At 37.5% G+C, this 72,089-nt stretch overlaps 6 protein-coding genes across 21 annotated transcripts; 3 read left to right on the top strand and 3 right to left on the bottom strand.

Moving 5' to 3' along the window:
• Positions 1–18,210: 18,210 nt before the first annotated feature.
• LOC116110265 (disease resistance protein RPM1-like) lies at positions 18,211–21,179 on the top strand. Its single transcript, XM_031396486.1, has one exon. It carries the CDS (start codon positions 18,333–18,335, stop codon positions 21,177–21,179), a length of 2,847 nt encoding a protein of 948 aa, XP_031252346.1. The 5' UTR covers positions 18,211–18,332.
• Positions 21,180–25,759: 4,580 nt separating this feature from the next.
• On the top strand, positions 25,760–26,644 carry LOC116110254. Its single transcript, XM_031396476.1, has 2 exons — positions 25,760–26,179; positions 26,222–26,644. The coding sequence occupies exons 1-2, from the start codon at positions 25,760–25,762 to the stop codon at positions 26,642–26,644; spliced, it is 843 nt and encodes a 280-aa protein (XP_031252336.1).
• An 18,511-nt stretch (positions 26,645–45,155) lies between these two features.
• LOC116110241 (putative fasciclin-like arabinogalactan protein 20) lies at positions 45,156–46,391 on the top strand. Its single transcript, XM_031396452.1, has one exon. It carries the CDS (start codon positions 45,156–45,158, stop codon positions 46,230–46,232), a length of 1,077 nt encoding a protein of 358 aa, XP_031252312.1. The 3' UTR covers positions 46,233–46,391.
• Positions 46,392–46,629: 238 nt separating this feature from the next.
• On the bottom strand, positions 46,630–48,993 carry LOC116110572. The gene is made up of 4 exons (XM_031396784.1): positions 48,595–48,993; positions 48,458–48,513; positions 48,161–48,363; positions 46,630–48,073 (listed from the first exon to the last, which is right to left on the bottom strand). The coding sequence occupies exons 1-4, from the start codon at positions 48,991–48,993 to the stop codon at positions 46,770–46,772; spliced, it is 1,962 nt and encodes a 653-aa protein (XP_031252644.1). The 3' UTR covers positions 46,630–46,769.
• Positions 48,994–49,088: 95 nt separating this feature from the next.
• On the bottom strand, positions 49,089–51,410 carry LOC116110343. Of its 16 annotated transcripts, none has more exons than XR_004124885.1 (8): positions 51,382–51,410; positions 51,152–51,259; positions 50,958–51,049; positions 50,738–50,870; positions 50,434–50,634; positions 50,091–50,329; positions 49,626–49,983; positions 49,093–49,515 (listed from the first exon to the last, which is right to left on the bottom strand). XR_004124885.1 is itself a non-coding variant. In XM_031396594.1 (6 exons), the coding sequence occupies exons 3-6, from the start codon at positions 50,510–50,512 to the stop codon at positions 49,754–49,756; spliced, it is 381 nt and encodes a 126-aa protein (XP_031252454.1). In that variant the 5' UTR covers positions 50,513–50,634; positions 50,738–50,870; positions 50,958–51,122; the 3' UTR covers positions 49,089–49,753. The 16 variants fall into 16 exon arrangements, 1 of the variants encoding a protein (XP_031252454.1); XR_004124894.1 differs by having other exon boundaries at positions 51,152–51,224; positions 51,382–51,407; XR_004124900.1 differs by having other exon boundaries at positions 50,958–51,041; positions 51,152–51,224; positions 51,382–51,407.
• Positions 51,411–52,777: 1,367 nt separating this feature from the next.
• On the bottom strand, positions 52,778–57,235 carry LOC116110492 (uncharacterized protein YciO-like). Its single transcript, XM_031396708.1, has 9 exons — positions 57,094–57,235; positions 55,987–56,102; positions 55,443–55,496; positions 55,325–55,349; positions 55,001–55,123; positions 54,402–54,568; positions 54,136–54,205; positions 53,442–53,540; positions 52,778–53,223 (listed from the first exon to the last, which is right to left on the bottom strand). The coding sequence occupies exons 1-9, from the start codon at positions 57,148–57,150 to the stop codon at positions 53,185–53,187; spliced, it is 750 nt and encodes a 249-aa protein (XP_031252568.1). The 5' UTR covers positions 57,151–57,235; the 3' UTR covers positions 52,778–53,184.
• Positions 57,236–72,089: the final 14,854 nt, after the last annotated feature.

Genomic DNA, 72,089 nt, shown 5'->3' with positions numbered 1-72,089 from the left:
CTGGGCTCTGATACCATGTTAGAATTTGAGGTGGGTCTGACTTCTCACCAATAAAGCCTTGTGAATGAGAGGATTACCCCTTCTTATAACCCAATAAGCTTCAGCGTGCTTAGTCGATGTGGGACTCCAACACTACCCTCCGGTCAAGCTCATATCTAGGTCATACTTGTTATTGGAGGTAGTTGTTGGCTCTCCGCTGGTCAAGTGCTCAGCTCAACTGAACCTGGGCTCTGATACTATGATAGAATTTGAGGTGAGCTTGACTTCTCACCAATAAGGCTTTTTGAATGGGAGGATTACCCCCTTATAAACCAGTAAGCTTGAGCGTGCCTAGTCGGTGTGGGACTCCAACACTTCCCTCACGGTCAAGCCATATGTTGGGTCATGCCTGTTGATGAAGGTAGTTGCTGGCTCTAATTCTTCACCCGTGGTCAAGCACTCAGCTCAACTGAACCTGGCTCTGATACCATGTTAGAATTTGAGGTGGGCCTGACTCCTCACTCAATAAGGCCTTCATGAATGAGAGGATTACCCCCTCTTATAACCAAATAGGCTGAGCGTGCCTAGTCGATGTGGGACTCCAACATTTCCCCTCACGGTCAAGCCCATATGTTAGGTCATGCTTATTATTGGAGGTAGTTGCTGGCTTTAACTCCTCCCCCGTGGTCAAGTGCTCAGCTCAACTGAACCTAGGCTTTGATACCATGATAGAATTTGAGATGGGCTTGACTCCTCACCCATAAGGTCTTTTTGAATCGGAGGATTACCCCTCTTATAAACCAATAGGCTTGAGCGTGCTTAGTCAGTGTGGGACTCCAACACTCCCTCCCGATCAAGCCCATATGTTGGGTCATGTTTATTGATGGAGGTAGTTGCTGGCTCTAACTCCTCACCGCTGGTCAAGTACTTAGTCAACTGAACCTGGGCTCTGATATCACGTTAGAATTTAAGGTGGCCTTGACTCCTCACCCAATAAGACCTTTGTGAATGGGAGGATTACTCTCTCTATAACCCTAGGCTTGAGCGTGCCTAGTCGATGTGAGACTCCAACACTCAGACCTTGAAGTCATTTACAGCGGTGTTATGACTAATAATATTCCAATGTCATCTCCACCAATCAAGACTCAACGACTTTATCACCAATCAGATCCAGTATGCATCTCCACCAAGGAAGATTCACCAAGCGCTTAAGACCAAATATATTAGCTGTCTGGTCCTAAACCGACTCAGAATGATATTTGTTATGCCAATTGCCATATTTTACTAAATTTAAGGATATGGATAAAGCTCTCAATGAATCAGAATGAAGAAAGATCTTCACCAAATTAAAGCAACTTGTAAAAAACTCATTACCTTGAGCTGAAAAGAGTATAAATAGGTAGCTCACTCCTCAAAACGAAGGTTAATCATACACTTATTTTACAGAAAATAGCAAAGACACATACTAGAAAGAGATTGATTTTTCATTCTCTTAGAATACTTCAAATCTTGTAACCTCGAGAGATCGCTCTTTTTGTATTCTTCAATAACGATCACAAAAAAAAAAAAAAAAACTATAAATACATCATAGTAGACATAGGACTTGCTCATAGCATTAGAACCATTCTAAAAATTTCTCTTGTCAACTTGTATTACACATATTAACAAACAAATCATAGACACTCTCTAAATCACCTCACGTGTAACTTCATAGTACTTTGTAAGTGTGTAGTGTTAGTGTCAAAATTACGCATCAATAGAGTGAAACGTACATGTTTAAAGAAACGACATGAAAAATAATTTAATAAAAATTAGATGGGGTAAAATCAGTTGAAATCACATTCAAATTATTAATATAATTAATTAGATGATGTGCTCATGATGGAGCATGGTTACATTTACTAAGATACACTTTTGATATCTGCCAATAAATATAAATATTTCTTGCTAATTCTAACATCAAAGACAGTCGATAGACAGTATTAAATTTGTATCTGAGAGGCTTTCTTCAGGACCAAGTAACTTCGATCTCATTTTGCCTTAGGCAATATTCCATTTTTAAGGGGCGTTTAGTTCATGGAATATTAGACTACTGAAAATTTAGAACCTTAAAAATTATTGAGAATCTTAAGAAAATGTATTTGGTTAATAGATGGATATGTTATATAATATGTTAATTGGGAGGAACAAATTGAGGGGATGTTATTTAAATTACTGAATGTCTTCTAATTAAATATTGTATATATTATTTTTAATATTGATTATTATTTGGATTATTATAACCATGCATAAAAAAACAAAATCCCATCATAAAGTTTAGAAAATCAACAAAGGACCCCCACCAAATCAGCCACTACCGGTCGTTGGCAACCAGCTGGCAACTGGCAACCTAACGGCGTAGGAAGGCAGGAAAGGGCTCTGTACGCCTTATCTCTGGCCAGACGTGACAGATCTGGCCGTGGACACATGGCGGCCATTTTGACCTTATACGTGTTCCGGTTGCGACAGCAACATGTGGGTGGGGGTGGTGGCTTGGGTGGACTGCAATTTGTTTTGAATTCAAGGTAATTTTGTCCAAAAGTTGATATAATTGGAGTGAAATAGTAAAAACCATATTATGTAAATAAATTTAAAAATAAGAACATTATTGTCCTAAAATTTATTAATAAGGGATAGAATTATAACAAAAAATCATGACGTCTCAAACCTACAAGAGTAATATCTATAACTGGAATGAGACATTATGCTTTGGCAAATGTGCATACTCCACAGGGCAAACAAACACCCATCAATTACCTTGCTTTAAAATTTTCTGCAGGCACAGTGTCACCTGCAGCTTCAGTGCCATCTCAGACACCATACTTACAAATCAGCATTAGAAAATTTGCTCTCTATTTAGGTTGTGGTTCACTAGAATTTCAAAGCCAGATGCTCCAGATGAGGCTAAGAAAGCCAACACAAGGACTGCATTTTTCCGTAGTTCCAACTCCTGAAAGTCCATTGTCATTGATAACATAAGAGATATAATTTCATTAATCATCAAACAATATTTTTATTTGGAAAGCAATTTGTCCACACTTCAAAAAAAAAAAAAAAAAAAAAAAAACTACATAACTTTATCATTGGTTACAGAATAAGATTTTCTCACTAATATTTATTATTATACACAAGTGTAAATCCAAGTTGAGACAATATTCTACGAACGTCACATGGAGATTGTATACTTTGATAATGAATATAACCATATCACCCTTCATGAAAATTTGAGTTGATAATTTTTCTAACATGATACTGCAGTCCATTTCCACGGCAAGCTATACAGTCAGCCAAGCCCTCCAGGATCATGCTGAAGTCTTTGGCCGCGAAGAATTGTCTGATTAACATCCACAGCACCAGCATTCCCCACTTCTTTACAGCCCACAGCAGAAGCGACAAATACTTGGGACCTAATATTCAAAATGAACCCTAAGCTTTCAGGACCTTTCTGTGACTCTGAAAGCAGGGGTGAGCAAATTTTTGGGTGGGCCCAAAATTGTGGGGTAACCAGTGTTCCGGTTCCGACTCCATCTGAAACCGACACTGTGCGGATCAATTTCGGTTCCCAAATGTAAGGAATGGTATTTGCGATTCTGGTTCCACCAGTTTAAGAACCAGAATCGACCCAAGAACCGGAACCGAGAATCGAATACCCAGTTTGGAACCAATTTAAACACTCAAATTTCGGCCCTACAATCTGGTGTGGTGAGAGGTTTTATATTTTACTTTGAAATGATACTTGGCTTATCTTTATTTAGTTTTTGTTTGTATGTTAGCTGTATTCAAAGTTTATTGACATTGATTTACTACTACCTCTTTTTGTTTTATGTTGTGTGTTTCCTGTTTAACCTTTGAGCACTGTGCATAAATAATAGCCTACATGTACTCATTGTGCAACATACCTCTTATTTTGGATTTATTTTCTTGTGCACTTAGGATATTGTCATTGGAACTCCTGGTCGTCTGATAGATGTAATAGAAATGAATGTGTGCAATCTTATGGAGGTATCTTTTGTGGTAAGCACACTATCCCTCTTGAGATTTATTTGCTTTTCTCATCTCTTATTTGATTGAGTTTGACCATCAGTTGATGGTTATTTTGTTTAATATGTTGATGTTCATTGTGTATTAATTGTCATTATTCATGGAAGTATATTAGAATGGATTAATATATAATTTTATAACGTTATACATGCTCACTTTTTTGTTTTCTTATAAAAGAGGAGAAGCTCAGTTTTTTTTTAAAAGAAGGAAAACTATTAAAATCAGTTGCTCTCTCTTGGCTATTTGTCGTACACTGTCATCCAAACAATGATAATGGAGCATATTGGACTTACAAATCAACATTCTCGACTGGAAATCATCCTACTTGGAAACCTCACTTTCTTAAGTTATTCAGTTAGGGTATTGGTCTACAAAAATGCTAACCCACCGAAAAATTGCACCAAAAATGCACCGAAACATGTGGAGGCCGCACATTGGGCGAACGTGGTGATTGAATACTGACATAAATGGACGATCGTTCAACAGTTTCAGACAGGAGCCATAAATCCTGGACCGTCGTTCATAGCGGAATGGACGACCATCCAAAAAAGTTGATTTGGTTTTAAAAAAAAAAAAAATGGATGCCTGTCAAATTTTAGGCAGGCATCCAGTTGACATGGGTGTCCACATTATGTGGATGGGTGTCTATATTCCTGGATGGTCGTTCATAGTGGAATGGACGACTGTCCATAAAAAGAATAAGAGTTTTTAAAAAAAAAACAAAGGACGCCCATCCAACTTTATGGAAGGGTGTTCAGTTAATTGGACGCTTGTCCACATATATGGACAGGCGTCCATACATCCTAGACGGTCGTTCATAGTAGAATGGACGACTGTTCATAAAAGTTGATTTGTTTAAAAAAAAAAAATGGAGCCCGTCAAATTTTATAGACGGGCGTCCTAATATGGACGGTCGTCCATAAAGATGGACGCCAGTCCTTTTGTGGATGGTGTCCATATAATGTGGATGGGTTGTATAATGTGGAAGGCCGTCTTGAAACGATGGACTGCCACATTGTTTTGAATTTTTTTTATAAACATAGTTTTAAAATATAACAGACGGCCATCCACAAAGATGTGAGAAGGTGGACTACTGAACAACCTACACTAGAGGACTGCATCCCTAGTTTCTGAAATTTTAATTATTTTAAAAATTATTTTAATTGAAAATTATTTAAAAATTAATATATGGACGGTGGTCCATGTAATTTGGCGGTCGTTTCTTGTGTAAGACGTCAGTCTATGTCGATTGGACGGTCGTCCATCTGGCCGTCCAAACGACATGGGCGGCCATCTGCATTACATGACTGGCGTCCATATTTGTTGAAATTTTTTTTTTGTTTAATTAATATTAATGAATGGTATCTAATACGCTTCATTTAAAGCGCCAAAATTTTTTTCTTCTCTTCTTCATCTCCGTCTTTGTTTTTTTTCTGTTCTTTATATGCGCTATTTGTTTTCTTCGCTTCTCCTTCTTTGCGTGTTGTGATTCTCCTCGACTTTGGTTGCTTCCTAATAGCCAAGCACCAGCACCCATAGCTCATTTTATAAAGATAACTGAGAAACAGAACACTTTATCAAACCTATTAGCTCAGATTTTTTGTTAAGGTAATGATTTTTTGACTTATTTTATATATTTATTTAGTTTCATATTCTATTTTGGATTGAATATATGTTTGATAGATAATATTTGTTGGCGATAGTTGTGAACTAGATTCGTGAAAGCGAAAAATAGATTAATTGTGCATGAAATAACTGATATCAAAGAGTCTAGTTTGCCTCGTTCATGATGTGAGGTAAATTGTGTTTGAAACTTGTTTAAATATGGTGATGTATTGTATTGTTATAGATGTGTTGTATTAACACATTCTTAATTTTCTTTATTATAAAACCATTGATCAGGAAAACGAATGTGATGAATTAGGAGATACGGGATTGCAGAGGAAGAAGTGGAGCCTATATTGGAATGTTGTTTGATTCAGTTGATAGTTTGGTGAAGTATTACAGAAGGTAGGGAATAAAATCGGTTTTGAAGCAATGATACATACGTAAAGAAAGAAGATGATGGGGAGATGAGAACGAGACAGTGGCGTGTTCTTGTTCTGGGAAAGGAGAAGTAAATGCAAAAATACCTTGAAAAAACAACTTGTTGCAAAAACAGATTGTAAGGGTCGGATTAGTGCATCTTTGAATAGTGAATACAAAAGGGAAATTAAATCGGTTGTGCTTGAACAACCATGATCTTATAAGTCCGACGAAAAGAAGATATTCAAGGTAAACCAAACGATACAGCCTTTTGTGAAAAGGAGGCTTGAAGTTAATGATCAGGCTGGGATTAGACAGTGTAAAAATTTTCAATCATGTTCAGTTGAGGCAGGAGGGTAGAGAATTTGCACATTCTACAAAAAGATTGTAGGAATTACATTGAAAAAGTTAGAAGGATACGACTTGGAGTTGGAGATGCTTCGGCAGTGCTAGATTATTTCATGAAAATGCAAAGAAGAATTCAAATTTCTGGTACATGATTGATGTAGATGAAGAGAGTCGATGAAGAATGTGCTATGGGTTGATGCCAGATGTAGGGCCGCATATAAAGATTCGGTGATGTTGTGACCTTCGACACAACGTATCTGAGATAAGTATGATATGCCATTTGCTGCTTTTGTGGGGTTGATCATCATGGACATTCGACATTGTTAGGTTGTGGGTTAATTTCACATGAGGACACACAGAGATATTGTATGGTATTTCGTTCTTGGCTTGAATGCATGGATGTTGCTCCTAATGGAATTATCATGATCACAATAAGGCCATGCAAAATGAAATTGAGAGTTTTTCGGTACAAGACATAGGTGGTGTTTGTGGCATATAATGAAGAAACTGCCTGAGAAGTTAAGAGGGTATAATGAATATGAAACTATAAAGTTTATGTTACAAAATATTGTGTATGATTCGTGACACGTGAAGAGTTCGAAGAATGGTGGACAAATTCATTGATGTGTATAACTCATGAGAATGAATGGTTATCTGGATTGTATAAAGAAAGAGTATGTTGGGCTGCTGATTTCTTAAACATGTTTTCTGGGAGGTATGTCTACTACCCAACGTATGAAAGTATACATGCATTTTTCGGGATATGTAAATTCCAAAACAACATTGAAACAATTTGTGGAACAATTGATAATGCATTGCGAGATAAAGTGGAAAAGGAAAGGGAGGCTGATTTTAGATCTTTCAAGTCTTGGATACCGTGCATAACTAATACCCCATGAGGAACAATTTCAAAAGCATACACAACTACAAAATTTAAAGAGTTTCAGAGAGATTGCGGGGAAGATTTATGTAAATTATCTTTCCTGAAAAAGTACGATTCGTGTGGGGAGTATCAAGTTTTAGAAGATGTTGGTTTGGAGATAGAATCGGTGTGTTCCCTTTTGTATACTTTGAAGAAATTTCATGTGAATTCGTTGCAATTGTCATTTATTTGAGTTCAAGGATTTATGCAGACATGTCATTATTGTATTGATCATAAAAGGGTTTCACACATTCTAGATAAGTACATTCTATACGTTGAGGAAAAACATCAAAAGTGTCATACGAAAATCAAGGTCAGTTATATAGGTGGAGACAAATATTGAAGGACAACGTTTTGAGAAGTTGCTAATTAATGCTGCAAAGTTGATATGGCATCAAACAATAAGGAAGACTATAACATGTTGATGGATTGATGACTAGAATGAAAAACAAGTAGGAGCAGAAGGAAAGGAGGGAGAGTTTGGTAGTAAAGAGGGGGACAATCCTCCGAAAGAGGGAAATAGTCTGATTAATGGTCCACAGGTAGCTCGCAGCAAAGGTCGTCGTCCCTGCAAAGAAAAAATTGAAGGTGACGAAATTGTACGTAGGGCTAAAAATAAAAAATTGCAAAAACAAAGACGGTATGAGTTATGCACCCTTTTGACATGATATCTATTTTTAAACATTATTTACTTATTTGAAGTTTATAATAATATTTACTTAATTATTATGTGTTATGCTACTTTATAGGGAAAGAATCATCAGCAGAGCGAGACAACATTGCTGAAAGTGTACGGGAACTCAAGTGTGTCAAAGATATTGTTGCTACTCAGGTATGTGTTATGTATGTGTATAATTGTAAAACCTTAAGTTTTCATAACAGTGCTAAATTGTGGTTATTAAACATTGACAGTTGTCCACTGGTCCGGTTCAGAATCTCGCAGCAAATAGTAATTTATGTACTAGACAGGAGGATGGAATGAGAACATGTTTCGTTGGGAGAGATTTGATATCGTTAACGGTTGGAGCATGTTGCATTTGTATTGGTAGAAATATTCGTGTTGTGGTTAATTTTTGACGAATGCAGTTGAGCTATATGCTGAATAAGTTGTTTTGTTTTTATTATTTTGTTGCTGGTTGGGCAAGAGTAGACTATTGGTTGTAGGGTGTTGAATTCAATAATAACGTAAATGTATATATTTCTTTATTCTGAATGTTTCAGTAATATTATAGTCACTTTTCATTTCAGATTATTCTACATTTCATTTCAGATTTTACTTTGATATGTCTTTTGGTATGTTAGTAGTACATAACACATGAGCATTCAGATATGTATTGAGCAATAATTAATGATACGAAACTGTGGAAAATATATCTTCGTACATAAAATTATCCTAAAATAACATTCATATGATATTGGAGAAGTTAGGCTAATGAGAACATATTGTGAAAAAACTTTATTAATTAACATATTTCTGTACATACAATTTAGTATTTGAACTACACATGATTACAATTAACATTCATAGTCGTTCCCTAAAGATGTTGAGAAGGTGGAGGTTGTTCAGTAGTTCTTCATCAGTGTAGGGGTGGAGGCTGACTGGAGGAGGACGAGGCTGGTGACAATTTCTATCATGTTGGATATTTTTTGTCATGCGATCCCAAAGATGTCAACCGTTTCTTCTGTTCTTGATGCGACGAGTTGAATCACTTTGCGACTGATCTTGTTGTTCCTGCATTTTCCTCTCAATACGTGAAAAACTCTCTTCTTGAAACCTTTCAATCCGATCAATTCTGTTTACTATTTCGTCTAAGGATGAGAAGACATTCTTTCTACATTCTGAGAAGATCCAGGTTCAATACTCTCTTCTTCTTTTCTGCACATAGACTCGTCCTTCATTTTCCTCTTCTGGAACAAGGACACCTTCCTGAACCATTGCCTTCCTCCATTTCATCCCTAATCAGAACCATTCTCCTGACACATTTTTTTAATCAAACCCATTTTAGACAATGTGACATCCCAACAAATTATTTGTAGAAAATGTTATCTTATTGGCTTCATCTGAGGGGTGATCTCAAAACCCAATTTCTAACTCAGCAAGATGTAAAAATAGTTCTCACTTCACCAAATACCCTTCACAGTAATGGAACGTACACAGCCCGACAAATGCTAGTCATGAAGTGCATTTTTCAAATTCACAGTTGATGATGTAGTTGCATAAGATGGAGAGAGATCAGCACATACCTTAAATTCAGTTGGATTTCGGGATCCATGTTTAGATATATAATGGGTACTGAAAGTGACATCATGTGTGTGTGTGTTGTTGCACACTATATAAAATAGTACTCATGATCCCTAACGTTGTTATGCAGGCTAGGTCATATACCGTCCTTGAAGAGAGGAGAAGTCTATAATTGGCTATTGCCAAGTTGGGACTTGAGGGTTTATAAGATGATGACAAGAATTTTATCAAAGCAACTAGGGGATACAGAAGAAGGGTAGTCATATTGTGTACAAGGATTAGAGAAGGCATCTAGAATACAAGTGGGTTGGGAGTTGGGTATATGGTATAGCGGCATGGGTGACTATTATTCCAACGTAATTTTTTTTTTTTTAAGAATAAACTTTTAAATATGGGTTAGATTGTATTTGGTTTGCTACCAACGAATTGGGTTGGGATGAGTGGAGATAGATGACTCACAGTTGCTTTGGTTTTTAGGAAATTTGTTGCTTGGGTGAATTTATTATTGTATTGTTTGTGCCTAAACATTGGATGTATTTGAAATTTGAAGTTGATAATAAAAGGTGATTCTGGGTGGGTTTAATTATTTCTCATTCTTATTGTCTATCATTGCATTATCAAATCTGCCTGGTATACACATGCACAAGCCTTAATATGGTCTGGTCAGGTACTGCTGAAACCAGTAAATATGAAAAATAAAAGCGATAAAAAGTGTTTCCCCAACGCTATTACACATTTGACATTTGTAGCAATGGTGAAGAGTTAAAAAATCATAGACAAAATGGTCAAATCTGATCTAGCCAACATCTTGGCAAACAAAGAAGATTGAATTTATTTATAAAAGACATAAATATTGATACAAAGAAAAAAAAAAAAAAAGGGACACCAATACTATCCTCACTGTGGAGCCAGCACAGGAAGGTCAGTTTTTAAAAATCTTCAAGTTGGGGAATTGTCCTCTAATTTTCTAAATTTTCCAATAAGTTATAAAGCTTGATATTTAAAATGTACCATCATGGTTTTACTGTTTTGCGCCCTTCATTGATTTTAGAAAATAATTAAGCAGAGATTGACAACTTAATCCATACTATATCATAACTTTCAGAACAGGGACCACGATAGAAATGATGTACTCATCCAAATAAGACAAAATGTCACACGTTCATATGGAGTTACATTCTTTAATTTCTGTAAACCCTATTGGAAAACTAGGTACCTATCTAATTAAAAATGTATTGATATAATGCTCCAAAAAAATGAAATCTTATTAAAACAATTATAAATATATTGAATAGGAAAATAATAATCACATTTAACAATGCAACATAAGATAAAACAACAAAGTATACTCAAAACCAAATACAACATATCTGCCCAAAACCAACACTGGCAGAACAAACACTGATTCAGAAAATGCAACATTTTGCATTCAAATGTGACTCTTAGGTTACTGAGAACACTGGAAAATTTAATATACAATGAGGTAATATTGAAACTTATGCAAGTTTAAGCCTTTTTGGAAGACTCTCTGCCAACCAAAAACAAGTCCCCTGTTTACCCTCTTTTCCTAGATTTAGTTGGTTTTTCTACATGAATGGTTCTATAGGAGTATGGCAAACATAAACTAAAACTGGAGAGCCTACAGCATACCTAGCCATTTTACTTTAAAAAAACCAACAAAACACACCATGAACCACTAGGAAGAAAAAGAAGACATTAGAAGGCAACCAAAACTTACTTTAAAAAAGCAACCACTATGAAGTTGAATTATTGCAATGGTGGAGCCAAGAACTTTAACACCAAAGTTGCAGACAGTTACTTGGACTCTCGCTTTATGAGTACACTGCTCATTTTACTTTTTCTTTACCACTAGGAAGAAAATAAGAAGGGTGTCTCTCACACATTCTTCACTCATCACAATAAGGTAGCTTCTGAAACTCAATCATGTTGTTGTTGCTTAACCTCCGTAGTCAAAACTAGCTTATTGTTCTAAAAGCCAAAATGCGTAATATTTAAATTGTTGCCAATATGACACTTTTTCAGGCACTTTCTGGGGAGCTGGTGAATGTTCTGAGAGAAGCTGGGCAAATTGTGCCTCCAGATCTTCTGAAATTCGGTACTCATGTAAAGAAAAAGGTGTACATCTCTATCCATTTACTAGACATTTCATACTCAGTTTAGTGTCCCATAAAGATATGCTACCATGTGTCCACATGGTTGGTGTCTATGAGATGCTGAAGGCATCTTTAAACACTATAGGCTGTTAAATATGGTACCTGAATGTGCATTTTGAACTTGAAATAGTTTTAGCGGTTCAATCTATAATATTTTTTTCTGTCTCATTGCAATGCAGGAGTCCAAGCTTTACGGGGCTCACTTTAGAGAAATTTCAGCAGATGCTCCAAAGGCTAAAAAAATAACATTTGACAACTCTGATGAAGACTGAATTAACAGTCCCTGAAACACAATAGGGATAGAAGCAAGATATATAGAGTTAACTATTGTAATTGGTGAAAGAATTTCACCTTCGCCCTATTTATTGTTATTATTGTTGTTTTCCCTGATTCAGCAGCAAGATTGATCTTGAACATGCATCAATCTGCTTTTGAGTAGCCTGATGCTTATAGAAAATTTGCCTAGATCCTTGGAAGTAGAAGTTACCAGATTTTACATGCTTTGTATTGTCAAGTTTGCTGATTACTTCTTTTTTTTTTTAACCCTACTGTATTGTTTGTATATGTGTACTTATTCAAGTAATACATTACCTTGGAATTATTGAAGTTAATGGAGAAGAAAAGGAAATGGCACAACAAATGTTTCATTGTTTTTTATTCTTAATTTGTTCATGAAAATTAAGAATTAATAATCCATTGGCTCTTTTATATTCCGCAGAATGGAAGCCAGTCATCTTTGCTTGTCATAGTATTCAAAATTTAATGATTTGAGATCAAAGTCAAGTCAAGATGAACAATTTTTGTTTCTTCTGTGAAATAAATAATGTTAAAAGAGTTTTCCAAATGCATAAATTTATACGCTTGACATTTTCCAACCATCTTTATCAATTACAGTCATCCATCGTTAACCTTTATGCGATGTCAAAGCACAAGCCCAGATGACTGACTGTACATTCACACTGCATTACCATTATATTATTTCAACTTGTCTGCTGTCATCTCGTTAATTTTCTATCTCGATAAATGAGTTCCCTTTAGCTATCTACAATTAATCAATCTATAGATAAAATAATATAATACGTAACAAAATGATTTATTTGACATCTATAATTGTAAAAGGCAAACTTCGTCAAAACCACTTTGGTGAAACAAGTTTATGATTTTATGTGTGGCTCACTGTTTCTCAATCTTTTAAAAAATGAAACAGAGTAAAGAAATAATATATATAAACAAGTTGAATTTACTACATCGATAAAAATGATATTAAGAACCTTAAGGATTGATTTGATGGTCAAAGAGATTTATTCCCTTTTTTAATTTCTTGGATTTAAACCTTAGAGTCACCTTTCATAATAATATTATAGATTACCTAACCATTTGAACTTGTTGAATGTTCAATAGACTTCGAGAATTAGTTAAGTTTACATGCAAACTATTCAGACACTCCAGTTATCAAGAAAAAAAGGGGGATAGTAAGGGGTGCGTTTGGTGTAGTATTTTGGATAGGATTTTGAGGATAATATTGGATTGTTGGATAGGGGAGTATTACGAGGTAAATTTGAAAAATTTATGAAAAAGTCCATAGGTTTACTAATTTAATTAAAGACCCTATTATATAAAATGACAAAAACACCCCCACCACCTGCAGTGTCAGATTCCGACCGCCACCGCCGGAATCTGGCCGAAAAATTTCGTTACGGCACAGACCGATCAGATCTGTGCCGTAACGCATCATTATGGCCTTTTCCGGCCAGATCTAAGGGCCTGTTATGGCCGTCGATGACCGGAAAGGCCAAAACAACGGCCAAAGATGTGGCCGTCGTTTTCGGTCAACGACGGCCAAGATTTGGACGTCGTTAACCGTCAACGACGGCCATTTCTTTGGCCGTCGCTGACGGCCAGATCTGGCCTTTTCCGGCCAGATCCGTGGTGGATCTTGCCAGAAAAGGCCAGATCGGTGTAATTCCGACCATTTATGGTCGGAATTTAGGCCGTTGTACAGATTCCGGCTATCACTGGCGGTGGTTGCCGGAATCTGACAAATTGGGTTGATGGGGGGTTTTTTGTTAATTTAAAAAAAAATTCAGGGGGCATTTAGTGAAATTAATAACCTTATGGGGTCTAAAAGTAATTAAAAAAAATAGGGTAATATTTCTGGAATAGTGTGCCAAACATTATTTGGAGAATAGGATTGGGAATATGGATAAAAACAGGGAGCCAAACGCACCCAAGACTATTTATATTGGGTTGGTACACATTTTTTTCACCACTTTGATTCTCAAACTAAGGCTTATGTTTTTTCTTATTAAATAATTATTTAGCTCTTATAAATCCTGAGAATGGAATGGAAGCTACACATCTTTGCTTATTACATATTCAAAATCCGAGATCAAAGTCATAGTCAAGATGAAACGTTGTGTCTTTGAAGTGAACATTCATTAATTATATTTATTTCTTTGGACAGGACCACAAATATTCATATTAATTAAAAAAAAAAAAGTGTACATATTATATTCTATTAAAATAGCAACTATTCTATATTCTATTAAGGTGAAGTTTCTGATAATTTACAATACTATAGATTAGTTTAAATTATGCATAAACAAAGACTTGAATATATAGCTCGTCCATGGTTTCGAAAAACCGCTCTATACGTGGACATGCTCAAATCGATAGTTTGTGTGCGTTGCATGCATGATATATATGAATCTCGATCGGCACAGAACGATACATAAAGAAGCTGATTAATCTAATTAAATAGAAGGAACAATACATTAAAAATAAATGAATTTGTTGATGCTTGATTTTGGGCACCAATAACTCGCACGTATAAAGTGTTAAGAGAGTTTTAAAAATTACACGTGATGGATCCATGAGATTTGAATATGGTGCTGAGATTATATATATTGAAGAAACATAAATAATAGACTGACAAAAAATGTTTTTATAGTGGTTCGGATGCTTAAAGCAACTTCTACATCTACTGTTATTTTATTATTCTCTGACTATTTCTATGATAAGAGAAATAATGAAGCTCAAATCTATGTCTAGCTCTCATCTGTCCAGCCTCCTCTTTTATGAAAAGAAGTTCTAATTTATATACTTTTGAGGTCAATATAATGAATGTTTTGCAAGTTGTCTTGACACATGAAAAGCTTTCATCCATTTTTCGCTTAAAATGAGATAAGTTTGGTATAAGATATCTCTTGTACACTTTATTTTTTAGGCACTTATTGAGTTGATATCTGATATCAATATGACATCAGCGTTACTTTTTAAGCATAATAATTAATATTCAGCTAACTTTATGAATGAATGATCCTGTGAAATACGGTGAAGTTACAATATTATTGATGTTAAAAGTATTCCAAATGAATGATAGACATTTTCCAACGATATTTAACTTTTATGCCTTTGTCAAAGAACAAGATAAGATGACTGACTGTACATTCAAAACAACGTCAGATTTTCTACGTTTGACTCAGTGTGTTCAGCCGTAATCCGTCTGTACATGTTTAGCTAAATAACAAATCTCTTTATGATAGGTAAATTCCACCTATGGAAGGAAAACAACCCAAGACTGAATTAATATTAAACACCATCTTCATTAATTTTCTTCTTCTGGGGGTCGATTAATATTATGAAGTATTTCCTTATGATCATCTACGTGCTCTATCTACTACAAAACTCCACTTGGTTTTTCCCTGTGAAAACACTGTGAAGTCGGTCTTTGATTGAACCCTATAGCTTCTAAATATACCATTTTCCAAGAATAAAAAATTCAATGCTATTTGTTAGTAATAACCACTACTATTTTCAACGACAAACCTTTACTTTTGTCGGACGCCAACATATGGTTCTTTATTCAGAGCGTTTCCCCAATAAAACAGCACAATTACATTTTTTATTACGCTCAAAATGGAATCAGTCATCCTCCCATCTCATATTTAATTGTAAAGTTCATCTCTGTAATTTTCATCTCCATAATAAAGTTAATGTTAGTCAACATTTGAAACCTTTATGATTGGCCGATACAAGTTTAAAGTAGATTTACTGTTAGACTAAAATACTTGAGAATTCATAAGATAAAATTATGATATTGCTGCTAAGTTTCTTCAAGAATATTTCGATATCTTCATTATAACAACCCTTTTGTTTTCTTCCTCAATGAAGAATATATGATCCAGATCATGAAGAAGCCAGTCTTCCTTCCAACTCAGACCTTGAAGTCATTTACGAGTGTGTTATGATTAAATAATATGCTAATGTCATCTCCATCAATCAAGACTCAGCCGACTTCATCACCAATCAGATCTCAGTATGCATCTCTATCAACGAAGATTCACCAAGCACTTAAAGACAAAATTATATTAATCAAGACTCAGCCGACTTCATCACCAATCAAATCTAGTGTGCATCTCCACCAACGAAGATTCACCAAGCACTTAAAAGACAAAACTATATTAGCTGTCTGATCCTTAAACGGACTCAGAATGATATTTTGTTACGCCAACTGCCATAATTTTACTAAATTTAAAGATATGGAAGAAAGCTCTCAACGAATGAGAATGAAGGAAGATCTTCACTAAATTAAGAGAATATGTAAAAGCATTCATTACCTTGAATTGAAAAAAGTATAAATAAGTAGTTTTACTCCTCAAAACGGAGGTTAATCACACACTTATTTTACAGAAAAATAGCAAAGTTATATTACTAGAAAGAGATTGACTTGTTATTCTCTTAGAACACTTCAAATCTTGTAACCTTGAGAGATCAATCTCTTTGTATTCTTTAGTAACCATCACAAAAAAAAAAAACCACAAGTACAATCATAGTAAACGTAGGACTTGCTCATAGTATCAAAACTACTCTAAAAATCTCTCTTATCAACTTATTATTTAAATATTAATAAACAAATATCATTACTGCGTCATAAACACTCTCCATAATCATCTCACGTGTAACTTCATAGCATTTTACACATGTATAATCGTTGGTGTCGAAATTACGCATCAACAGAGTGAAATATACATGTTTAAAGAACCGACACAAAAAATAATTTAATAAAAATATAGATGGGGTAAAATAAGCTGAAATCACATTCAAATTATTAATATATTTAATTAGACGATGTTGTCCATGATGGACATGGTTACATTTACTAAGATAAACTTTTGATATCATGTCAATTAAATATAAATATTTCCTGCTAATTCTAACATCAAAGACACGTCGATAGATAGTATTAAATTTGTATCTGAGATGCTTTCTTGAGGACCAAGTAACTTCGATCTCATTTTGCCTTAGACAAAAATTCCATTTACTTTCAGGGTCGGTTAGTTAAGGAAAGGTTAGATTATTGAAAATGTTAAATTACTAAAAAGTTAGATTATCTTGAAGATTATTGAGAATCTCTAGAAAAATGTGTTTGGTTAATTAGTGTGTATGTTATATTAATATATTTGGTTGAGAGGAATAAATTGGTAGGTATGCTATTTAAATTACTAAATTGTCCTCTAATTAAATATTATTATTATATTATTTTTTAATATTGATTATTATAACCCCTACATTTAAAAACTTAGCAAAAATAACCCCATAATAAAAGTTTAAAAAATCAACAAAGTACCCCTACCAACCCAGCCACTGTGGGCCGTTGGCAACTTATTGGCGCACGGAAGGCAGGAAATGACCTCTATGCGCCGTATGGCAGTTTCTGGCTAGAGATCTGGTCGAAAATGGCCAAACGTGACAGATCTGGTCGTGGACACACGACGGCTATTTTCGGCCTTTTGTGCGTCGTTCCGACAGTGGCGGCGGCTGGCCACAGCGGTGGTTTCCGGCAACAACAGGTGGGTGGGGGTGATGGCTTGAGTGGGCTGCACTGCAATTTGTTTTCAATTCGAGGGTAATTTAATCCAAAAAATTAATTAATTGGAGTGAAATAGTAAAAACCATATTCATGTAAATAAATTTAAAAATAAGGGTATTATTATCTTAAAATTTTATTAATAAGAGATAGAATTGTAATTAAAAAAAAAATTATCAAAGTAATCTTAGAATACCTAAAAAACGTGATAGTTAAATAATATAAGATTGACGTAACTCCGATAACCCCAAGCTACCCCCAACCAAACGCCATTCAGTGTTTATTTATACTACATCAGCTCTTGTAAATTAGCATTACCTTCACTAAATTAAGTAAAAAAAGAAAATTAAATCATTAATTTGTTTCTTGTCGTATATAAGTTTTAATCTAAACTTTATTGGGTTCTAACATCACCATGACGTTAATGGCGGAATTAACACGAAAGTAGCAACAGAAGTGAAGATGAGAGACTATAAATTCGTGGGTTCACACCCTTAAAGAAACTCCCACCTTGATGTTTCAATTTCTTTCTTCTTTGAAACCACAAACTACAGCTACTTGTACTTCTACTTTGAAACCACAAATTACAGCTACTTATAATTGTATTTCTTCTTTGAAACCACAATTTACGTATACTTTTCTTTTACTCTTCTTTCAAACAACAATTTACAGCTACTTTTACTGCCGCTTCTCATGGCAGAAACAGCCGTTATGTTTGTACTCGATAAGCTTACACCATTCTTCGCAAACGAGGTGCAACTGATAAGCGGTGGTCGTGAAGAAGTTGTTTGCGTGAGAGCCGAACTGGAGCGCATGAAGGTGTTCTTGAGAATCGCTGACTGTTTAGATGAAACTGACGAAGAAGTTAAAGTATGGGTGAAACAAATCAGAGATGTCGCTCACGATATCGAAGATGTTCTAGATGAGTTCTCTCTTCTTCTTGCTCACAATCACGGTGATGGTTTTTACGGTTTTCTGCACAAGCTTTCGTGTTGTATTAAGAACATGAAGGCTCGTTATCGGATAGGGTATGAAATCCAGGGAATCAACTCGAGAATCAGAAGTATTTACGAGGGACACATCAGACTCCGTCAGAAATTCCGAGCAGCTGAACAGGCTGGTTCGAGCTCGACGAATACATGGAATGACCGTCGCGGGGACGCCCTTCTTTTGGACGAGACTGACTTGGTTGGCATTGATGGGCCTAAAGAGAAGGTGGCTCAGTTGCTAGTGGGGGGTGGCTTAGGCCGCCAAGTGGTTTCACTGGCGGGGATGGGAGGGTTGGGCAAGACAACTCTGGCAAAACAAGTCTATGACGACAGACAAGTGAAAAAACACTTCACTATCCATGCTTGGATCACTGTTTCAAGAAACTTCCAGATGGAGGAGCTTCTTAGAGATATGCTTCAGCAGCTTTTTCGAGCGATTAGGAAATCGGTTCCGAAGGCTGTGGAGACGATGAGCAGTGATGGGTTGAAGAAAATAATAAAGGATATTCTTCAGGAAAGGAGGTATTTGATTGTTCTTGACGATGTGTGGCATATAAATGACTGGGATGGAGTGAAATATGCTTTGCCTACCAACAATTGTGGCAGCCGAGTGATGCTCACTACGCGTAAGGCTGATTTAGCCTTCACTTCTCGGATAGAATCCGAAGGTCAGGTCTATAATATGCAGCCACTGCCTCCTGAAGAGTCCTGGATTCTTTTTTGCACCAAAACGTTTCATGGAAACGCTTGTCCTCCACACCTGGAAGAAATTTGTAGGTGTATTTTGAAGAAATGTGAAGGACTTCCTCTTGCGATAGTGGCGATTGGTGGGGTTTTGGCTGCGAAAGACAGGCGGAGGATTGATGAATGGGAAATAGTTCGTCGGAGTCTTGGTGCTGAGATTGAAGGCAATGACAAACTCAAGAATTTGAAGAAAGTGCTTTCACTTAGCTTCAATGATTTGCCATGCCATTTGAAAGCTTGTTTTCTGTACTTGAGTATCTTTCCGGAGGATCATTTAATCGAACCAATGAGACTGGTTCGGTTGTGGACGGCAGAAGGATTCGTTGAAGCGAAAGAAGGAAAGACACTGGAAGAAGTTGCGGGGGAGTACTTCAGCGACCTCTTGAACAGAAGCCTGATGCAAGTGGCTGGAACAAGAAGTGATGGAAGAGTAAGGGCTTGTAGAATCCACGACCTTCTGAGGGAAATCATTATATCAAAGTCCAGAGAGCACAACATTGCAGCCATAGCTAAAGAACACATCAATCAGAACGCAATATGGCCAGACAGAGTTCGACGGTTATCAGTACACAATACACTGCAAAATGTTCAGCCAAACAGGTGTGTTAGCCCTTGTCAATTGCGGTCTCTATTCATGTTTGGGATCGTAGAAAAGCCATGCTTGCATTCACTTTTTCCAAGCGGGCTTAAGCTTCTTGGCGTCTTGGATATGCGAGGCACACCAATCACAAAATTTCCCATTGAAGTTGTTAACTTGTATTATTTGAAGTACCTAAGCTTGAGAAACACCAAGGTGAAAACGATTCCAAGATTCATTGGGAAGCTTCAGAACCTGGAGACATTAGATCTTAAACATGCCTATGTCACTGAATTGCCTGCTGAGATACTCAACCTCAAAAAGCTTCGCCATCTGATGGTTTACCGATATGAATACGAGTCTTATACTAATTCTAAATATGGGTTCAAAAGTTTAGAGAATATTGGTGTTCTTCAATCTTTACAGAAGCTCTGCTTCATTGAGGCAAACCATGTCGGGACACTGCAAGAGCTTGGCAAGTTAACTCAACTTAGAAGACTCGGCGTTCTAAAGTTGAGAAAACAAGATGGGAAAACTCTGTGTTCGTCTATCGAACATCTGAAATACCTTCGCGCATTGTCAATAATGTCGACGGACGAGAACGAGATTATTGATCTTCAGCACCTTTACCATCCACCTCAGTTCCTTCAAAGATTCTACTTGGTTGGACGGCTGGAGAGTTTACCTCATTGGATAGCTTATGCTCACAGCTTGGTTAAAGTTTATCTAAGATGGAGTAGATTGAAGGAAGATCCACTGGTGTTTCTGCAGAACCTTCCAAACCTCGTTCATCTCGAACTGCTTCAAGTATACGATGGAGACACCCTCTGCTTCATGGCCGGTGGGTTCAAGAAACTGAAGCAACTGGGGCTGGACAAGTTTGATGAGTTGAGATTCGTGGAAATACAGGAGGGGGCGATGCCATGCATCGAAAAGCTTAGCATTCAGCGGTGCAAGTCGTTGGAGAAGGTGCCACTGGGAATTGAGCATCTGAGTGAGTTGAGAGTGCTGGAGTTTTTTGACATGCCACATAAATTGCTGAAGACGATTTGTCCAGATGAAGAAGGTGAAGACTATTGGAGAGTTGCTCGCATTCCTGAAGTGTATTCAACTTACTGGAGAGGTGGGGGCTGGGAAGTTTATTCACTAGAGAGTTTCAGTGAAGGGGAAAATGCTCCTATGCTTAACACTGTCATCAACAGCTGGGAACTTCAGACTCGTTGGAAGTAGTTAATACGAAGTCGTTTCTTTAAGTCTAAATAATATTAAAAGTGTGAATAACGCGTGTGGATAATGTATATAATAATGACAGGTACACAACATTTTCTCACAATCTCGCCGTAGTAACTCGTCATTAGATAGCTCATAAATGAGTAAACAAGACTCCTACAAGTAGGTAATACCAATTTTATGAGTTGACCAATGATGAACTGTCATGTCAAAAGTTATGGAGAAGATTATGAAATTAGGATGTGAACCTAGCATTACTCTAAAAAATAAATGTATAGTTACTACATAAAATCTTGTGCATAGAATCTTTTCTTTATTTTGTGAATAAAAAAATAAATGTACATATTACACTAATTTAATGCGGATAAAGATTGATTCACAACCCAATCTTATAAACTTTCGTGCTCATAATTGATCAGTTCGCAAATGAATCGACATAACACATTTATGACCAAATGCGAGTTGTCACCTCAAGATTGTAAAAGAAAGTTTATGAGATAGAGTTATAAGTATAATGTTACTGGCGTTTAAAAAAAATGGTGTAATATTACCCCTTTAATGCATAGCTAATTGCATAATGTTGGTGCAAGTAAACATCTCTTCCAGTTTTATTGCTTTGAAGATAAATCTTTATGACAAGATTTATATGAAAATTAATTATCATATTTCGAAGATATCATTGGAGACACAACTAATAAATTACATTTACAGTTTTCAAAGCTCAATTAAAACAACAGTACAAGACTCGATTCATTAACATTGCACAGCTTTCTTTTCAAGTGTATAACAAAACGTACAATGCTTATTGCTACAGAAAAATGGATCATACAAACCAATTCAAATGAACCCTTTTAAACCTTGTCAACAGTAAAACTAAATCTGCATTTGTTGAGACATGCTAGGAGCATCACAAACAGAAGATGGAGCTATCAGCCAACTAGCAGATGAAAAGAAACAAACTAGTTGAATTTCCATACATATTCAGTGAAGCGAACAAATGATAAGGTGTAGTATCCATGATATCCTACCTATGATCCTAGTTGGGGCATTTCCGATGAGGGAAAAATGGTTGACGACAACAAGATATTGAGTAACCCATAATCATCACCATAGGCTATTTTAAATTTAAAGGATGACACATTCAAACAAAAATACCATCTCCGAATTTTTGCAACAAAAGCTGACACCAATCTGATTCTTGTTTTATCATCTCTCATTTATATGAAGGATCCGTCGGGTTAGAGTAGTCTTAGATTGAATTACATGAAATGTTCTGTGCTATCATCATAGCAATTACCACCACTACTTAACTCTTCCTACTCCAGTTGCATGCGACCACAAATATCTCTACTCGTATGAAGTGATGGTTGCAATATACACATACATAACCTCACATTTTTCTTGACAGGTAACTAAAATATTTCTTCTCCCTGCCTGGTTTTTGTCTTGGGCCAAGTAAATAAATGGATTGTAAAAGTAGGGTATTTAGAGGGCTACTTGAGACAACCTTGAAACAAAGGATAAACCTAACCAATTCAAAACCGATACATCCATTTTCCTTTCATATACAGTATTACTATATCCAGAAATGACACAGTTGTGGGGCAAATAATATACAAATAAAAATGTTAAACTACACACAATGAAACATGTAATCCTTAGCTATTAATAATGCAGATAACAATACACTTCTGGATCTAGATAGCACAAAAGAAATCTGAATCCATGCCAAAATTGAAGTTTAAATGTCAATTGTTAATCTAACAGAGACAAGGATAACAAAACATCTTATTGATCCAATTAAACAACACATCTATTTATGCTTAGTCAGACAATGTTAATGCTAAAAGGCAAGAATTAATGGATATGAGTTCAAAAAAGGAGGTCACACAGCAGGTCTCACATTAAAACTCAGATATGAACAACATAATATTTGGAAGAAACAGAGACAGAAATATTTTCAAGAGTGGTCCCCAGTTAGACCAGCGTCCACCCTTACGAAATCATTTAGACCATGTCAGATCCATTTTTTGGATACTATGGAGAGGAAGAGAGAGAGAGACAGAGACAGAGACAGTGATAGAGACAGAGACAAAGAGAGAGAGACAGACAGACAGACAGAGAAAACTAGAAGAAAATATGATTTCATAAGACAGTCAAATAAGACCGGTAAATCTAAACAGAACTTCGAAGATGAGCATGCACTCATGAAACGGATTAAAGAATGTATAATATGTGTGTAAACAAGATATAAGTGATACCTTTCTTCAGCTTTCCTTTCAAAAGTCAAAAGTTGCTTCAAGAACACATGTAGTATATGTAGAGATCTACTAACAATGACAACCTGTAAAAGAAAACAATTCCTCAGCAAAAGACAAGACATATAATTTGCGGAGAAGTTAATAACAAAATCATACAACACAAACTCACATACAGGAATGAATAACTTTCAATTAATTACAAGGGATTATCTTAAGTACCTTTATAAAACTCATCTTCATAATTTGCACAGCATATAGTGAATGCAAAATCAGAGTTCTCACGAAGGAAATGTGACCCCTTGTGCTATGTTAATATCATATAAAATCAGGGAGGAAAGTAGGAAAAGAAAGAAAGAACCGAAGAAGATAATAATTGATTTTCAGAAGCTGATAATCATATACATTCCAGATATTAAGTTTCACTCATATGGAGACTACAAATGGCATCTCTTGCAAGAGTCAAATATCAAGCTCAATCGCTTAAAATTAGTTGTTGGTTCATGCTTTGAAAGTGTGATCAACACTCTTAAAGCAACAACTAAGGAATCTATGCCATAACTAATGGTCTAGCCATCCCCTTCCCAACCCTAAGAATATTGAGAGCAATATTAGATTCTTAAGTACTTTACACAAAAATTTCAGGAAAAAGATATATACTCTAAACTTACATTTTTGACAGAGCAGAGATCAAGCAGAGGTCCCAGCAAAGCCTCCAACCTTATCATTCCACTAGTGATCTGAAATATAGAGATGAAAGAAACAAAAAGGAAACCAAATCAACCACTAATTCTAAAATCAGTTACCAAGCCAGCAAGTACAATCTAGATTAGGAACATTTTACAGTCCCCAGAAAATACTTTTGAGGGAAAAAAAAATGAATCTAACATTTACTTTCGCAAGCAAAATAAGTCATTAGAAAGTTTCAGAAGCAAATCTTGAGGCTTAACAATAATCTACTTCATTACTGTGCCTCTGAGTTGTAACTGTCATAAGTCTAGAGTCCATGACAAAGATGCCCGACCACAAAAAACTTAACCCAGCAGGGGTAGTAGGCATATTAACATACTTCAGATAAGATTATAGAGAAGTACTAGCAGAATGGGAATCATCAACAACATTGAAAAATGGCCCCGACTTGTCCTTGATTCAGCAGCAAGATTGATCTTGAACATGCATCAATCTGCTCTTGGGTAGCCTCATGGTTATAGAAAATTTTCCTAAATCCTTGGAAGTAGAAGTTTCCAGATTTTACATGCTTTGTATTGTCAAGTTTGCTGATTACTTCTTTTTTTTTTTTTACCCTACTGTATTGTTTGTATACGTGTACTTATTCAAGTAACACATTACCTTGGAATTATTGAAGTTAATGGAGAAGAAAAGGAAATAGCACAACTGATGATGTAGGTGATAACCTGCTAGAAATGGGACAAAAATCCGGCAGAAGGTTCAAGTTGTATTTTTGAGCCCAAATTGCTGTTTTGTTTTGTTAGGCTGCAGTAGTTGGTGCAGCAGACTTTAAGGCAATCAAGTTAATCTTATTTGACATGTTTGTTGAGATTATGACTTGATTTGGTATTTGCATTGATTGAATTTCAAATGTATTATTTTTTATTGTAATGCAGTAGGTAAAACAGTGTATCACTTGTATAAAAGTTTCTACTCAATGAATGAAATACAGAGAGTGAAAAATACTCAGTTGTTGCCGTCTCATTCCCTTCCAAATTCTCTTATTTCACTCTGATTATCTCTTCTTTTGAACCAACAAATGGTATCAGAGCTCTACTGATCTTAAGGGCCTGATAAATTCATCTCTTCTCATTCACGTTCTCAACTCTTGTTATGCAGAAACCAATTTTAAGTTCCACACAACCTGACTCAATGGCACAACACACAACCTCCTTAACTCCTCCAACCTTCAATGGGGATCAATATCACATTTGGGCTGTCAAAATGAAAACATTCTTGAGAGGACAAGGATTATGGCAGTATGTTGAAGAGGATAAACAACCACCTGTGCTGGGGCCAAACCCCGCCATGAACCAGATCATATTGCACGATGAAGAAGCCACCAAATCACCTAGAGCCTTGTCTCATATCTATGCAGCAGTGACTGAGCAAGTGTTCACTAGAATCATGGCAAATGAGACAGCCAAGGAAGCATGAGATAAACTCAAAGAGGAGTTCGGTGGCAGTGATACAACAAAGAGTATACAGGTGTTGAACTTGAGGAAGGAGTTTGAAATGCTAAAAATGTAGGAGTCTGAAACGGTAAAGGAATATATGGATAGGTTGATGAATGTAGTGAACAAAATCAAATTAATGGGAGAGGAGATGATAGATAAAAGGATAGTGGAAAAGGTTCTTGTCAGCCTACCTGAAAGGTTTGATTCTAAGATATCCTCACTTGAGGATTCTAAGGATTTGACACAAATCACTCTCACTGATTTAGTAAATGCCTTGCAAGCGCAAGAACAAAGGAGATTGTTGAGGCAAGAGGACTTTAGTGAGGGTGCAATGGTGGCTGGATTCAAAGGCAAACAAGGCCAAGGTGGAAGCAAAAGGCCTGCGAGAGAAAAGAAAGGAAAAGAGGGGATGACAAACCAGTGGAACAAACCGACTGGAGTGAGAGAGTTTCCACCATGTGCTCATTGCCAGAAGAAGGGGCATGGTGAAAAAAAGTGCTGGTTTAGGCCTAATATACAATGTAGAGAATGCAAACAATATGGACACATTGAAAAGGTGTGCAAAAACAAACCAACTCAGTCAATGTAGCAAGCACAGATTGTGGAGGACCAGCAGCCAAACTTAGATCCAGAGCAACTGTTCGTGGCTTCATGCTTTGCAATTCAAGCTCACAATGATGATTGGCTGATAGACAGTGGGTGCACCAATCACATGACAACAAACCTGGAGGACTTTGTGAATTTGGACAAGTCTTACCATTCCAAAGTCAAGGTTGGAAATATGGAATTTGTGGTTGTGAAAAGGAGAGGAAATATTGTTGTGCAATCAAAAACAAGTATCAAACTCATTCCCAATGTCTTGTATATGCCTAATATAAGCCATAATCTATTGAGTGTTGGACAAATGATTGAGAAGAAGTATGCCCTACACTTCCAGGATCAGTTTTGCACAATCCTGGACAGTGAAGGCAATGAGTTGATGAGAGTTAAGATGATGGAAAAAGCTTCCCTATTAGGCTGAAAAAACAAGAACCAGAAGCATATGTTGTTAATGTGGATGAGTCTAAGTTGTGGCATAAGAGATTAGGCCATTTCAATTACCATAGCCTTAGGGAAATTCAGACCAAAGAATTGGTCTGTGATCTGCCCGAAATTGCAGAAACCAAAACCATTTGTGTCACCTGTCAACTAGGGAAGATGAGTAGATTACCTTTCCCTATAAACAAAGGCTATAGAGCTAGTGAGAGGCTGCAGCTTATCCATACGGATGTGTGTGGACCTATGCAAACACCATCCCTAAATGGAAGCAAATATTTTATCCTTTAATTTCATTGATGATTATTCCCGGATGTACTAGGCTTATTTTTTGAAACTGAAGAGTGAAGTTGCAGTGGTGTCTGAGAGGTTTAAATTGCAAGTTGAAAAACAATCAGGTCTAAGTATTAAGGCTATCAGACATGATAATGGGAGTGAGTATACCTCCAACTAATTTGAGAACATCTGCAGGGAAGCTGGAATTGTTCATCAGTTCAGTTGTCCCTATACTCTACAGCAAAATGGAATCAATAAGAGGAAAAATAGGACTGTCATGGAGATGGCCAGGTGCTTGGTTGCAGAGAAGAAACTACCCAAATCCTTTTGGGCAGAAGCTGTAAATACAGGGGTCTATTTACTTAATAGACTCCCTACTAAAGCCTTAACCAATCAAATACCCTATAAAGCCTAGTATGGAATAAGCCTTCGATTAGAAACCTGAAAATCTTTGGGAGTGTGTGTTATGCTCTCATTCCAGCAACCAAAAGAAGTAAGCTAGATGAGAAGGCAATGACAGGAATTTTTATAGGGTACAGTGAGCAGTCCAAGGCCTATAGAATTTATGATCCAGCAACCAGGAAAATACACATCACAAGGGATGTAAAGGTGGATGAAAAAAGGACTTAAAATTGGATGAAAAATGAAGCTGAAGAAGACAAAAGAGAGCAGATTACAGACACAACAATAGGCAGATTTGATGATCCAGCAGAGGCAGATTTGGATGATGATTTTCCAATCAGGGGTACAAGATCTCTGGCAGAGGTTTATGAGAGTGTAATGCAGTCATGCTTAAGCCTGCAAACTTTAGGGAGGTTGCTAAGTCAGAGGTCTGGAGGAATGCAATGGAGGAGGAGATAAAAATGATTGAAAAGAAAGGCACATGGAAGTTAGTTGACAGACCAATAACCAGAAGAGTGATTCAAGTAAAATGGATCTATAAAAAGAAGCCGAGACCTGATGGATCAATGTACAAACATAAGGCAAGATTAGTGGTTAAAGGTTTTGCTCAACAATTTGGTGTGGATTTTTCAGATACCTTTGCACCCATGACGAGGCATGACACTATAAGGCTTCTCCTTGCCTTGGCAGCCAAATTTGAGTGGAGAATCTACCAATTAGATGTCAAATCTGCATTCCTAAATGGTTGGCTCAATGAGGAAATTTATGTGGAGCAACCGGAGGGATATGAAGTGGAAGGGTAGGAGGATAAGGTGTACTTGCTGAGAAAGGCCCTATATGGCCTGAAATAGGCTCCTAGAGCCTAGTACAGCTAAATTAATGAGTATTTGATCAGCTTGGATATGCAAGGAGTGCTAATGAGCACACTTTATATGTGAGGAGGCTAGAAGATGAATTCACCATAGTTTCATTGTATGTTGATGATTTACTCATCATGGGGAGCAACTCAACTCAACTTGTTGATTTCAAAACAGCCATTCACAATGAATTTGAGATGAATGACCTTGGGGAAATAAATGTCCTACTTTCTTAGGATGGAAATACACCAAAGTCACCATGGCATATTTGTTAATCAAAGGAGGTTTGCCAATGAAATTCTGCATAAATTCAATATGGACAGATGCAAATCAGTGGACACTCCACTAGTTATGAATTTGAAGTTGAGCAAGGATGATGGGGCTGACAAGGTTGATGAAAAAATGTATAGAAGCATCATTGGCTGTCTTCTGAACTTGACTACCACTAGACCAGATTTAATGTTTGCAACCAATGTTCTCTCTAGGTTCATGACCAACCTGAGTGAAATCCATCTCAAGGCAGCCAAGAGGGTGCTGAGTTATGTTAAAGGAAGTGTTGAGCTTCGAATATGGTTCAAGAAGGTTGAAAACCTGCAGCTTGTTGGTTACTCAGATAGTTATTGGGCTGGATGCATTGATGATATGAGGAGTACATCAGTTTATGTTTTCTTCTTGAATTCAGGGGCCATATGCTGGCATTCCAAGAAGCAAGACACCACAGCTCAGTCCACGGCAGAAGCAAAATACATTTCTGCTGCTGGCGCAGTTAACCAGGTTATATGGCTGAGGAAGATCATGCAGGATTTGAGGGAAATTCAGGAAGAACCTACTGTGATCTATTGTGACAATCAGTCAGCAGTTGCAATTGCAAAGAATCCAATCTTACATGGCAGAACAAAGCACATCAAAATCAAATTCCATGCTGTGAGAGAAGCTGAGAGCAATGCTGAAGTGAGATTAGTCCATTGCAGGGGTGAAGATCAACTTGCAGATATTATGACCAAGGGTCTACCTAAAACCAAGTTTGAGAGTTTGAGACTTAGACTTGGTGTTTCCAGCAAGCTTATCAAGGAAGAGTGATGATGTAGGTGATAACCTGCTGGAAATGCGACAAAAATCCGGCAGAAGGTTCAAGTTGTATTTTTGGAGCCCAAATTGTTGTTTTGTTTTGTTAGGCTGCAGTAGTTGGTGCAGCAGATTTTAAGGTAATCAAGTTAATCTTATTTGACATGTTTGTTGAGATTAAGACTTGATTTGGTATTTGCATTGGTTGAATTTCAAATGTATTATTTTTTATTGTAATGCAGTAGGTAAAACAGTGTATCACTTGTATAAAAGTTTCTGCCCAATGAATGAAATACAGGGAGTGAAAAGCACTCAGTTGTTGCCGTCTCATTCCCTTCCAAATTCTCTCATTTCACTCTGATTATCTCTTCTTCTGAACCAACAACAACAACTGTTTCATTATTTTTTATTCAAAATGATTATTGAAAATTAAGAATTAATAATCCATTGGCTCTTATATATTCCGTAGAATGGAAACTAGTCATCTTTGCTTGTCATAGTATTCAAAAATCAAAATTTAATTATTTGAGATCAAAGTCAAGTCAAGAATATGAACAATTTTTGTTTCTTCGAGCCGGAGCACAGCATTCACATTAGTTAAAAAAAATTAAAAAAAAAAAAAAAGAATACTTTAATAATCTTGTGAAATACGGTGAAGTTAAATAAATAATGTTAAAAGAGTTTTCCAAATGCATAAATTTATACGCTTGATATTTTTCCAACCATCTTTATCAATTATAGTCATCCATCGTTAAGCTTTATGCGATGTCAAAGTGCAAGCCCAGATGACTGACTGTACATTCACACTGCATTACCATTTAAACTTGTCTGCTATCCTCTGTCATCTTGTTAATTTTCTATCTCGATAAATGAAGTTTAATATTAATCAACATTTGAACGATCTTGGTCTGTTGGAATAGTTACAAAAACTTGGAATTGTTTATTGCAAGACGATGAAATTCGGCGGAGAAGGTTGTCTCTGTTACTTGTATCAAGCTTTCTGTTCAGGACTTCCTTCAATAGCTCTCAGCTACTTGCTCTGACACCTTTCTTTTTTGAGTTGTCACGAACCCTTTAACTATCTACAATTAATCAATCTCGTATGCTCAATTAGGTTATCCTTAGGTAGGGTGTTATCGAGCCGAGTTGAGCCGAGTTTTCGGCTTAACGAGCTTGGCTCGTGAAAGAGAAAGATTTAACGAGCCGAGTACGAGCCATAAATTATATGACTCGGCTCGCCTCGTCAATGGTTTTGAACCATTTCGAGCCAGCTCGCGAGCAACTGCAAATAATTCAATTTTTTTTAAAGAAAAAAAATTTGCTAGGCAGCAGTGCGCATCTGATTGTCTGAATTGTCAAACTGATGTATTTCACTTTTCATTAATTTGCTGGGCAGAGGAAGAATTACTAATGTCTGTTCGTTTATTTTGTCAAACTAATTTATTTTTGTCAAACTGATTCATTTATTTTTCGCCATCCTTAAACTAAATTCTAAATTCTAAATTTTCACTTTTCATTTATTTATTTTTTTTAATTTGCTTGGCAGCACGCAAGTTTGAATCTGATTGTCTGAATGTCTTCTCATGTCCTTATACATCACCCTACAATTAAACCTACTTAAAATCAACATTAAATGAAATGCTATTGCTATTAACAATTTATCATTCAACATACTGTATGTACCACAAATTAAGTTAAGTGAACTAAATATTTTTTGTTTAGTTCACTTGACTTAATTAAGTTTTCATCGAAACAAAATGGGGGGTTATCATAACTATACATCAAGTGACATCCCCATCCATCAAAAAATATATATAACAGCTAAAAATAATTGATTGTATGTCCATTGTAGCCCCACTCCTCCTACAAACAAATTAATGCGAAACACATTAAGTACAATTGTCATTTTATATAAACCGTAAAGATGAAAATACAAACCTGAACACAAAAGTAATAAATATAGACCTGTAGAATCCTACTGCCATGGCCAATAACTCACGAGTGAATCAACCAATCTGCTGACTCCTATCACCTGACAGAACAAGAAGCTGAATCTCCAAGTGATCCTCATCCTCCTCTTTCTAAAATGAAAAAGAGATAAAAATAATTTTTTTGTTAGAATAAAGTTATTTTAAATATTGAATTAAACAAAACATGTAAGCAATGGAACTTACTTTGCACCCTTTCTTCACTCCATTCAAAGTGCGACACCAGTCACATCCACATAACAAGATCTCCACCGTAGTTGGTGACAAAGAAGCTCGGTAACTATCAATAACCCTGCTCCCAGAACTGAATGCAGACTCTGAAGCAACTGTAGTGATCGAGATGGCTAGTATCTCTCGAGCTATCGTAGACAATTTAGGAAACTTAGTTGAATTTGCCTTCCACCACTATAAGGCATAGAATGAGTCATGATCCCCCACACACTTGTGGCATCCCTCTCCCAAATAACAGTCCAACTCAGACTTATTAGGCTCAACAGTTTCAACCACGTCCAGAAAAGTGCAAAAAACATCCCAAGCCTCGGCTCCCTCAACCGTAGCCACCTCACCAATGGCTCCATGTCCATCCCCTTGTGATATAGAAGCACGGGCTATAGTCACACCTTGGTTAGCTTAAACATACTCCCCATATAACTCATACAATGCATCCCGGACCATCATCATATTTGCCTGTCCTTCTGCCTCAGAATACATCTTAGGGAATGCCCATTGAATAACCCTCATTTTCAACCGAGGATCGAATACAGCAGCCACAAACATCAACACATTACATTCCCCCAATATTTATCAAACTTATGTTTCATTTTCCTAACCATTACTCTAATAAACTCATCTTCAGATTCACTTTTACTATCCTACATACATTTCACTGCACACACCTCCTTCAAGAATAAATTAGACATCGGATAATCACTTCCTGAAATGAGTTTGGTTGAACCACTAAATACTTTTAAAACTTCGCAGACTTTCTCCACTTTCTCCCAATCCTCGTCACTCATTATGATAATTGATATCTTTCTCTTTCAATCTTGGAAAAACCTTTTTGAACTTAATTGTCATTGCCAACATTTCATAGGTAGAATTCCACCTTGTTTTACAATGGAGAATAAGTTTTCGATATGGCAATTTAAGTTGTTGAACAATCTCAGAAAATACCTTTAGCCTGCTTTCTGAACTGTTTATACACAACACACTCTCATAGATTTCGTCAATGATGTGCCTAATTTGATGAAGTTCATCTTGAACAATCAGGTTCAAGATGTGTGTGCAACATCTCACATGAAACTGTTTACCTCCACAAAGGAGTTTCCCCGAAACTTCAAAATTTTCTTTCAAAACCTTAATCGCAACATCATTACTTAAAGCATTATCCATAGAAATAGTATATACCTTATTTTCAATTCCCCATCCCATTAGGCACTTGAAAATGTTGTCCGCAATCGCAATACCAGTCTGGGGAGGAGGTACAAGAACAAAGTTGAGGATACGTCTATTCAGCCTCCAAGTACTATCTATCCAATGCCTGGTCAAAACCATATACTCCATCTTTTGATTCCCTGAATTCCATAAGTCTGTAGTCAAACTGATTTTTGTCACACTCTTCAACAAAGTCTTCAATTTGGCCTTCTCACTTTCATATACCTTCATACAATCTTTTTTACAAGTATAGTGGGAAACCGGAGTCCATCCAGGAATCTCATACTTCATCATATTGTTCAAGCCCTCTTCCTCCACAACTGGAAATGGATGCTCATGCATAAGCACCCAATGGGTGATCAATTCCCTCATTTTTGACATGTCAAACTTCCCACTTAAAGCTGGCAAAATAGTAGTTGCAACATCATTACCGGCACTCGAAAAACTAATATGTTGTTGCCTCATGGAAGCTCTTCTCCTTAAACACCGACTTAAATGTCTATTGAACTGGGTGGTGCTTTCGGTGGCATTAATACACAACTTGACTTTGCAATGGATACACTCAGCCTTTTTGGTAACATTAGGGAGTACCACATCCTTGAACTCTATCCATACCACTGATGTCTTCACTCTTTTTTGCTTCTAAATCGGATTTTGATTTTCATCACCATTATCTGGGCTACTAATACTTTGCTCCGTATTTATTATGGTTGCATTCAAGTTAAGGTTACCACCAGGTGTATTGGTAATTGTATCTTGTATTGTAGGGGTACTTGAGGAATTACCCTCCATTTACAAACCTATAAATGGAAAAAAAAACAAAAAAAAAAATCAGCAATTTAATGCAAAACCAATATGAAATAATGTCAAACTATTACATTACACACACATCAAACCAATACATTATACATTGCACACCAATATTAATTGTCACCAATACATCCCAACATTCATTTATTCTTTAATTAGAGATATTGGTTGAAGAATTAAATGCTCTATTTATTCATTCAAACCCATTTATTCTTTAAATGACTATGTAGAATTATGTATTATGCCTATTTATTATACTACGTGAATCATAATGTCTTTAATACAATTTAGAATTAATCAAATTGTATTAAAGACATTATGATTAATGTAGTACATTAATCAAATTATTTCTTGCTTTGATAGAGAATTAATTCTTATATCTTTGAGTATAAAGGCAACCCAAACAGGTCAATTTGGAGATATTTTCGAAGTTAACTGAGTTGGGTTTTTTAATCTTTTCCCAAATCTGTATTTTTCATTTGGGTTCTGTCAATATATGAGATTATATCAGTTTCCCTCTCCATTGAGATAAAAATGTTAAGAATTTTTTAGTATCCTAGAATTTTTTAGTATCCTATAGTATCCTAGAATTTTTTCAGTTTCCCTCTCCATTGGACTAGTTGGAGGAGTTGCATTATCAGTGAGATAGTGACATTAGTTTATTTTGCAACTGTGAATATGTATGAAGCATGGTCTTGGCTCGACAGCTTCCCAAAACTGGTACAAAATGAGCCGACATATTTTTAAATTGCCCAGTCCCCACCACCAAATGCAGAACCACATTCCCACAAACATATTTATAAATTGCCCAGTCGGCCAGTCCTCACCACCAAATGCAGAACCACATTCCCATAAGCCACAAACAAATTTTTAAATTGCCCAATCCTCACCACCAAATGTAGAACCACATTCCCACAAACATATTTATAAATTGCCCAGTCGGCCAGTCCCTACCACCAAATGCAAAACCACATTCCCACAAACAAATTTATAAATTAACAACCATTAACAAGCTCCTTTGCAATTTAAATTTTGTCCCACAAGTCCACAACACAACCACAATCACAATTCACAAACAATAACAATTTCAGTAAAACAATTTAAACAAACAGTAAAACAGACCCAATACATGACAGACTGCTCTTCACAGATAGTACACAAACATTAACCTTGTATGGGTTTCACAGCAACAACACCACGGTCAACCACCACAACTGTAAATAGTCTGCTCTTCCCTAAATTCTTTCACCGGAAAAAGCCCCCTGTTACAAACAAACAATTCACGAAAAAACAAGTTAAAATTTCATTGACATCGTTCACTTTTTGTCAATCATAGATGGGTTTCAGAAGCTACCAAATCAATGAACAAACCCCAAACAAACAACCTTACCCCTAAAGTATTTATATAGTTTGAAGAAACTCAATACTTGCAGATTAAAATCCGACGAAAATCCCATGAAGATGACGAAGATCCGACGAAGACCTGATGAAGATGACGAACCTCGGACTAAGATGACGAAGATCCCACGAAAATCCGACGGAAATTTTGTGCTAATGATGGAGAACCAAATCGTGAGTTTGGGAGGAGTTTCAAGTTTGAACTTTTACGGCAAGGGTTCATCTGGCGAAGGAATTCGACGATTTGGGGATTTTAATAACGGGGGCCATTTTGTTATTTTTTAAACTTGTATTGCATTATTTTCAATTAAATCCCAGCAGTTCAGAAAACCTCAAAAAACCCCCCTGGAATTTCGAGCCAGGCTCGGCTCGTTCTGTCTCACGAGCCGACTCGTTATCAGACGAACATAGCCGTTAACAAGCCAGACTTGAGCCGAGCCGAGCCGGCTCGCGAGCGAGTCGGTTCGTTAAGCAACCTTATCCTTAGGGATTGTGGTCGAATCAGTTGATATGATAAAGAAATTATTTAACAAGTTTATGAGGGTATGACTATAGAGAAATGTTTAAGATTTATGTGTGGCTCACTATTTCTCAATCTTTTAAAAAATGAAACAGAGTAAAGAAATAATATATATAAACAAGTTGAGTTTACTAGATCGATAAAAATGATAGTAAGAACCTTAAGGGTTGATCCTGCGGTCAAAAATTTTTGCTCCCTTTCTTGAATTCCTGGATTCAAACCTTAGGGCCACTTTTCATAATAACATCGTGGTTTACCTAGCCCTTTGAACTTGGTGAGTGTTCAATGGATCTCGAGAATTAGTTGAGTTTACGTGCAAAGTGTCCAGACACCTCGGTTACAAAAAAAAATAGGATACTAAGACCATTCATATTGGGTTGGTACACAATTTTTTCACCACTTTCATTCTCAAACTAAGGCTTGTGTTTTTTATTATTAAATAATTATTTAGCTCTTATAAATCCTGAGAATGGAATGGAAGCTACACATCTTTGCTTATTACATATTCAAATTCCGAGATCAAAGTCAAGTCAAGATGAAACGTTGCGTCTTTGAAGTAAACAGTCATTAATTATAGTTATTTCTTTGGACAGGACTACAAATATTCATATTAACTAAAAAAAAAAAAAAAAAAAAAAAAAAAAAAAGGTGTACATATTATATTCTTCAAAATAGTATAAGCTAGCAACTATTCTATATTCTATTAAGGTGAAGTTTCTGATAATTTACAATACTATAGATTAGTTTAAACTATGCATAAACAAAGACTTGAATATATAGCTCGTCCATGGTTTCGAAAAACCGCCTATGCGTGGACATGCTCAAAATCGATCGCTTTGTATGCGCTGCATGCATGGTATATATGAATCTCGATCGGCACAAAACGATACATAAAGAAGCTGATTAAATAGAAGGAACAACACGGTGAAGTCAATTAATATTCAGCTAACTTTATGAATCAATGATCTTGTCAAATACGGTGAAGTCAAAATATTATCGATGTTGAAAGTATTCCAAATGCATGAACTTATACGTTAGACATTTTCCAACCATCTTTAACCTTTATGCCTATGTCAAAGAACAAGATAAGATGACTTACTTTACATTCAAAACAACGTCAGATTTTCTACTTTTGACTCTCTGTGTTAAGCCGTAATCCGTCTGTGTTTAGCTAAATAACAAATCTCTTTATGATAACTAAATTCCACCTATGGAAAGAAAACAACCCAAGACTGAATTAATATTAAACACCATCTTCATTAATTTTTTTCTTCTTCTTCTGGTATTATGAAGTATTTCCTTATCATCTACGTGCTCTGTCTACTACAACACTCCATTTGGTTTCTTCGCTGTGAAAACACTGAGAAGTCAGTTTTTGATTGAACCTATAGCTTCTAAATATATCATTTTCCGAGAATAAAAAATTCAATGATATTTGTTAGTAATAACAACTATTATTGTCTACGACAAACCTTTACTTGTGTCGAACGCCAACTTATGATTCTTTATTCAGAGCCTTTCCCCAATAAAACAGCACACTTACATTTTTTATTACGCTCAAAATGGAATCAGTCATCCTCCCATCTCATATTTAATTGTAAAGTTCATCTCTGTAATTTTCATCTCCATAATAAAGTGAATGTTAGTCAACATTTGAAACCTTTATGATTGGCCGATACAAGTTTAAAGTAGATTTACTGTTAGACTAAATACTAGAGAATTCATGAGTTTCACAGTAATTTTGAATATGTGTTACACGAAGATAAAATTATGATATTGCTGCGAAGTTTCTTCAAGAACATTTCGATATCTTCATTATAACAACCCGTTTGTTTTCTTCCTCAATGAAGAATATATGATCCAGATCATGAAGAAGTCAGTCTTCCTTCCAACTCAGACCTTAAAGTCATTTACGAGTGTGTTATGACTAAATAATATGCTGATGTCATCTCCACCGATCAAAACTCAGCCGACTTTATCACCGATCAGATCTCAGCATGCATCTCCACCAACCAAGATTCACCAAGCACTTAAAGACAACTATATTAGCTGTTTGATCCTTAAATTGACTCAAATGATATTTTGTGCTGCCAACTGCCATAATTTTACTAAATTTAAGGATATGGATAAAAGCTTTTAGCGAATCAGAATGAAAAAAGATTTTTCACCAAATCAAAGTAACTTGTAAAAGTACTAATTACCTTAAGCTGAAAAAAGTATAAATAGTTATTTTACTCCTCAAAACGAAGGTTAATCACACACTTATTTTACAGAAAAATAGCAAAGATATATTATTAAAAAGAGACTGATTTTTCATTCTCTTAGAATACTTCAAATCTTGTAACCTTGAGAGATCGCTCTCTTTGTATTCTTCCGTAACGATCACAAAAAAAAAAAAAAAATCATAAATACAATCAAAATAGATGTAGGACTTGCTCATAGCATCAGAACCACTCTACAAATTTCTCTTGTCAACTTGTTATTTACAAATTAACAAACAAATATCATTATTGCACCATAAACACTTTTCATAATCACTTTACGTGTAACTTCATAATATTTTGTACGTGTGTAGTCATTAGTATCAAAATTATGCATCAACAGAGTGAAACGTGCATGTTTAAAGAACCGACAAAAAAAATAATTTAATAAAAATATAGATGGGGTAAAATAAGCTGAAATCACATTCAAATTATTAATATAATTAATTAGATGATGTTGCTCATGATGGAGTCATGGTTACATTTACTAAGATAAACTTTTGATATCATGTCAAATAAATATAACATCAAAGACACGCGATAGATAGCATTAAATATGTATCTGAGATGCTTTATTGAGGACCAAGTAACTTCGATCTCATTTTGCCTTAGACAAAAATTCCAATGTACTTTCAGTGTTTATTTATATACATCAGCTATTATATATTAGCATTACCTTCACTAAATTAAGTTTAAAAAAAAAAACTAAATTTAAATCATTAATTTGTTTCTTGTCGTATATAAGTTTTAATCTAAACTTTAGTGGGTTCTAACATCATCCATGACATTAATGGCGGAATTAACACGAAAGTAGCAACAGAAGTGAAGATGAGAGACTATAAATTCGTGGGTTCACACCCTTAAAGAAACTCCCACCTTGATGTTTCAATTTCTTTCTTCTTTGAAACAACAAACTACAGCTACTTGTACTTCTTCTTTGAAACCGCAAATTACAGCTACTTTTAATTGTATTTCTTCTTTGAAACCACAATTTACATATACTTTTCTTTCAAACAACAATTTACAGCTACTTTTACTGCCACTTCTCATGGCAGAAACAGCCGTTATGTTTGTACTCGATAAGCTTACACCATTCTTCGCAAATGAGGTGCAACTGATAAGCGGTGGTCGTGAAGAAATTGTTTACGTGAGAGCCGAACTGGAGCGCATGAAGGTGTTCTTGAGAATCGCTGACTGTTTAGATGAAACTGACGAAGAAGTTTATTCAATCCAAAATAGAATGGAAACTAAATGAATATATAAAATAAGTCAAAAATTCTTTACCTTAACAAAAAATCCGAGCTTTAACAGGTTTGATATTTTGTTATTTTTGTTTCTCGGTTATCTCTGTAAAACAAGGTATTGCTGCTGGTGCTTGGCTGATGAGGAAGCAACCGGCATCGAAGCAAGGAATGACAACACGCAACGAAGGAGAAGCGAAGAAAAACAAATGGTGCAGACGAAGAACAGAAGAAAAACAAATGACGGAGACGAAGGAGAAGAGAAGAAAAAAATTCTGGCGCTTAAAAATGAAGCGTATTAGACAAGCCATTCATTAATATTAATCAACAAAATTTTTTTTTCAACAAATATGGACACCAGTCCATGTAGTTTAGACGGCCGTCCATGTAGTTTGGAAACTACATGAACGCCAGTCCATCTAGTATGGACGGCTGTCCATACTACATGGACTGCCGTCCATATTTACATTATATTTAAAAAAAAAAAATTAAATAATTAAAATTTCACAAACTAGGGACGAATGGACTGCCGTCCCTACAAGATGGACGACCGTCCATAACAGATGGACTGCCATCCCGTTATATTTTAAAACTATTTTTATAAAAAAAATTCCTAAATTTTAAGGACGGGCGTCCAGTTAAAATGGACGGCCGTCCCTATAGGATAGACGACCGTCCATATAATATGGACACCCGTCCCTAAAATTTGGACAGGCGTCCATCGTTTTTTTTTTTTTTAAACTAAACAACTTTTTATGGACGGTCGTCCATTCCACTATGAACGACCATCCAGGATGTATGGACGGCCGTCCGAAAACGTTGGATGGCCATCCATTTATGTCAGTATTCAATCATCCAACGTGGTAGCCTCCACGTGTTTCGGTGCAATTCTTCAGTGGATATAGCATTTTTGATTTCTTTACATCTAGAAAGAAACAAAAGGAAATGTCAATGAGATGACAAAAAATGAAAAAGAAAAACGAAAGAGAATGGGAAATGTACCAGGCTGAGAGGTGAGGAAAGCGAAGTGATTGAAGAGATGAAGTAATTGTTCTCTAGACAGCATTCCAGAGGTTTGTAACTGTGGAGTAGCCATTGATGAAGATGACATTCTACAAATTTCCTCAGGTGAAGAAGGGAGTGTAAAACATTCAGTCTTCACCCCACTCTTTTTATTTATATTTATGTATTATTATTATAGTTTTTAGGGAAAATAGAGGCTCCTCTCCTTTTATTTATTTTAGGGAAAATAGAATATGATAGTTTGAGGTCAGGAAAAGGGCACAACAAAGTACCAAATATCAAGTGCTAAAAAAACCATATTTGTTGTGAAATGTGACCATCCACTGCCTTAACTTTGAGGCGGTGAATGGGAGAGGGGGTGTTGGTTATATAAACCCCCCATTCCCTTCATTTTCACTACAACAATCAATTGAGGAGTGAGGCAGTATTTCAGCCCCCTTTAATTCTATTCTCGTAAATTTCTATCCTTCTTAGTCTATTATACTTGCACATTTAAAATTACAATACGTTATCAGCAGCTTAACAAGTGTAACGATACATGCCTACTGAAAGTACGTATTTTCAATCCTACAAATGTTATTTAATCCATGTTTTCGTCTTTATGGCTAGATTTGTTTATTACTATTGAATTCCACCTCTATGATCGGATTTATTTATTACTGTTAAATTCAGCCTCTATAGTCGGATTTATTTATTACTGTTAAATATCGTCTCTATGGTCAGATTTATTTATTATTGTCAAATTCCGCCTCTATGGTCGAAACTACTTATTATTGTTAAATTCCGCCTCTATGGTTAGATCTATTTATTAGCCTCTATGGTCGAAACTACTTATTATTGTTAAATTCCGCCTCTATGTTTAGATCTATTTATTATTGTTAAATTTCGCCTCTATGGCTGGATTTATTTATTATTGTTGAATACCGCCTTCATGGATGGATCTATTTATTCTTGTTCAATACAACTTTTATGGTTGGATCTGCTTTTATTATATTTTTCATATTATATTTGATAAATGAACTTGAAGTTCCATAAATAAATATCATTTTAGAACTTGAAGTTCTAAATACTGATTACAAACATGAAGTTTGTAAAACAGAGACAAAAATAGGACCTGAAGTTCCATATCATGAAGATGAAGTTCTGTAAACATCCTTACTAATATAAATTCTTTTAAGGATGGACTTCAAAACTGAGACATCGATATCCAGTAATGGTTGAAACATTTGTATAGTAGATAGTGCAATAACGCATGCCATCCTTCGGGATAGAAAATATTTCTCAAGTTTGACCTTTACTGAGGCTAAAATAAATACCATATTATGATCTGCAAACATAATTGAGGGCTCCGAAATAGCAACACTTGTGTTACCAAGCAGAATTAAATTAAGTATCCATGATGCTTTATATTCTGGCAAATCCAGAAGAAATTTGTTTAGTTTCAAAGACATCTGACTCAATGGATACCACATTGAAACTTTAAGTGAAAAGAATGGAGAGTTTCTATGCATCACTGCTAATATTTCATGCTAGAAGCATGTACTGGATAAACTCCCTACTTTCTCATCAGGGTTATATTACACATTCTTGAAGAATGTTAAAGTCTATGAAGTTATGAACCAAAAGTTCACTAATCCTGAACTTTTTAAAATTTGGCATGATCGTCTCGGTCACCCAGGATCTACTATGATGCGTAGGATCATATAAAACTCACATGGGCACCCATTAAAGAACCTGAAGATTTTGTTACCTAATGAGAGTGCTTGTATTGCTTGCTCACAAGGCAAATGGGTACTTAAGCCATCCATCGCTAAAGTTGGTGTAGAATCCCCATCATTTTTATAAACAATTCAAGGGGACATATGTGGATTTATTCATCCACCAAGTGGACCTTTCCACTACTTCATGGTACTGATTGACACGTTGGCACAATGGTCACATGTTTGTCTACTATCTATTTGTAATGTTGCCACTTTTGCAAAATATTGCCAACCAAATGCCTGATGCATTTACAGATGTAGCAAAAATAACGAGATCATACTTTCCTACTATTAATACACCAGTAAGGATTGATGTTACCAATGAACAATCCATGCGTCAGTGATTGATTCATCTGTTATACGCCAGAAGCGTGGTAAGCCTGTTGGAGCCAAGGATACTATTCCTAAGAAACAAAAGGCACATAATCAAATAGGTGCCAATATTGACAATACTGGAATAATTGACAATTCCACACATCTTCTAAACTAACTCCAGAAGATTTAACAGTCCTTGAAAAGACACAAGCCCCTAAAGAGGAAGAAATCCCTAAAGGAATACAAGAACATAGAAATGAAAAGTGAGATTGCTAGGTATAAGGTCAGACTAGTGGCTTAAGGTTTCCTATGGAGACCCGGAATTTACTTTGATGAGACATATTCACCAGTGATGGATGCAATCACATTTCGATACTTGATTAGTTTATCAGTCTCAGAAGGACTTGATATGCGTCTCATAGACGTTGTCACTACATATTTGTATGGTACACTAGATACTGATATCTATATGAAAATCCCAGAAGGATTCAAAGTGCCAGAACCAAATAAAATGAACATGTATTCAATAAAATTGCAAAGATCGTTATATGGGTTGAAATAATTAGGACGAATGTAGTATAATCGTCTCAATGAATATCTGATTAAGGAAGGATACATCAATGATCCTGTATGCTCGTGTGTCTTTATAAAAAGGTTGGAATCATGATTTGCAATTGTGGCAGTATATGTCAACGACATGAACTTACAAGGGACTCCTAAAGAGGTCACAAAAGTTGCTTAGTACTTAAAAAGAGAATTTGAAATGAAGGATCTAGGGAAAACAAAGTATTGTCTTGGCCTGCAGATCAAGCATTGTTCAAATGGAGTTTTGCTTCATCAATCAAATTATACTGAAAAGATCCTTAAGCGATTTTATATGAATAAATCTCACCCCTTGAGTACCCTAATGGTAGTTTAGTCTCTTGATCCTAAAAATGATCCATTTCGTTTTAAAGAAGACGATGAAAAGATACTTGGTCCTGACGTACCGTATTTAAATGCAATAGATGCATTATTATATTTGGCACAATGTACGAGACCAGACATAACATTTGCAGTGAATCTATTAGTAAGATTTAGCTTTGCACCAACACACTGACATTAGAATGGGATCAAACATGTCTTTTGTTACCTCAGTGGAACAAAAGACTTGGGATTATTTTATCCAAGGAAGTCTGATAATGATTCTAAATTAGTTGGCTATACAAATGTTGGGTACCTTTCTAATCCTTACAAAGCCCGCTCGCAGACGGGATATGTTTTCACTTATAATGGTACTGCAATATTATGGCACTTTACAAAACAAACATTAGTTGCCACTTCTTCCAACCACTCCAAGATTCTTTCACTTCATGAAGCCAGCCAAGAATGCGTATGGTTAAGATCTGTCATCCATCATATTGAAAGTACATGTAAATTGCCATGTACCTTAGATGCTCCCACAATTATAAATAAAGACAATGCAACATGTATTGCTCAAGTTAGGGGAGGATATATCAAAGGAGACAGAACCAAACATATTTCACTGAAGTTCTTTTACACACACGAACTCCAGCAAAATCCCGAGATTGATATCAAACAAATACGCTCTAGTGATAATCTTGCAAATTTATTCACTAAGACCTTACCAACATCAACATTTGAAAAGTTAGTGTATAACATTGGTATGCGGCGGCTCAATAAGTTACTAAATTAATTCTACCATTATGAGGGGGAGCATTGATCAAGAGGAGCATCGATTAGGGGAAGTTTTTAGAAAAGTTTATTCTACTGTTTGTTGTATTAGACATATGTGCACTGTACTCTTTTTTCCTTGATCAGGTTTTGTCCCATTGAGTTTTCTTGATAAGGTTTTTAATGAGGCAGTATAAAGCACGTCTAATTTCACGTTACAGTGGAGTTGTATTTCTTTACTTAAGTTTTTTTCCCACTGGGTTTTTCTTCAGTAAGGTTAAATACAGTTATCTGTAAGCGGTGGATGTCTAAGGGAGAGTGTTGTGAGATGTGGCCACATCTCACAACAATTAATTGAGGAGCGAAGAAGTATTTCAGCCCCCTCTAATTCTATTCTCTTAAATTTATATCCTTCTCAGTCTATTATACTTGCACATTTAAAATTACAATAAAATTTAATGTCAAATATATGAGGATATAATATAACCCACAATATATTTTTACATAATTATAATTACTCTTATAAAATCTTTTTGGGCATGTTTGGCTTATTATTTCTGCCCATATTTCCAATCCTATTCTTCAAATAAAGTTTGGCACATTATTCCAGAAATATTACCCTATTTTTTTTAATTACTTTTAAACCCCATAAGGTTATTAATTTCATTAAATACCCCCTGAAAAAAGTTTAAAAATTAACAAAAATACCCCCATGACCCATACTTGCCAGATTCTGGCAACCACTGTCGGTGGTAGCCAGAATCTGCCACAACGGTGAATTGCCGACCAGAACTGGCTGGTAATTCACCGATCTAGTGACGGCCAAAGAAATGACCGTCGTTGACGGTCAACGACGACAAAATCTTGGTCATCGTTGACCGAAACGATGGCCATATCTTTGGCCGTCGCTGATGGCCAAAGATGGCTGTCGTTTTGTCCTTTTCCGGCCGTCGCAGCCACAATAGGCCGTAGATCTGGCCTTTTTCGGCCAGATCCGTGGTGGATCTGGCCGGAAAAGGCCATAACGACGCGTTACGACACAGATACGACCGGTCTGTGTCGTAATGCGATTTTCCGTCTAGATTTCTTTGGTGATGGCCGGAATCTGGCACTGCAGATGGTGGGGGTATTTTTGTCATTTTATATATTAGGGTGTTTAATTAAATTAGTAAACCTAAGAGCTTTTTTATAAATTTTTAAATTTTACCTTGTAATAATCTCCTATTTAACTACCCAATATTATTCCTAAAATTCTATCCAAAATAATAAACCAAACGCACCATTTAATGTCTTTAATATCATATAAATAAGACACGACACGACCGGATCCGATTCAACCTACCCGTTTGACGCCCTCATAATTTCTTCTGTTTTGGTCACAACTATAACTACTTTCAGCCTGGTATAAGCTTTTTCCCGCTCTTGCAGCCCATGAACACTCTTCTCAACAAAAACCATAAACTCTGTTCGTTAATGAAGTCGAGAACAAGCATCAAAACCAAGTCTTCCATGGCAACTTCACTTTTCTTCTCTCTCATTATGTTCTCTTTATCTACCTTTGCTTTTGCATCTCGTACAGCTTTATCCAATGCGCTGGAGATTCTCTCAAACTCTGGCTATCTATCAATGGCGCTTACCCTTCAATTTACCTCCAAGACCCTCAATCTTGATTCTAAAATCATCACCATTTTCGCTCCATCCGATCTTGCTTTCGTTCAATCAGGTCGGTTGTCTTTTCTCCAGCTCCAATATCACATATCACCTGCACAACTCTTTCAAGATACCCTCAAAACTCTTCCTTTTGGCTCAAGAATCCCCACACTGTTGCCAAATAACTCACTGATGGTCACTACTTCAGATTACAATGCACCGTTTTCGATAAATGGCATTTCTATCGATGAATCTCCCGTTTATGATGAAGGGTTTTTGGTTATAAATGGAATGGATGCGTTCTTTGATACTTCATTTAATATTACTACTAGCACTTCTTTTTCAGCACTTGAGCCGAGCCCTCCTCCAACTACTATGGTTAATAATAATTCCTCTCAGAGTGAACTTAAACACTATGGTTTTGATGTTGATGAGTTTGGCAAGGCATCTGATTGGCTAAGGTCAAGAGGCCATACAACAATGGCGACATTTCTTGGCGTTCAATTGTCAGGGTTTAGAGATCATACAAGATTGACAATCTTTGCCCCACTTGATGAAGCAATCGAAGCATGTGTGAGAAACATTACTGACTATTTGGTAATTTTTCGGCGACATGTCGTTCCGAGATTGCTTACTTGGCAGGATTTGGTTAGACTTAGTGATGGGACAATGTTGCAAACATTTTCAGGAGGGTTTGTGATTAATCTGACTTGGTCTGGTGATGTCCTTGTGCTCAATGGTGTTCCAGTTGTAGTCCTTCCAGATGTTTATACAAGTAATTGGCTTGTCCTGCATGGCCTCAATCCGTTGCTTATGCCGCCAGTGAATCAAAAGATAATTGGAGATTCTTTCTCTGAACTTTTTGCAGAAGATTACCACAATCAGCCAGAGTATAAATGATGATGGAAAACTTTTGACAAATGATGTGTAGGTTCTTCTCTGAAGCTATTCTTCTATTTTGCCTGCCTTCATATTAAACTCAATGTATTGTTAAATGTTAGTTTCAGAGAATTTAAACTTCTCAGGCTTGTGGTAGTTTCAGAGAATTTAAACTTCTCAGGCTTGTGGTTTTACGCTATTAATATTTAGTGGCAACATAGAGGAGACTGTAATTGAAGTTTCCATTTCCTTTCATTAACTTTTAGATTCACAAGTTGTATTTTCTGTTTGTCATTCAAGAAGAATGTGCATTGAAATGTGGCAGTATTCTGAAAATGTGTTCAGAAAATCTGCATTTCTGATAAATCGTCAGTTGGAAATGAGAATTTAAACAAAAAAAAATTATCTTAGAGGTCTTACAAGTGCAGATAATTCACTTTAAACATTGTATTAATTGTACAAAGTCATGCTACAAGTCTATGAGAAACAAGAATGATGTTAACTGCTTGGTGAAGTTGAATCTCAACACCCTTTTCCATAGCCCTGTCGTTTAAAACACTATCTTCTGAATTTGGAAGTGGAAGCTTCAGGGTTATCTAAAAGGGTTTCAGGAGAGTGAGATTGCAGCCTAAATGCATAGCTAGTACTAGCTCCCTCGCCTGTAGAATCTCCACAGAAACTAGCTTTTGCCAACTCCCTTAGCTTCTTCATCTCATTCTTGGACTCTATTTTCAGTCCCTTTGCCCGCTTACCTTCTGCAACTCTTTGCTGCATAATGCTTGTGTCCCCAGGAGTGAAACCAGTTGTTTGAATAACATTAAGGCCCGGTGAGCCAGGACTGAGCACAGGGACTACTGTTGCAGTCATGGCACTAAAGGGGTCGGTACTGGGTCCTCTAGTATTTCTTCTAACATATTCAGTTTCGGGACTTTGAGGAGGGACTGAAGCTAGGCCTGTTATTGGTTTTGAGGAACCAGGGATGACTCTTGACCAATACTTCCTTGGGAGGAAAGGCAGCACAAGGCCCTTAACAGCAAACTTCAGTCCAAGCCTGAAAGAATTTTTTTGGGGCTGAGCAAGTCTTAGAATGCTTTTTATTATAGCATACCACTCATTTATAAGTTGAGCAACAAAAGTGAGGAAGAGTAGGCCTAGCATTAATAATCCAAGAGTTTTTGCTTCAGTTGGATTTGAGCCATTCAATCTGACACTTAGACCAAAAACGCCTACCTCACACAACAGAGAAATGCATTCCACTACTTGGACTCCTCTTCGGATGTATGGTTTGAGAGTAAATAAACACATAAATTGTATCAGTGTGATTGTCAAAGCAAATAGGGTTTGGCTTAATTTATTCGAAGGGTAAGCTCCACATATTACCCCCATACTGATTCTTCTTAAAAGATCAAGAACAATATAGGAAGATTTAGCACACCCCAGTAACCTCCCGGACGTAGGAATTCTGATATCTTCATTGCTATCATCTGAGCTGATAGCTCTCATTCTCCCAATCCCACTTTGGTTGCTTTCTGTCCAGTTAGGTATGGTGTTTGGATCATTCTCATTGACAAAGACAAATAATGGAGGGCCTTTTCGATTCTCGAAGAGAACCCCAAAGAGTGGGAAGAAAGAGGAAGGCAGCCCTTCCCTGTAAAACCATTTTCCAATAGCAGGCCTTCCTGTAAAGAAAAACCATAGCTTTTTATACCACGGCTCCTTTAGAGCTACATATCTGATTTCTTTGTACTGTGCAAAACTTCCAAAAAAGATGGCAATAACAAGAAAAAGGCAGACTGATAGAATAAGTGCTGCTGGGATGGCTAGCAGTAAAGCCCCTGTGATTATTCCCCCTGTGGTACCACCTGCAACAATTATGCAACCGTCAATTCCTAAATCCAACAGAGTGGAACAGTCTAAATCAGAAGGAACCTAGTTTTTATTTTTCTCACCTCTTATTACAAATGCTGAAGACTGGCAGATACAAGGTAGCATGAGAATTAGAAGAAAGAGCGCAAACCTCGGAACTGAAATCATTCCATGAGCTGGAGTTCCTATCCTCCATCTTAGGAAAAGTAATGTCAGAAAATGGATTATAAGTAAGCTACCGCATCCAACACCAAGCCAGAACAAGTTCATCCCCAAATCTTGCCACCTGTCGAGCAAACGAAAGATTTCAGCAATACTCAGATCACTAACAAAAGTAAATATTTTACTTCTGAATTATTAACAGTCAATGTTTAAGCTACCCCTTATAGTTCTCCAGTTTCTTGACAACACTGCTAGCAGACAATGGCTCTCCTCTCTGCAAGATCATTGATACATCATTTAACAAAAGAATCTCCGTTTAAACTGCAAAATTAATTGTATGTCAATAGATACTAACCAAGAAATAAGTGAAGTATTCACTGGAATTAAGAAGTAGGCCATAAGGAGTATTTTTCATGCTTATGTTGTGCCGTCCAAACAGCCCGCCAAACTTTGGGTCAATTTCAGGTGGAAAAAGTGGTTCATGTTGTGGGTACGACTTGGTCAGACTTAAGCCAGTTAGATGATGATAAGATCTTTCATGAGAACATTCAATTGGCTGGTATCTAAATTGCTTTGAGGCTTGTTCTTCAGCCAAATAGACATGGTTAGGCCACACTGAATCATTATTCTTTCTCCAAGGAAGCTTTTGACGTGGTATAAGCCACCTCAGACCTTTTGTTGTCTCAGAATATTCAATGGGTTGGTTCGTTAAGAGCCAGTCTGAGAGGACAAAAACTTGTAGGTGTCCAACCATTCCCTGTGATAAAATTTTTTGAGATATTTAAACCAGACTTAAATTATTCGCATTGAATTTTTGGCAGTATCAGGCTACAGATTACTTACATGTAGATTCATTGATGTGTCAGAAGCCATAAAATTTGTACTTTCTGAGAACAGAATGCCCATCGCTCCAACATTTGTAGAGGAAAGAGAAAGAATAACTGCCGTCAATGATGTTACTAATGTTCCCGCAGTCAGAAATGAGTGTAGTGCAGTTGATAGTAGGGGTTGAATCTGTATAAACCGAGTCTCAAGTAGTTAAACAGCAATTGGTAAATTTCCAAAGATGCAGCTTTTAGCATAAAGTAAAAATCCTGAAACATCACAACAGGAATATGTATTATTCTTAGAGTGTTTTACTTCAAGAGTATTGGATGCCGAATTTTGGTTTCCTGACACATCATTGACTTTTCCTGCAGGAATGGAAATGGAGACTACCTTCTGACTAAACGCCTGGACAGTCATTGAGTATAGAGCTCTCGAGAGTTCCTTAAATCTGCATGAATGTATTTAGGCCCTTCTGATTAATGTTTTATACAGTTGTACTAATTTTTAAGAGATTAAGTATAATGACATGATTAATTGTATCTATGACACCATATGCACCTTCCTTGTAAGTCTCCCTCCGTCCACATCTACCATGGAAGCCTCAAACCCAAAAACTGGCTTTGTAAACTCCACTATCACATTGATGTTGGGTTCCTTTGTGATGCTTGGTGAGCTGGTACTTAGCCCTACCCCAGGCTTGGCAGAATCTTAGAAGAAAACTAGTCATTTAGCTCCATGCTCAGCTAGAAAGAATTGCAGGAACTACTGTGGACTGTGGAGAGCACAAACTCTGGAATAACATACCATAGAGAAATGTAAGCGAAGGAACTGGTGAAGCAGGAGTGCCTGTTATGCCAATAAGAGAACCTGCTTGTAGTTCAACAGGGATTATTTAAGTTTTTGGTATATTTGTAAGCTACAAAATCAAGAGAATTTGCCAGTATAACATGAAGTTGAATCTGTATCAGTGAAACTTGATAGAAATATATACACAAAATTGAATGGAGTCAATGGACTACTTACTTTAAACATAAACCGGAGATTCGTATGGCATCTATGATGAATAACTATTAAGCTACCAGAATTCAAACAAAATGCTTTCAGGACTTGCTCTGTTGAATTCATAATAGGAATGCTGAAGTCTAAGAAAAGTTCCAAGTCCTCCATTTTACTAGTTGAAAGGACAGTTCTGGGGACCCCATTAAACTCCAGCTCGTAGTCAGGAAGGGACATCCATAAATCAACCAGAATTGGTCTTCCATCTAAGACAACCATTTAAGTATGAATAATAGAATTATCAAAATAACGCATTAGTCAATAATTTACTTGGCATTCTCAGTGAAATTAAATAGTTTCAGCGTCTTACCAAAGCGAATTACTATAGTGGAACCATTTGTCCTCGTAAAACCATTTCCAGCTATCTCTGTACAAAAATTTTCTGCCATTCTAATATCACACGACCATGTATACCTTCCATGGGAAGTAATATGTCAAGTTTGTATTTGATGTTCGGTTTGATGATTTTAAGGGAGGATGCATCTAGATGGGCAGGACCATTTATGATGACCTGCAAAAGAAGATAACACCATTCACACTCACAAAACACATTATGCCAGAAACTGGCATGAGTTTTTATAAAATGTAGAGTTCTGAGCAAGAGAATTCCTTACATCACAGTTTGATGAGTTCAGGCATTTAAAGCCCACCCGTTCCAGCACAAGTCTCACTGAATTTGATGTCAATTGTTATCAGCATTTGGGTAATTCTGTTTGCTTAAAATCGTTTCAGTTGGTATAATTGTATCTATTAGAAAAACATGAAACCGGCAAGAGGTAAGAATCTTCAAATGCTGAGAAACAAGCAAATATAATGGGAGACAGATGTGCTTACCAATGAACCATGAATAAGCAGAGGAGTTTCTCTCCCTACTGAAGGTTGGTGACATTGAGAAGAAAACGATGCTCATGATTTACACTGAAATTCTTGAACAAAATAACATCGGAAAGACATTGTTTCAAAACCTTGCCATCAAGCAGCAAAATACAAGTTACATAAGTTACATATCTTAAATCACTGTAATAGACCTCAATAAATTCCTGCAGTTTTTTAGCTGTGCCATTATAGCTGATAAGCTTAATTTAGGTTCTCATAATATTCCTGGAAGTCAGAATAGCATTAGTAAGCTAGGGGACCTGCGAGAGGACAATAGTTAATTTGATGAAAGAAAATTTCCAGATATGTTTCTCTTTTTAGCAACGCATTACATGTCAAAATTTAATATAATTTAGCTTTCAAATTCTCATGCAAATGGTACCTCACAATGTACAGAACAGCCATTGTTTTTACAAGCATTAGAGCCATCTGGTCTTCTAATTGAGTATTCAAAAACAGCAGTGGAGAACCTTGACCTTGCGGACGGAGCTCGAGTAAAATGAAGCAAAACAGCTGAGTGAGCTGAGTTCAATGCACCTACCACCATCAACACAAAACAAACACCTAGTACTCTAAGATAATTCAACAACAAACCCATCTCCGGTACTTCACATTTAAGCAAGTACAATGAAGATGAAGTTTGATGCAGCTGGTATCACAACCACAAGTGGTTGAGAGCTGAGAGTGTTTGTATAATTTTATCTAATGTTCTTGTGTGTTCTCTCCATGTAGCTTTTAAGTCTAGGAAACTAGCAAAAGATAAGAGGCAACTACCACAACTCCATTGGTGTCAGACTCATAACTGCTTGTTTAAAGAAGTTCACATTTGTAATTAACAACCATGCCCACCTCAAAAATGATTTTTATAATTTTGTTGCTCTCTTGGCTTGCAAAATTTATTGCAGGTTGTAAAAATACATGAAGGCAGAATTACCCTACGGTTCGGGATAATAACATGAAGATGAAAAGTTTGTAAAAATAACATATATCTCCCTCTTTTTTTTTTTTATTATTATTATTATTATTAATTATCACTTAGTTCGCCAAGATTGAAGTTGAATATGTAAAATGATGATGATGAACTTCTAAATTTTTTGTAATTTTCTTAATTTCGAGGGAGGTTTTAGAAATTCATCCTATACGTTAATTTTCATCTTCAACTGTGTTAACCTGGCAATCCAATAGCATATAATCCACACAATTTGTGTCAGAAATAGGGGTTTTGAAAACATGTAACGTCGTAGTAAAAAGTAAATTCAATACCAAACATATTTTCACCATTTTTGTGGAAAAAAATTGTTGTTGAGGCACATTATCGAATCTTAAAGTCACTAAATTTTACTTCACGTTTTTGATAAACAAAATGCCACTTTAGGGTTAGGGTTCCAAATCATATTTAAATTTCAGGACCTCCGTAATCAACAAAAAATGAGATAAGGCTCAAAATTCCTGCAAGCAATTTCGGTAAAATGGTAAGTGAAGGATGGTTGACTACTGTTTTTAAATATCTATATTTACTGTTTATGACATTGAAATATTGAATTGCTAAAAAGGTCTGATGACGGCACAACTCTTGCAGTTCTGAGAATTTATTACTTACCATTGAATACTGAGGAAATACCAACCAGGAGTGACCTGTTGAGTTTGGCAACTGTGTACGAGTAAAGCCATTAAACCTAAAATTTATGATGCACCAAACAAGTGGCCCCTCTAAAATCTATGTTTTTTCTCAGCTCCTGTAAAAGTGATAAAATTAAAATTAAACTGACCAAATTAAAGGCAGTACCATAGCCATCGTTCGATCTGTTTCTGATACATCTGATAACTTATTTATTTGTTACAGGGTCTAGAAGCAACAGCAGTCCAAAGATAGCAAGGGTTAACTCCCATAGATGTAATTTCATTGACCTTAAACCAATTGAGATATTCACTCACAAGTCACAAGTATAAAAAATGTTCAGTATTTACTAGAATTTTGCAGCAGCATTTCTTGACCAGACATTTACAAAACATATCTATGCTGTCTATGCAAGGTCATGTTAATTATGTGACCCAGAACTGAAATATCATATAAAAAGTGATGAATGCAGACAAACTATAATTCTGTACAGGTTTCTGTCAAGATTCATGTTCAAGAACATCTTAGGTAGCAGAAGGGATTAGATCTTCAAGTGTAGCTGAGTCATTAAGCATCGTTCTCTTCCATCCAGGGTAATTTAGGTCCCTGAACAACATAGAATCATAAGATCAGATGTAAAATACAACAGTAGAATTCATCAAACTGTGCCAAGAGTAGTTTATAGGTTGTGTCACTGTCAGCATTATCAGAAACAAAGTTTTGATAAGCAAAATTTCCAAATAACAAAAGCATCAGTGCACTCCCACCTTGCTATTCTTTTACATGATTCACTAACAATGGAGAAAAACAGAAGCTATGCATACCTTTCCTTGCCGAATAATTTTTGGATAAGCTCCAGTCATGTCAACTACAGTGGAAGGATCTGCAACTCTTACACCACCAGCAACAACAAAATCGAGGCCCTAAAATAAAATTTAAATGACCACAAATCAAGAGCAAGAAAGACACTGTACTTCTGACAGGCGTACAGTAAGTGATTTACAAGGAATCATAACTACAATTAGGCCTTCTCATAGCTAAAGATCCAAAGAAAGATATACAAAACTTGTTAACTTTTGAAGTGTGAATTACGATCTCTTTCTGTCAGGATACAAGAGAAAGGCAAGTAAATACAGCAGGTACCCTTATTAAATTTCCCATATTTCGGGGAACCATGGAGAAACGTGGCCAGACCGTTGCAGGGTGGGTTAGGGAGTTTGTCCAAATATTCTTTAGAACTAAGTCATCAAATTGTCAAGAAGAGAAACTGAGATAAGCAGAGGAGCTCTGTTAACAAAGAAACCTATCTTATAGTTCATACATAAACTTAAACAGAAAATAACTACTTCAAACGATGTAATAAAACATTAACCCAAAGAAAGGATCAACATTTAAACGCACTGCAATGAGATGACTTCCTCAGATTACTAAATTAAACTTCTCTCTGCAGTAAATTGGAGGCAAAACCTACAAAATTAATTGACCTAAACAAAACAATCTTCTTAACTGAACTCATACCTCTGGTCCATATATATCTGCTATCACCACTGGATCCATCATCCATTCATTCTCCTTCGGCCATTTGGCACTGAGACAAGAAACACAGATTCAGTTTAAGATCATAACAAAATGTGTTGAACTTGTTTATCATTAATAATGAAAATAATAAGAATTATTTCTCCATCAATAACAAAAATAAATAAATAAATAAATAGATAAAAAAGTGAATGAAAGGGGAAAAGATAAAAACTAAACCAGCTTTAATCACAATTGTTCAAACCAACCTTGTGGATATCAATGGAGCATCCATCTTTTCCAATATTGCTTGGCATATGGCATCATCAGGGATACGGACACCCACATTTTTTCTGGAAGCATATTTGGCTGTTGTAGTACCATATCTTACACATTGTTTAGGCAATTCTTTGCTGGCAGTTAAAATGAAAGTGTACTGTTCCATAGAAACTTTGTCAGGATAATAATACATATAAAAGATTTGAGGAACCCAATGCAACTGTAAGTGTTTAATAAACATGCACTCATGATTATCAGCATTATTAATATGATACCAGGACATGCAAAAGAAAGAAACACAATGATCAGAGCTGTTCCACCCAGAAATGTCCTATGCCAAAAGTTCTCAAGATGGCTGTAAAAATCACCTGGAAGTTTTCTTTGTAAATCTATTAGCTATACATGCAGGGTGAAAATTTTGATTAAGAAGACAAGCATGTGAAAAGCCATATTATGCTGGGTATTGCTCCAGCTTCCCTCATATTCTTTACACTGTGAATAGCTATTATAGTGGCTCTTGAATGCCAATGATGGGTACCTTATATTTAATCAGCTAGCAATAGTTATAAGATGAAGGAGAGATTCTTACAGGTCCAGGTAAGCAGTGTTTAACAGCTCGAAATATATTTGCATGTCCTTGACCATCACCACGAGGGAACCCAGTTGTATATATATCTATGTCCCGGAGAGAGCGGCACAAGATACTAAGAGGCTGCATGAGAGAAGAGCAGAAATCATAACTGTCAATGGTAAGATGCATGGTAATTTACTAAACAAGTACTAATATCAATAAGCTCCTCGTGCATGCTTTCTGCATGCGGCATCCAAACAAAGCAGATTAACTAAATATCTAAACATGTCTAAGGAAGATAAGAACTTCTATATTAAACTGAAGAGAAGCAATATTCCTTACCTTCGAGGGCTCTATATTCTTTATTCTGCAATAGGGGGGAAAACAAAAAGACCACTGTCACCAAGAGGTTGATAATAGAGAAATGTAAAGTTAGTACAAGGGAAACAACATCATCTACCTTCGAAGACGTTCAATAGCTGACTGGCTCTTCAAATGACAAACTATTGCATACCTAAGAACAAAGCAAGTGTTGACAGCTTTTAAATTAAAAATTAAATTTCAAGCTTCACATTATTCTGAACCTGAGAAAACAAAAAACCCACAGCTGAACCAAACATCAGCATGATGTTAAATTTAGGGAATTGTCCCCATTTTCCCTTTCTTCTATATACACCCACTAACAGAGGGATCAAGACAACTTCTGGTAGGAAACATCAATGGCAATGCATTCATAATAAAAATTATAATTATTATAGGCTTTACATCCAAAATCCCATTTTCAGTTTCTGAAAAACCAAAAAACTGCAGTACAAAATAATGAATCAGGGAAATTGCCTTTAGAAAAACAAAAAAACTAGTTCAAAGTTGCACAAGGAAATACAGACTTAAAATTCTAGTTTTTCAAAATTTTAAATAACAGCCACCTTGTTAAAGACACAAAGTATCATGACAATAAACACAGCCTCGAACTGACTAAAAATAAAGATAAAGTAGTGCCATACACAGTGTCAGTAGGAATGACCCCCACTGCTCCCTCTTTCAAAAGATCAACAACAGGTTCCAGTTTCCAACAGTCTGCTCCTGATGGATCAACTTCAACATACATCAACCTATCCTCCTAATGAACATAAGAATTTAAACTAGTAAACAAACAAAAATCCAGTGAAAATGTAAAACTATTATAATAATCACAACCTATAAGGAACCATAAACTCAACAATATGGTGAACAACATTGTATTGGCACTAGGTTACCAGACTGCTTACAGTGTGAAAATGGTAAAATTTACCAACCCTGCTTGTGCCTTGTAATTAACATTTCTTTCAATTCCTAAACAATTTAACATTAGATTAGATGTTATCAACATAATTCTATAGGTTCTTAAGACCCACTCATGGTGGTAAGGGTAACCAAATCCCAAATCTGGGATCCTACACTGTCACATCCCCTTGATCATATATTAAAAAGAATTGTTATGTTAGAGCAACAGCCACGTTGTTAACACTCAAACACAAAACATACAAATAATTTAACCATTACTGTTTAGCATTAACGTTTATCTTGATAGAATAACATTTTTAAGATGCAATGCAGCAGTTCCTTTTATTGATTTGGTAAATCAAGGAAACAATATGATATAATAACATTCAACGTCTAATTTTGAAACTTTTATTGGCAACAAATATATATATATAAAGGCCAAATTGGTAAATGCCTTGAACACGTTCTCCCTATATCAAAATATTGATTACTATTTGAAGTTATCAAAAATCATTTCAAACAGCAAGCCCGCTTGCTAGAGCCCTCGGATTGCAGAGCTCGAAATTTTAACACGTGGCACATTATTGTTCAGAAGTTCAATTTACAGGAATTAAAATTTTACGTTTCTTAAATATCTTTTGTAAAGAGCCGACATTTAGTAACTAGGTAGTCCGTGATGCGCCCTGGCCATGGAACCGTTTTGATGATTAAGAAGCAAGAGAGAACAAATAATAAATAAGTTACTAAAAACAAAAACAATTCCAAAACTGCTTTTGAAAGCAGAAAGCTGCATCAGCAATAGCTCAGAGAAAAAAAATTAAAAAAATAAAGAAAGAGGAGAAGAAGACCTTGGTGAATTGAGGAGAGGAGTATTTAAGACGCTTAGGACTTCTCTTGATAGCCATGGCTAGGACTTTGGCCTTGGGCGTGTCGAAGGAGACACGGCTTGGAGACGGCGCCACACCGGCACGCCGCGTTGTTGCTGTTAGTAGCGAGTGTGGGCGTAGGAAGGATGTTGTTTGGTGACCGGACAATTGCGCTTCTGCCATCTTTCAGGGGCCCTCTGCTACTATGAAATTTGGAGAGAGAGAGAGAGAGAGAGAGAGAGAGAGGCAACCTCAGTTTTAAAACCTCCGGATCAAACCAGAAATGTTTGGGGCTTTTTGGACTTTTTCATTTTTATTTGAGTACAAAAGGCATATCAAGACCCATATAAAAAGTCAAATTTAGTCTTTGAAACAAAAGAAAAAGAGAGAGAGAGAGAATCATGAATTTCAAGATTAGATATAATTCTTTGCATACCTCTTTTAAGTCTGGGATTACTTTTTTTATTTTATAGATTATTCTTGAAAAATCCTAAGTATATATATAATCTAAACGTTTTTTTAACTATACTATGTATATGGTTTACGGTAACCGTCTGTTGGATTTTGACTCCATTTTCTAATGTTTATAAATTCAATCTAGAAAATTACGTGTTTGTAACCAAATATGGGATAAACATACGAGTTCTGAAATGAGAGGTGTACCGATCCATTTCAAATTTATTCTTTGATATATTGCATTTGATATATCATTATAAATTTTGTAATTTTTTTTTTTTAACCGAGGTATCCAAGTTAGTTTGTCCGTATTTCAACTAATCTCGGGGGGTTCATTGAATACTGTACAAACCCAAAGAATCACGTAAGTCTGTCAACGTTATTATGATAGGTGACTTTAAGGTTTAAGCCTAGAAACTCAAGTGTTGATATAGAAATCTACATCAACCAGAGAATTCCGATCGACCTTGGTGGGACTAGAATGGATGTGCACGTGATTATGTATAATCAGCAGTGGGTGAATAATAAATGCAATAAAGTAAATGGCAAAGAGATTTTTAAAGTAGTTCGGCGAGGTAAACTCTTGAGCCTACGTCCATTGTTTTCTGTATTTGCTGTGAGAGCTTACAAGGTGAATTCTCTGTCAAAGTCGTAACCCTTTTTTCATCATTTGTGGGGGTTTATATACAAGGTTTGTACAAAGGAAATAGCGAAAATAAAAGGATTACAATTGATCTGAACTATAATTCTGATATTCTCGCGATTGGGCGTTCTGATCGCGTTGAGATTGATGTTGATTTGGTCATTCCCGCGATATCTGGGATCTGAAGATATCTGGGAATTGATTGAATGATCACTTGGGTTGTCTGTGACTAGCTTATGCACTATGTGTTGACGAGCTTGTGCTTGGTCGGACAACCAGTGGAGTCGAACTAGTCTTGGATCAAGCTATATCCTCGTGGTTGCTAGAGGTTGGTGGAAAAATCACACACAACATCTACCCCCTAGTGTTCGACGCTCGTTTCGAGCTTCGAAGACTATTACTCGATTTGATGTCAAGCTCGGGATCACCAACAAGTCTCCAGACGCAGGTTCGATCGAGCTTCCAAGGTCAACCTTATATCCGGTTGACATGCTTCACACTTGTTCACTTCCCGCGATACCTGCCAAACTCAGAACATGAAAAGTCAGGGCAAAAATGTAATTTCAAAGCGATCATGTCGCATTAAATGCCTTTGTCAGTCACGTTTCGTCACTCATGGGCGACTACAGCTGTTCACGCGCAAAGTCGAGGCGACATGCATCGACTGTTGTCAGTATAACAGTCCGATGGCTCGTTGCCTTTCGTGGATAGATGACACATGGCCACGTCTAAGGGCTGAGATTGCTCAACAAATGAAGGGTTGAGATTCATAGATCGACGGCTGCGGTTAAACCCTACCTTTTCGTCTTCCATGCAAACCACTATAAAAGGTGGCGAAGTCGTCATAATGCTTATTCAGTCCACAAAAGTTCTTTGACATCTTTGTCCACTTTGCTGCTACTCGTCATCATCACAGTGCTCTTTCTGATGAGTTTCTGCACTTCTTTCGTTCTGGTAAGGTTCTTTTCCCTTCCTTTACTCGTTTTTCCCCTTTTTGCGTCAATAGATGGCTACCGTTGTGGCCACATTGTATGTTCTAGGGCTTTAGTAGGGTTTTTGATATGTCTCCGTCGTCCTAGGTTTAAGGAGGGTTTAACACGGTGGCCGCCGAAACCTCGGGTAGGTTGCATGCGTTTATTGTGTGGCACGAGCTATCTTGGGTGCTTGAACTAAAAGCAAGTGTGAAATGGTCGAGCTTTGACACATGTTCGCTTTTGTTTTAAATACCCTGAAGCAAGCTATAAGTATGTCTTCCTATAAAAATCGCACAATTGACCGCATGTTCGATTAGCCCGTGGGCTTGACAGTCCTTAGGGACTCAGCCCCCGAGGTTTTGGAGGAAATCGTCACACAAAGCTCGGATCCTGATGCAGTGGGCCCTTCCGATCGAGCCTCGATTCAGTTGGCTCAACCAGCGAGGTCTCAAGTCCATAAGATGCGAAGGGAGCCATAATCCTCAATTACCGTTGGGGATTTAGAACGCATAAGAGTGGTCTATGCGCCGCAGCTTAACTTGACAGCCCCGGGGGATATTTCTCAAAAGAATCCCCAACCTGGATAGGTGGCCATCTCTAAGACCCTCTTGAGATGTGGGGTATCCATTCCCCCTCATCATTTTATTGATGACGTGCTGAGGCGGTTGGACATCATTCCCCTTCAACTTTTTGCAAATTCCTATTGCTCTGTATATAGCGTACATGATTGCTGAGTTGGGTGAGCTATCCGTCGAGGAGCTCGTTCATCTGTATAGGCTCAAAAAAGGGCAAGATCAGACATATTACCTTTCCAAAGCAAGAAAGGTACGTTTCAACGGGCTGGTCAACGTCCCGAAGAAGGTCCCATACTAGGATTCACAATTTTTCTTTTATAAAGCCTGGGAGATCGACGCCTTTGCCTCAGAAGCGAGTAAGATTTCGACTTATCGTATGTGCGAGGATCACTTTCGAGCTTTGTATTCTAGCTAACCGGATTGCCTTGTTTTGCAGTTAACATCGAGCAGAATGATCTCTCTACCGTGAGCTTGCAAAGGCTCCAACATTTCAGTGATCTTCCTCATGAACAATGTAACATTAACAAAATCATTACGCTCCCCTACCTGCGAGCATACGACTTCTGTTGGAACGATGCAAGATTTCCTACGATCTTGGATAAGGGTAAGTTATCATTTGCTTGCACTTTTTCCCGTGTGAATAAGTCGCTCACTGTTTGTTATTTTCTCGCAAATATGTGGGCCGAGAAACCCAAAGGCCTCAGAAGTAAATGGCAACTTTGACAGTTGCCAAGAAGACACCGGCTAGCCTAGTGACGAAGTTGCTAGCTGATGTAGCCAGTGTGAAATGCGCTGGTGGCGAGCTTAGGGAGGGCCTAAGCGCAAAAAGGCATGCGACTGCTTTGAAGACAGCAGGAGAAAAAAATGTCTCTGAGTTCTAGAAGGGACTAGTGAAGAAAACTCTCGAGCTTACTAGAGGCTCGGGGAAACTGAAGGCACTTAAGCAGGACGATAGCTCTGGTTAAAAAAAAAGCAATCGAGCCTCTAGGGGGCTCGAGCAAACAGAAGGTGGCCGAGCAGCAAGGTGGCTTTAGCAAAGAGGTCGTCGTGCAAGTTGACGGCCTAAAGAAAACAGCAGCCAAGGACTTGGCCAAGAAGAAGTATGCCCCTGCGAGCAAGGCTGGCACTATCGAGGGAGTAAATCCAGCTCGTCCTGGACAAAAAGTAAGTAGATGGATGAAACGGCCCAAGCTGCGATCGACGCTCTGATCGACCAACTCCCTGACCATATCAGCATTAGGGCCATAGCGGCCAGGGATGGGATCACTTTGTGAACCTTCGCGGTCGTTAGGGATGCTACCCTAACTGATATGTTGGCCTTGGTGTACAACTATGCTGCGAAGGTAACGATAGTTCGCTCCTCTTTTCTTTTATCATTGCATGCTATCTTTGCTTCTTGTTAACTTTTCGTCTTGTCCCCCTTTTCTCCCTTTTTTTTTTTTTTTTTTTGTTGCTGGGTTGCCATGGCGAGTAGGCTCCTTTATGACGAGTGTTATGCCATTTTGGAGGGCACTCACAAGGGGGTGGGGGGGGCACAATTGATAGAGACGGTGAAGGAGGAAGCTCTAGCTAGGGCCGAGGTTATTGAGAAAGACAGGATGGCCAAGCAGGCTGAGCTCAAACAGTTCAGGGGGGAAATAGCGGCCTTTGGGGGTCAAGAAAATGGAGTTCCTTGACAAGCTCAACGCGAGCAAGGCTGCTTGGGCGAAGGCTAAAGCTAAGGCAGTGGAAGCCGATAAGAATTTGGCACAATAGTGAGGTGCCAATAACAAGTTAAACTCCGACCTTTCCTCAGCTTAGAAGGCCGTCTCAAACTGGGAGGCTAAATCTATGCAGTCCTCACTCAACCTTGCCCAAGAGGCGGAAGATCGATGAAAAGCCAAAACCGAGGCCAGTTAACTCAGGCTCCACATTGAAGAACTGAACGAGGTCATCACTACTCAGGCCTGGCAGACGTTGGTTTTCCTCGTGCAGAAGTTGAGGGAAGCCCACCCTTTAATCGATTTCTCTTTCCTTCAACGAGCTTACCAGAAGAAAGTCGAGAGGATGAAGGTTGAGGCCCAATGAATAGCCTATGTCTACTCAGATGACTCCGAGGATGATGATGAGGGCCAACAGGAGGTTGAGGAGAGCCAAGAGGAGATTAACCTTAAGTTGGAAGTCGAGGATCCAGCTCTCATGTCTACACTTCCCTCGAGTGAGGCTTCTAACCTTGGAGAAACTGATGTCGTCCCTCATGTTGAAGAACCATCTCTTACCTTTGGTGCCGAGCTCCCTGGACCAGCCCAGGATGATCCCCCTGCTCCCTCAGTTGTCTGAAGCTTCATACTTTTCTTTTCTTTCCTTTTGTTTTTTTTTTAGAATGTAACAGAATTCTATTAATGAAAAAGAAATTTCTCAGTATAGCTTTGTCAAGCAATGATTATTATATTTATGCGGAGTCATTTTATTCGTCCTAGTTGGACTTGTAATGGAAGATCTGAATTCGCTCTAAGTTATGCGTAGCCCGCTTCTTTAAGAGCTTTCCGAATGTGTGTAAAGAAATCTTTTGCAACTCTGATTCCTGATCAATTGTCTGCTTCGAGTTTTAGTCGCCGGCTTAAGGCCGATTTCCTCCGACGTGTTTTCTCTTGAGAAATTTTTAAGTTTAACTTCGTCGATTTAGGATGTTTCATCCTCAAATAGTTGGATTTTGGCGTGGCTTTTAGGGGTAAGCTACCTTTTTCTGGACTCTTGACTATAAGTTCTCTTTTTGGAATACGATCGAGTAGGTCGCGACCTTTGAGGCAATAAATAAATGCTAAGTAAGCTAAAAAGAACTTTAATAGTGAACAAAGAAAAATCATGAACAATACCTTTTTTATTGATAAGTGCTTCGGCAGTGGACGGCCTTACAACAAAAAAAAACGCAAGTGAGACCCGAGCTGCTTATTAGTAATACCTTCGTAAATGCTCGGTGTTCTAGGTGAAAAGACCATGGTGCGAGCTTTTTTGAGATCCTAAAAGAACCTTCCCATTTGGGTCTAAGTGCCCCCAAGTTCGGGTTTTGGGTACCTTGGATGACCTTTTTGAGGACTAGATCGCCCATTTCAAAGTCTCTACTTTTGACTTTAGTGTTTAAGTATCATTTGACTCGCTGCTGATATGAGGCGAGCCTCAGTTGAGACTTGGCTCGGTGTTCTTCAATTAAATTTGGCCTCGACGGAGAAGGTCTTCATTTACTTCCTCGTTGAAAAGTTCCCTTCGAAACGAACTGATTCCCATCTCTATCGGGACCATTGCTTCACACCCGTATGATAAAGAGAATGGGGTTTCGCTTGTCGAACTCTTGGCTGTCGTTCTATCAGACCACAAGACTTCAGAACTCTTGGCTGTCGTTCTATAGGACCACAAGACTTCAGGCAACTCATCGGCCCATCTTCCCTTCAGGGCGTTGAGCTTCTTTTTAATGGTATGCTTGATGACCTTGTTCACGACCTCCACTTGACCGTTAGCTTGAGTCCGATAAACAACAGCGAAGCTCTTCTTGATGTCGAGTTGCTCGTAGAAAGATCGATGTGTTCACTGTCGAACTGTTTCCCATTGTCAGTTATTATAGTGTGGGGGATTCCAAACCATCAAATAATATTTTTGTAGACAAAGCCCTTCAGCTTGTTCGACATGACGATTACCAAAGGTTCGGCCTTTGCCTATTTGATAAAGTAATCAATAGCGACCATTGCAAACTTAACGCCCCATTTTCCTTGAGGCAAGGGGTCGATTAAGTCAATGCCCCAAATCGCAAACGTCAGGGGCTCGTCAGAGTAGTCAATTCCTGAGATAGAGCTCTGGAATATCTGTAAACCTTTGACACCTTTCACATATGGGCACATAGTCCGTCGTGTCATCAACAACCATTGGCCAATAATACCCTTAGCGAAGTACTTTGTAAGCTAAGGACCTGCCTCCTGCATGATTTCCACAAATCCTCTCATGGATCTCTCTTAGAACATAATCCATGTCTTCATGATCGATACATCGTAACAGCGGTACATTGAACCTGTGCTTATACAATTTATCATTGATGAATGTGTACCGGGCTGCCTTTGTGTGGAGTGTTCTAGCTTCAGTTCTTTCCTCCAACGGTGTACCATCCCTTAGGTAGGCGATGATCGTGTCCATCCAACTGTATCTCTGACTCGTTGTTAAAACTAGTTCCCGCGAAGCGGAGATGCTTGGTTTTGAGAGGAACTTAACTGGGATAAAATCAGTCTTCTCTTGGTTCATTGTAGAGGCTAAGCAGGCTAATGTGTCTGCTTGCGTGTTCTTTTCCCTTGGGATCTGGTGGATTGTGAAATACCTGAACTGCTTGAGCTCAGCTTCAACTAGTTGTAGATAGGACGACATCATGTCCTCCTTCGCCTGGTATTCCCCAATAATTTGGTGGACCATGACCTGTGAGTTGCTGTAAACCTTAACGAATTCTGCCCCTATTTCCTTGGCGAGGTGAACCCCTGAGAGTAATGCCTCATACTCAGCCTCATTATTGGAAGCGGTGAACCAGAACCTTACCACGACTCTAATCAGGTTTCCTTTTAGACTTCGAGCAAAAGCCCCGCTCATGCCCTTTTCTCATTCGAGGAGTCATCTATATATAAAGTCCATTGTCATAAGTCATCGAGCTTTGACTCCCGTTGCTCGATTTCTCTCGAGGTACCTGGCTTTGGCAGGCTTGACTCACATTCCGACTGATAGAAAAATTCAGATATGAAGTTTGCCAAGGCCTAACCTTTGATCGCTATCATTGGGATGTACTTGATATCGTGCTAACTCATCTATATTATCCACTGGATTAACCTACCCGATGCCTCGGGCTTTTGCATTATCTTCTTTAGAGGGAAGTTGGTCAGCACGTGAATTGAGTGTGCCTGGAAATATGGTCGCAGCCTCTTGGCAACGATGACAAAGGTGAAGGCGAGCTTCTCCATCTCAGGGTACCTCGTTTCCATGTCAAGTAGTCTTTTGCTTACATAGTATACCAACCATTGTACTCCTCCTTCCTCGTGTACCAATGCCACGCTGATAGCAGACTTTGATAGCAATAAGTACAATAACAATGCCGCACCTTGGATGGGTTTTAACAACAAAGGCAGTTGTCCCAGATGTTTCTTCAGCTCCTACAAAGCTCTCTCACACTCTTCTGTCTACTTGAAACCTCCATTTCCTTTCAAGGTCTCAAAGAATGGTAGGCATCTGTGTGTGGCTAGAGAAACAAACCTGCTAAGTGTGACCACACGCCCTATCAAGTTTTGCACCTGCTTCAAGCTGGTCGGGCTTCTCATATCGAGCAGAGCTTGAATTTTCTCTGGGTTGGCTTCTTCACCACGTTGGTTCATGAGAAAACCCAGGAATTTCCCCGAGCTTACCCCAAATGCACACTTTAAGGGGTTGAGCTTCATTTGGTATTTTCTGAGGATGTCAAACATTTCCCCCAGGTGCTCAATGTGGCTTTCTGCGACCTTTGACTTGATGAGCATGTCGTCAATGTATACCTCTATAGTCTTGCCAATTTGGTCAGTGAACATCTTGTTCACCAAGCGTTGATAGGTTGCCCTAGCATTCTTGAGGCCAAATGGCATAACCCTATAACAATAAATTCCACGATCAATAACAAAAGAGGTATGTTTTTCATCAGGTTCGTACATCGAGATTTGGTTATATCTTGAGTACGCATCCATAAAGCTAAGTAGAGTGTTTTCGGCTGTCACATCTACTAGCTAGTCGATCTGTGGTAGCGGAAAGCTGTCTTTGGGACAGACTTTGTTCAAATCTGTGAAGTCGACACAAGTTTGCCACTTGCCGTTCGACTTTTTGACCAGGACCGAGTTGGCGAGCTAGTCTGGGTATTTGACTTCTGTGATAAAGTTGATTTTTAAGAGTTTGTCAACTTCATCTTTGAGAGCTCGTGAGCACTCTGCATCAATAATTTTCTTTTTTGTCTTATGGGTCGAGCTTTAGGGTCGAGATTCAACCTGTGGCACATTACCTCGAGGTTTATCCCCACCATATCCGCATACACCCATGCGAACACGTCGAGGTTTTTCTTCAAGGACCCCATCAGATTTTTAGCCATTTCTTCACTCAGATTGCTGCCAATCTTTTGTACGCGAGTTGGATCTTCCTCACTAACATTTATTTCTCATAGCTCTTCTGTCGGTCCTGTTGCGGGTTCTTCTCTATAGATGCAAGGATTTATTGTATCCTCGAGTGGTTCAGGGTTTGGCTTAGATTCTACTATAACCATAGTTCTCAGGAGTGGCCACTTTTGTGCCATGTGTATGGCCCCGTTGTAACGTTCTCGAGATTCCTTTCTACAGCTTCTGATCGTCGCGATCCCCCTGGGAGTTGAAAACCTCATTGCTTGGCAGCGGACCAATGTGACTGCACTCAAGTCATCCAAGATCGGTCTTTTGAGGATGATATTGTACGAGGTAAGGTAGGCTACCACTAAAAATTCGGCCATCACTATCCTGATCTTGGGCTCCGTCCCCAAAGTCACGGGGAGGTCGATCGTCCCCTTGGGAACCAGGTTGTCCCCGGTAAATCCATAGAGCGGCGAAGGGCATGCCCTCAGATCTCTCTCTGTGAACCTCATTCCTCGAAAAGCTCCCAGGAAAATGATGTTCGTTACACTCCCATTGTTGACCATTACCTTTTGCACCCGACCATTACTGATTCTAGCCGCGACTACAATCGCGTCATGATTGTGGTGAGGGGATTCTTTGCATTCCTCGATCGTGACTCCTATACCTTGCTCTCCTGTCTGGGTTGCTTGGGCGGTTTCTGTTCACAGCTCATTATCCGAGGAACCGAGTCTGTCCTTGCCTCATGAGCATATTTCTCGCGAGTGAGACCTGAACTCCCTGCTATATCGGGCCCCCCGTAGATCATGCCTACCCAGACTTCGTTGTTGGCATTTGGCGGGGCTTGTTGGACCTGAATCTGGGCTTGGTTTTGGTCTGGTTGAGGATCTGGTTGTTTTGCTCGCTTGGATTTTTGCTCACTAGTGTCGTCTTAACGAATTCCTTTAAGTGGCCTCTTCTTATCAAGTCTTCACATAGCATCCTTCAAAGCTCGGCACTCGTTTGTGTTGTGCTTGACATCTCAGTGGTATTGACAATACTTTTCTTGATCTCTTTTGTCTAGAGCCCCCTTCATTCTTTATGGAGCGGGTAGTCTCGTCATCTCACGGGCGACTTCGTAGATGTGGGCTATGTCCTAAGTGAAGGGAGTGTATTTTGTGTACTGTGGGAAGGGTTGTCTGTCTCCGCGATTATCCATTTTTTGTCTCTTCTAGAACCTAATGTGATCCCTTTCATTGCAGTCTTGGCCCCCGCGCTTATCCGATAGGCGATCTTGTTGCCTATCAAGGGCCTCCCACTTCAAACTTCTGGCCACTACTGCCAACGAGCTCTCTACCCATTGGTGGTTTACAGCCATCTGATAGAACTTGTTCAGGCTTACATGATCTTCACTTTGAAGTTCTTTCCACAACTCCGTGTTTGGTCTGATCACTGTAATCAATAAAGTTTGAATGGACTCTTCGGGTGCATTTGCAACATTTGCCTGTTCGTTCTGAAACCTTGTCAAGTATGACGTCAATGTTTCATCTTTCTCCTGACGAATGTTGCTCAAGTAGGTAAGCGACATTGAAAACTGCCTCCTTGCTTGAAATTGTTATAAATACAGCGAGGAAAATTATTGTCAAGAGTTGATGGAGTTCGCCTTGAACCTCTTATACCATCTCCTGGTATCTTCCACTAGTGTGACTGCGAAACACCTGTACTTCGCCAAATCAGAGACCTGGTGCCTCTCCATAAGGTCGTTGAAATTATCAAGGTAGTCTCTTGGGTCCCCTCTCCCGTCGAACTTACTTTCTGGCGCCCTGAATCCCTGCCGAAGTGGGGCCTTGCGAACTTCCTCTATAAATGGGGAACTTACTATTTCCTCGATCATACCATTCTGGCGGGCTTTCAGATCGTCCAGTATTCTCTGTACACAATCTATGTCTTCATTGTGGTTGCCCTGGCTAACTCTATTTAGCCTTACTTCAAGCAAATGAGTTCGCAAATCTATTGATTGTGAAGCTCCTCTATTGTGGGCATTGATGCACAAAGTTGAGTAATGATGGCTAGGTTGATAAGTGTTATCATGCTCGTTGGTTCGTTCCTCGCGACGTTGGTTATAACCGGAATGTTGGTCATTGCCAGATTGGCGCACATGGTTCGTCTCGCGAGCTAATGGAGATTGATCTTGTCTTGGGCATGGGTTAATATCGGCACGCTGACGCTGGGGATATTACTGAGTGTCTCGAGGATGGAAGTTGTCTTCACTCTCCCCCAGTGGCTATTTCCTTGGTTGCCTCCCAAGGTTAGTTTGCCCTCGGGACTCACGCTCGTGAGCGGAGTGTAGCTTGCAATGTCAGGGGTAGTGACCGCCTCTTGGCGTCGATGAACCAGACTGGTCGCCTACAGAATTCATATATATTGGGGTGGCGTTGGTGAAGCGCGATTGGTTAAGATTATGGGCAAGTGGTTACTGATTCCTCAGCTCAGCCACATTTTGTTGCACCGCCTATGCAACCATTGTTCTGATCATTTCCACCAGCTGGCCGTTGTCGGGATTTGATGTCCTTGCCCCCTGGTTATTCACAACGTGCTAAGTTGGTGGCACGGGTGGTTGGCATCCAACAACGTCCTGTTGTACCTCCTGATGGGCGGTTTCCACATTCTCAAGGTTTCCAATGGTGGTCTTTGATCTGATGTGCACCATTGTGGGCTTGGATTAGGTAGGCTGTTGCGACTGTTCACAAGAATTGTTGTGATATTGGCGGAGGCCCTCCTTCTAGTGCCAAAATGTTGGTACAAAAATCTGCACCAACCAGAGAATTCTGATCGACCTTGGTGGGACCAGAATGGATGTGTGTGTGATTATGTGTAATCAGCAGTGGGTGAATAATAAATGCAATAAAGTAAATGGCAAAGAGATTTTTAAAGTGGTTAGGCGAGGTAAACTCTTGAGCCTACGTCCACTGTTTTCTGTATTTGTTGTGAGCTTACAAGGTGAATTCTTTATCAAAGTCGTAACCCCTTTTTCATCATTTTTGGGGGTTTATATACAAGGTTTGTACAAAGGAAATAGCGAAAATAAAGGGATCACAATTGATCTGAACTGCAATTCCAATATTCTCAAGATTGGGCACTGTGATCGCGTTGAGATTGATGTTGATTTGGTCATTCCCACGATATCTGGGATCTTAAGATATCTGGGAATTGATTGAATGATCACTCGGGTTGTCCGCGACTAGCTTATGCTGGGTCGAGCTATGTGTTAATGAGCTTATGTTGGGTCGGACAACCGGTGGAGTCAAACTGGTCCTGGAACAAGCTATATCCTCACGGTTGCCCAAGCTTGGTGGAAAAATCAGACACAACATCAAGAATGGGAACAAACCTTCTTGAATACTAAACCAACTCCTTTAAGGTTATAAATTTTTTAAATTTGTTACGCAAAACTTTGTAAACTTATAATGTGAAATTTATATCGTACACTTATATTGAATTATATAATAACCAAAGCCGTGATTTCATTAATCTAGCTAAACCCTTCTTTTACCATTCAATTGATTTATTTCGAAATTCTTCAATGATTTATTTAAAAAAAAAAATTTGAAAAGGTGAAATTTATGAGTCTTTTTGCCAGATCTCTCAGTTCTCACCCCTTTCTCTGCGTTTGGGACAATCAAGAAGGGTAATATTGTCTATCAACACAAAACAAAACCCATTGAAGATTAAATTTAAGGCCTTGTTTTGTGTAGCAGCAAAATGGGGGTGTTAAGATATAACATTAGGGCACTGGCAAGTGGCAATGTTATTGTTGGCTCAACGGGAGGCCCCTTACTGATTCAATCTTCAATTTGCATTATGAGATATGGCACTATGAAACCGTCTTTTGTTTTTAGCAAATTTTAGAAATTGTTGTTTTGTTTTGTTTTGTTTTTTTTCCAAAGTAAAAGATATTACATAATGGAATCGGGCATTGCAAGATGGGATTTTAATGTTTTAAGAAATGAAGCTTTACTCTCAAAATAGAAAGATTATAAAGCTTCAAATCCCAACTAACTTCCCCAATATTAGACTTTCCAAATGAAATGAAATCAAATTATAACAAGTTTAAGCGGCAAAGCAACGTCGTTTTTGCCTACACATGAAATGAAATGACACAATTAGCGATACCTTCTCTTTTCAACTTGCGTTTACAATTCCCGTCTGTCATTGCACTGCTAAACAGTAAACACTTGCCACTATTTCTTTTAACAAAATAAATCAATCAATCAATATAAAATTGTAAGAAATGTAAACAAGATACTTGAAGTTAAAATGAAATTTTAAGATTGAAGATTCTTTCATTGGAAGCACCACACTCTTTAGAAAAGAAAAATGACAAAATCACTACCCACAACATAGAAACGTGTTCAAAAATAAGTAAAACCTAATAGGAAAAAAACATGCCCTTTCACCAACTCAACTAAAGCCTTGTAATAATCCTTCTCATCATGGCCTATAATTTCATCATCCTGTTGAGTGTCGTAATAATCCTCCTTATCATGTCCTTGAATCATGAACTATAGCAACTAATTTCGAACTACATGTAAAACAGTTGCCACCTGTGGCACAGGCAAGAAGGGGTATAGGGCCCTCTCACACTTCAAGCAGGATGATACGATCTTGAGCTTTTCTTACACAGACGGTGGTGCAATCAGAGTTTGTGAAGCAATGTTTCGAATAATGCTTGTGAAATTCCTACGAGATTAAAAGAAATACCAATTATTATTATGATCACTTAATTAATATTATGAATAATTTACAAGTGGTATAATATTTTATGTATAATCAAATCAATTACCTCTTAAAAGCATTAAGAATTTGTGGTTAACAATTAGTCATTATTAAGTAGTAGGGATTCCGTTAAAATTAATCCTAAAACCATCTGTTTTTGATTCCTATTATTTTGGTTACTCTGTTTAGAGTCAAAAAAGTTTATCTTCATAATAGCGTTAAAATCCTGTTATAACTTGGTTTTAGGAATCAAAATTTAATGACTGCGCAGAACCAGTCAAAGTTGGTCAACAATCAGCTAACGACTAGTTTTGAGTATTAATTACTAACATAATACAGATTTGAATGTTATAACAAACTAAACGAATTCTAAGTTACATGCAAATGGAGCTGAATGTTATAACAAACCAATTATTCTAAGTTGCATGAGAATTGAGCCGAATGTTATAACAAATCACTTATTCTAAGTTGCATGCAAATGGAGCTGAATGTTATAACAAATCATTGATTCTAAGTTACATGCAAATGGAGATGTAAAAGAGGAGAGAGATTACAAAATTATATGATTAATTATCAAGTCAAATATGTATAAATACTTACTCCTTTCACTTCTTTTAGAAAACAAATTCCACAAAACAATCTCTACTCTTTCTCTCATTAGCTCATTCATAATGTCTAGCATCGAAGTTGCTCGCAATGTCGTCTACATCATTGGTAGGTTATATTGCGTGTTTTTTATTTGTTGCTATGAAAAAACATGACTTGTTGTTCGATCACTTTTTTTTTTTTTTTATAAAATATTTTATTTTGGTGTAGGGAATGTCTTCTCCATTGGCCTCTTCCTCTCGCCATCATAACTCTTTGGGCCGTTTGTTTAATTATTTTTCCCTATCCTATTAATACCATTTCCAAAATACACGTTTGTTTTCCTATTCTGAAAATACTATTATATTTTATTCAACAATTTTAAACCCTCTAAGTTTATTAATTTAACTAAACACTCCCGAAAAAAGTTTATTAATTGATAAAAACACCCCCACCCACCCACATATGCCATATTACGGCCACCACTGGACAAAGGTGACCAGAATCTGGTATAATGGCGCACTACCAGCTGCATCTGGCCAGTAGTGCGTCGAAAAAGGCCAGATCTTTGGTCGTAGCTGGTCTTCAACGATGGCCAAGACATGGTCGTCGTTGACCATAAAAAACAGCCATATCTTTGGCCTTCGTTGACGACCAAACACAGCCAGATCTGACCATCAATAACGGCTATATCTTTGGCCTTCATTGACGACCAAACACAGCTAGATCTGGTCGTAGATATGGCCTTTTTCGACCAGATCCACAGTGGATCTGGCTGGAAAAGGCCATTTTGGTGCATGACCGGCCAGATCCAACCAGTCATGCGCCGTAACGCCAGATTCCGACGATGGTTGCCAAAATCTGGCAA

This window comes from Pistacia vera, unplaced genomic scaffold, assembly GCF_008641045.1.
Source record: "Pistacia vera cultivar Batoury unplaced genomic scaffold, PisVer_v2 Contig1180, whole genome shotgun sequence".
In the NCBI taxonomy this organism is placed as follows: Eukaryota; Viridiplantae; Streptophyta; class Magnoliopsida; order Sapindales; family Anacardiaceae; genus Pistacia; species Pistacia vera.
The sequence above is the reverse complement of the archived record's forward strand: the minus strand, read 5'-3'. Positions and strand labels throughout refer to the sequence as shown.

Bases quoted from the DNA above. Each gene is read 5' to 3' on its own strand.
- LOC116110265 (XM_031396486.1), top strand. From the start codon at position 18,333: ATGGCAGAAACAGCCGTTATGTTTGTACTCGATAAGCTTACACCATTC.
- LOC116110254 (XM_031396476.1), top strand. From the start codon at position 25,760: ATGGGAGAGGAGATGATAGATAAAAGGATAGTGGAAAAGGTTCTTGTC. The intron at 26,180-26,221 runs GTGTGCAAAAAC...TAGCAAGCACAG, and splicing joins AATATGGACACATTGAAAAG to ATTGTGGAGGACCAGCAGCC.
- LOC116110241 (XM_031396452.1), top strand. From the start codon at position 45,156: ATGAAGTCGAGAACAAGCATCAAAACCAAGTCTTCCATGGCAACTTCA.
- LOC116110572 (XM_031396784.1), bottom strand. From the start codon at position 48,993: ATGGTTGGACACCTACAAGTTTTTGTCCTCTCAGACTGGCTCTTAACG. The intron at 48,514-48,594 runs GTTAGTATCTAT...ATGATCTTGCAG, and splicing joins AATACTTCACTTATTTCTTG to AGAGGAGAGCCATTGTCTGC. The intron at 48,364-48,457 runs GTAGCTTAAACA...TTTGCTCGACAG, and splicing joins AAACTGGAGAACTATAAGGG to GTGGCAAGATTTGGGGATGA.
- LOC116110343 (XM_031396594.1), bottom strand. From the start codon at position 50,512: ATGGCAGAAAATTTTTGTACAGAGATAGCTGGAAATGGTTTTACGAGG. The intron at 49,914-50,090 runs GTAAGTAGTCCA...TTGGCATAACAG, and splicing joins ATCTCCGGTTTATGTTTAAA to GCACTCCTGCTTCACCAGTT. The intron at 49,775-49,871 runs GTATGTTATTCC...TTTTCTTCTAAG, and splicing joins TTCGCTTACATTTCTCTATG to ATTCTGCCAAGCCTGGGGTA.
- LOC116110492 (XM_031396708.1), bottom strand. From the start codon at position 57,150: ATGGCTATCAAGAGAAGTCCTAAGCGTCTTAAATACTCCTCTCCTCAA. The intron at 55,124-55,324 runs GTAAGGAATATT...TCTCTCATGCAG, and splicing joins AGAATATAGAGCCCTCGAAG to CCTCTTAGTATCTTGTGCCG. The intron at 53,224-53,441 runs GTATGCATAGCT...TATGTTGTTCAG, and splicing joins AAATTATTCGGCAAGGAAAG to GGACCTAAATTACCCTGGAT.